The sequence below is a fragment of the Netta rufina genome (assembly GCF_964035555.1).
Source record: "Netta rufina genome assembly, chromosome: Z".
NCBI lineage: Eukaryota > Metazoa > Chordata > Aves > Anseriformes > Anatidae > Netta > Netta rufina.
This window is the reverse complement of record NC_140126.1, coordinates 67,096,743-67,168,831: the sequence shown is the minus strand read 5'-3', so window position 1 is coordinate 67,168,831 and position 72,089 is coordinate 67,096,743. Positions and strand designations below refer to the sequence as shown.

The window sequence follows — 72,089 nt, the reverse complement described above, 5'->3', positions numbered from 1 at the left end:
AGTCAGAACCACCTTTTCACTCATGCAGAGCTCTCTGTTTTCCGTGGCATCTCCTGCTCGTTTTCCCTCACTGCTGCTTTGTGTTGGCCCTGGGAGCTGCATAGAGCAGTGCATACAACAGGGAAGGCTGAATCCTGCCTCGCCACCACATTGTGCAGCCGCAGACGATGCCACGCCATCCCAGTGACAGCAGAAGATGCAGCTGACACAACTTCTCCAGTGTAAGAGGCAGCCAGCCTGCCCTCTCCCCTGCCGCTTCACTCCTGCTCGGGCTGCTGCAGCCCCAGAGCCGTCTTTGGCCTTCTTTGCCCGTAGGGATGGTGGATGGGTTGTGGTAAACTCGGTGTCCAGCAGGACCCCCAGGCCCTGTTCTGCCAGGCTGCTGCCCAGCTGGGTGGCCCCAGCCTGTCCCCAGGTGAAGGGCTCTGCTTCTCCTTTTGTTAAACTCCACGGGATTCCTGTTTTCCAATCACTCCACTCATCCTAGCATCCTAATACTCAGCTCCCCAAAGAGGAGCCTAAAGAGAGCTCCTCACCCCAAGTCTGGTGTCAGGTCTTCTCTCGTGGGCTGTCTCTGCCTTTCCCAAAGCCACTACTGACCCCAGCTCCTTCTCCCTCGCCTCACTGTTCCCCTCCAGCTCTGTAACTGACCCGTGTCCAGCTCCTGCTCTCCCATCTCCCTGCAGCACCACAGGTGCCCCGACTCTGCTCCCCCTCCAGCTATGCTCCCATACAGCACATAGGCACGTGAGCCTATCAAGAAATTTCACCCTGCAGCACGGAAAACACTGGCATTTGCCATCCCAGAGAATCAGGATTCCAAACAACTTCACAACACTCCTGTGAGATTACGTTTCTTTTATTCATGATATTTGGATTTTATAGCTTCATCCACCAGGATTGACTTGAAAAGCAGTCTTTCACGGTGTCCTTTTCCTTTAATGACTATAGCAGTTAGTGTTGGTCTCTCTTCTCAGACAGCTGAATCCCCATTTAACAACAAGCAGAACAAAAAGAGACTAAGACACATCTAACATCATCAAAAAATATTCAAATACCAAACAGCACTGATGAAGAGGAAAATGAATTAAGCATTTATTTGTTAGAAATATCCCCTTAAAAATAGCAAAAGAAAAATATATATTCTGTGGGAATGTGTGGGGATTATACGCGTACCTATTTACACACCGATACTTCCACATCAACATCCTCACCAAAACACACATGCACACGCACGCACTCGTACACACACATTAGACTGGAAAAGTAATTATTTTTATTTTTGTTGTGGTTTGTTGTTGTTGTTGTTGTTTTGGTGTGTGAGTGTCTGTGTGTTGTTTACTTTTCCCCTGGGAGAATATTGTTGCATCTTTTTACTATGTTGTATTTGTCTTTAAAACAGGAAAACTAATTAAAATAGAAAAGAAACAACTACTTTTAAGAGCTCAAGCTTATTTGATTAATACCCTGAAAACCACTGCTTTTCTCATTAGCATAAAATACATGAAAAATCAAGTTTAATCATTTTGGATTTGAACGTGTACCACTACCAGGTTCTTACTACTGATTTGGCTTACTTTGCCCTTGGAACTACTTGTGTAATTATTAAAAAATACCTTTAATTTCTCCAAAGATATAGGAAAAAATGTCTGATCACTGACCACTTGTATACATCTGATCCCCCAGTGTCGTCCCCTTTCTAAAGCACTTGAAGCATGTCATATAGTGGCAAACATATTTCTGTTTTATACATAGTGCATTCTGTTTCGCAGTGCTTGAAGGCAATTCCTGCCCTCTGCTTCTGCTCTTCTGAAGAGAAAATGGAAAAACAACCCTTGGTGGTATCTCGTCAGAGGGCGTAGGTGAGAGCTGTCCCTCTGGAGGCAGAGAGGCGAGAAAGCTCATCTTCAACACAACATCATCCTTGGAGAGGTACAGAGAAAATTAAGAGGCAGAAGGTCAGCTCTAAGCCCTCACACCCAAGGTATTTTCAGAAACCCCAAGAACATGTAGGAATGACAAGAAGCAGAAGGAATGGCCTTTAGTGGGTGGCTCCAGAACGTGTAATTTATTCAACCCAAGTGCAAAGGTGCTGAAGACCCTGTTCCATATTTAGGAGAGAAAGCAACCGGAGACCTTGGACCTTCATCTAGATCTCTCTGGCTGAGAGAAGGCCGCCTTTAGCTGGAAACACCCTGGAATCACCATTGGTAAGAGCAAAGACCTGAGAGGATATTGCTAACAGTGACTTGGCTACTTGCTCCCCAGATACCAAGGGCACCATTCCCCCCGTCTCCTTCTACGCAGCCCTGGGAATTTTCCTGTGCATGACTGCTGCAAGGATGCTCAGCGTTCACCCCTTAGGTCTCTGCTTGTCTTCAGTAGTTGCCTGTAGGTCCCACCGAGTTACATTAACTGCTTGTCTCCTGTCTCCCTGCCCTGTTAATGACGAGTCAGGAAAGTTGAACACCTTGTATGGTGCAAGCTTTGCTGCTTAGAGCTTGAGTTCTTGGCAAAAGCTCGTTTCCAGAGGTACCCACCTTCTCTCAAATCCGATGGAAATCATCAATTTCACTGCTATCAGCAAAAAAAGCTCCCCAGTAGTCCCTGGGACTCCATCCTTCCTACAGCCCAAGAGAGGTTAAGATCTTTTTCAAGTTACATTGTCACTGCAGTGTAGCACTAACCTATGTTCACACAAAGCAGCAGTTCATTACAAAATCCCTTATTACAGAGACAAATCAATGAAGGCTATTAAGTCCATAATCACTGAAGGCAATTTTGGCATCACAGGAGCCTTTCACACTCTGAAGTAAAGCTGGCTGTGGCCTCAATCAATTAAAGTGATCCCAATTACATTGCCTTGAAGCTCAGCACTAACAACATCTCTTAAGGTAACTGCCAGACTCAAGAGTGTTGTGGTTTTTTTTTGTTTGTTTGTTTGTTTGTTTTTTGTTTGTTTTTTTGTTTAGTTTTGTTTTGTTTTTAGGCAGGAAAAGAAAAGAAAACAAAACAAAACAAAAAAAAAGACCTAATTGAAAGACTGGAAAGGTGGAAAGGTGAGTAAGAGAAACAAAATAAAACCAAACCAAACCAAACAAAAAACATAATCCCAGAACCACATGAAATGCTGTTAAAACACAGGCTGGGGAATGGTTAGGAACACATATAATTGGTAAGATCAAGCAGAAAGATTTTCTCAGTAGGCGAAATGAGTGTCTTTGCATACAGTTGCATTTAAGCTATGGTTCTCGTAACGTATCCTGAGGAATTGCATAAATCAGGACCTGTGATTAACAACCAAAACAAGACACTGGATGTGGCCCTGAGCAAATTGCTGCTGAAGCCGGAATCTGTCAGATCTGGATCCAGCAAGGTGCGGCCCCTCTCTTCCAGGGGAGGAGGAAACCAGGGAACACGGCACTGCCATGCGGCGATGCCACCTTCCGGACATCATTCCTGCCAGGACATCAAATACCAGGCACAGGAAAGGGAGGGATGGCACGAGATGGTGAGGCCATGGCCCAACACCTCTGCAGCAAGGGCAGGGCTTGTTGGAGACAGCTGGGCAAAGGCCCAAGCCTGCCACGTGCAGGAAGTTTATTTCATCACCTGGCAAACTCCAGCTTCCCGGGTTCTCTGCAGTCTCTTCAGGAGTGGGCAGGTCTGAGATGCCCAGACGTGAGCCTGCGCTTAGCCTGGCACAGATGGGAAATGAGGAGGGTGCCAGGAAGCCACTCCCCTGCCTCCTGGGCCATGGCTTGGGCCAGTGCCCGTCACCACACCACGGGTGCTGACTGCAATAGCTACAGGCTCACGGGGAAAATACAAGCTGGAGCAAAGCACCAGAGCGAGTAACCAAACTGAGCACGTTCTGTGGCTGGTTCAGCTCCTGGGCTGGAAGGGCTTTTCCATGAGACCCACAGGAATTTTGTCCAGGTCCAACACAAGTCCCTCAGGAGTCCTTCCACTCTGCGTTTCCCTCCTTTGCCTCACAACACGTGCTTCACCACAGAAGAGAACAGAAGAGTTTAGGAAACTGAAAGACTCTGTTAGAAGAAGGAAAATACTCCAGCAGTTTTGCAAACACACTGAGATTAATGCATTTACAAGAAGATTATCTTAAAGTAATTAAAAGCAACTGGGAACAAATTCTGCTGTGTTTTCAAACTCCACTTCAGCAATTAGACTGAAGACAGCACATGGTAGATAGCACAACAGAATGAAGAGTAGATTATTTTATGCATAAAATGCGATCTTTTTCAATTTATGTAGTGGCTCTGATCTTTTCGTTAATCTTTAGCACAGAGCATGGCAGTGCTGCTCAGCCATAGGATCACCAGATGGGGCTGACTGCAGTGAAGTTCAAGCGCAGCAGGGCAGTGACCGTGCTCTTCGCAGCAGGGTAGGAGAAACCCTGCCACATGCAACTGATGTTGCAACTCCAGGCAGTCCTCAACCACACGTCCTGTGAAGCCTTCTTCCACAGACACGTTTATCCTCCGTCTTTAAAATGAAGCAGCTGAGCTCAGCAGCAGCTATGGCAGTGAGTTCCACAAGCTGGTTTTATCCCGCAAGAGTGCCAGCGCCCCCAAAATTATACGTGTATTGCAGTCCCCAGAGAATTAACCTGATTGCAAAGACCACTGAAGGAGGTAGGACACTCCAGACCACTCCCTTGGAAGCAAAGGACAATGCTCCTTGTGTCGTCCTAAAGATGCAGAAGTGTCTCCACCTAGCTACATGGGATGTTCACAGACCAAGGCCCTGTGTCCCAGCAAGGACGTGATCACCAACACTTACAAGCTCTGTTTTAAGCAAGCACGCAAATCAGAATACACCACAACATGAGCCAGGAAAGGGTTGCTGTTATGCTTAATTTCTGCTACACCCCTATTTCAAATGTCCCAGACACTGGATGCTTTACGAGATCTGCTTCTGAAAATGCCTCAGAAAAAATAAACAAAACCAACACTCTTGAGGGGAAGGCAGCAACAGGGTTCAGCACTCACCAAGGAAGAGTAATCTCTAACTATAACAAAAATGTGCAAAATGCATTAGAAGGCACAGAATACATAGGTGTGTTCCACTTGATCCCCATTTATTCAGCTAAATCTCTCTTGTGATCTGTTAAGTATTGCTTAAAAAAAAAAAAAAAAAAGGCTTTTATTGGGCATATTTACATAGAAGACTGGATTTACTGCAATGTAGCCTTCCAGGCTGTCCACCAATGTGTTACTAAGCTGGGCTGGGAAGTGCAGAAAAAAATGTGAATTACTCCACTGGTGAAAGGAGCCACATGGTTGGAGACTGTTTAGATGCGACAGAGATTTTCATTTAGTCCCTGCTGCCCTGACTGTTACATTACTCATCTTTATCTCCTGATTACCAACATTAAATTTATTTCTCCCTGAAAATATAAAACTTTAAGGTGAATGGGTGGGGTCCTTTCTCTAAGGGGATAGGAGGACATCATTTACAGGACAGATCAGTGCACTTCATAGGGTATTTCATGACAATGCTGACTATGAATTGCTTTTTTATGTAATGCAGCAACACCGACCAGATTTCCTGTCCATCACAGCAAGAATTCAAAGGTAAGACATCAACACTGCAGTGCTGTATCTGGGTGTGCACTCAGGTAGCTGGGATCAGAGGCTGTCCCGCTGTTACCCCACTACGACTCACACCAAAGCACAAACCATCTGATCAGCAAATGGACAGGGCTGTGTTCCTGGAAAGTCACAGCTCTCTGGGATTTGGGAATGGTGGCCAAGCCTTGGGTGGTGGTGAAGGGAGGGAGACATGAAAGGCTGTGAGTCTTCTGCGATTCCAGGCTGCCTTGATAACCTGGAGGTCAGCCCGGGGGGACAAATTTCAGTAAAGCATTAGCAGCAGGAAGGTGTTCTGTCATCATTCATGGCTGAAGAGGTTCTTATCCCCAACGAAGGAGCTAGAACTAATACCAAGTTGATTCTTCTTTTTCTCACTAACCCACGTCGCTCGGATGAGGTTCTAGCAGCATATTCAGGGTTAAGCACACGGACAGCGGTGGGAAGCTTTTGTGAAAGTAACTGTGGTTCCCAGCTTCTCAGCTTTCCTGGATTAACAAGCAGGTTCATTCTGCGAGGGCTGTCATGTTCTCGAACTCTGCAGCAAGACGAAAATTGGACTTTGCTTTTCTTCAGTGGGTGTTTTTTAGTGACACATCCTGGTTGTCATCTCTTTCTGTAAAACAAGAAGGGAGATTAAATAGCAAAGGGCATTTGTTGTAAAGTATGCATATTCCTCTTCCCAATTACCATTTCGGCATCTGTGCAAACTCACCTATTTTTATATGCCACCATCCTTCTGCTCCTCTCTGTCACTTTCAAGGACAATGAACGTAATTGGCAATTAGCATGCTGCTTTCTGTCACTGTTGACAGCTTTAATACCTCACTAATTCCCTAGCCCTGCCATATAAATGGTGCTGCATCCCACACAAAAGGAATAAATCACCTGACAACGTACTCAGAGGTAGCAAACTTCTAACTTAATGTGAGAAAAAGGATTCCACTGTACCTACATCCAACAAGAAACGTGGAGATACATTTCTATCTAATAATTTCTGCCTGGAAATTACGGACACACAGGGCAAGGCTCTTCCAGGACTCAACCAGAGCTGTGGAATTTGACCATGATGGCATCTGGGAGCATTCAGACTGCATTAGGAACTGGGGCCTGGGATCCACCATGGGATTTTATTTTATTTGACTTATTTATGGGCATTTTGATGCACACTGTCTGGTAGCTGACTATCCTATTCTATACAATCCTTCATGGTGGTCAGCAGAAATGCTGGAAAGAAGTATCAGATGGGTCTGTACTTTTCTAAATTTCTGTCAGAATTTGGAGGTGAAAATGTGTCTTGCTCTGAACAAAGGTCAAGTCTTCTGTGGGAACAGGGGCATGTTAAGATCAAAAGTCTGTTATTTTGTATGGGTTTTGCCGAAAGATGTAGGACTAAGGAAAGAAGCCCCAGATTTGAGGTCAGGCTTGAAGGGCTGAAGCACCTACAGGTCAGTGGGGCCATGCAGATTCTACCTTTGGCTCTTCTTTCAGTGTCTCCAGACCTGTACAGCATTTCCTATGGAAATTAGATTTACCAAGCTGGCAGAAGTTTCTAAAAATCGTAGCTTGCTTGAACAATTTGTTATGTGTGTCAGAATCTAATGTAAAGGCCTTGGCAGTCTCTCGGCATAGCAGGTAATTTATGACTTAAAACATGGAATTGTAGGATTTCTTTCCCCTTCCAGAGCTTTAATTGGTTTCTGTTCCTGGTTGTTTCACAGACTATCTTACATCACCTGTTATTTTGCTGTCATGCAGGTAACAGAATGGGATATTGTCATTTGCAGCTGCTATAAAGGCAATGCAACTAGTCCAGCAATTTCTAGGGTTGTCTGTAATACCCACAGTGATCCACACAGTAATCCAAACGGGTACTTGATTCTCCCTCTCACTTGTTAAAGGTGATGAAGGTAAACTGTTGTGGAAGGACCTGTCCCCTTTTCCTGTTAAATGTTGGATGTGCTCTGCCACCCGCGAGTTTTGGTGGCACGGCAGTGTCCCCAGGGGCGTTTTTGCCAGCCGGGGACCTGCGGTGTGTCTCTGTGCTCCCAGCTGCCTCCACGCGGTGGTGCCAGGCTTTCAGGCCTGGGGAAGGACTGCCGCTCGCACAGCATCTTCTGCAGGAAAATCTTCTATTTCCCCCATCTGAAGATAGTCTGTGCGATGCAGCACCACCGCTCCCTGCTGCAGCTACTGCCCAGCATCTGCTTGTGGGCAGGCAGCGGCATCTATCTCTGCAAAAGCAGCATGCAGGACAATAAAGCAGCACCAGGGTCACTGTAAAAAAACCTGGCCGTGCTCCTTCGGGAGCAGTGGGAGGCAGACTCTCCCTCTCAATGAAATAATAAAGCTTTGTAAGCAACTCATTCAACACGCAAAATGCATTTCCACTCCTAAATAAAAAAAGTAGTGTCAGAGGTAGGAGATGAGACGTGGGTAAATATATCCAGGCAAAGGAAAGAGCAGGAGCCTGGGTTATCTGTAAACCAGAGTGCTTTAAACCAGCTTGCTATGTGAGTGTCTGAAATGTTTCAGCATCAATAAATTGCCCCTGCAAGTTTCACTGCCCAGGTGTCATGACCCATGGAGCTACAATGCCACTGAGCTCCGCAGTTTGGACAGAAATTATCTCTTACTGTAACACAATTCCTGCCCACGGCTGTCCCTCCCTTCACCTCTGTGATGTTGCTAGGACAATGGTGTCCACCATCATCCCCCCAACTCCTATTTCCCCCACCCAACCCTGTCACAACAATGTTGCTGCAGAAGGCTCTGCACGTTTTCTCCCAGCTTCTGCTCAAAGGGTCTTCTTCCAGCACCTGCTTGGTTTTGGTCTGGAAAATGTTCACCGAAGTTACAAAGTCAGGAAATCCTTGAAACCTACAGAGTATCATTATCTTCTGATGCACAGAAACCTCTTCTATACTGACCTAGATTGTTATAGATCACAGTGCACAGAAATACAGAAACACGATCACATTGCATTCCTGTACATATGTGCACGTTTCTACTTATTTCAGACAATGAGCTGAAAATGCTTTAAAAAAAATAAAAAAAAAAAAGAAAGAAAACCTTCAAGCAGTAAATTGGTCCATGCTTTGCGACAGTGACCTACTTCTAGCTGTTTTTTCCGTACAGGAATTTACAAAAAGGAAAGATTTTATTAATATTATTTTTAGAAAGACTGATATAATTATAAAGCTGGCAAAGGGCAAGTTGGCCTCAGCCAAAACTCTGGTGCGAGAGAGGTGAGACAGGGCCCAGCTGACGAGCCTTTCATGGAGCAAACCTGCGACTGGGACCTCTCCCAGCCAGGGACTGTATCAGCCAGCCTCTCCCTTGGCATGGAGCCTGCACCAAAGTCTCCCGTGAAATTTGGAGGTACCAGGGAGACTGACACAGCCCCACGCCAGTTAAATCAGCCCTCTCAGACCTCTCCAGAGATGTGGCTCCTCAGCCGTCCTGGTGGTGCACAGCAGAGATGAGCACTGCCTTCAGCACAAGCTCAAGGCTAAGTCTTGTCCAGAGCTTCTTGAGTCTTTCTTGCTTGTGCTTCTCTGAAACCTAACAGGTTGTTTTAATTTGGGGAAAACACAGAGGTACGTTCTTGACTAATGATTACTCATCAAAAGCATGTTAGGAGTACTTCCCAAACTGGGAAAAGGACAACTGGTTGTGGTCTGCCTGCAGACTGGAAGTGCTGAATGCCTGGCAAGGACAAGGACAGACAGCCCCACTGGAGGATGAAATGTCCAGGCCAGGCAGCAAGTTGAAGGAGTAGGTGTGGAGGTAATGACAGGCACGCACAGGCATTTTTTGAAGATGTTTAAAACTTTCAAAGTCTGCCTGTACTGACCAAACACCCAGAACAAGACTAGCAGAAAGCTCCACACCTGAGCTGGTGAAAATAGATCCAATTCCCCTTCAAAAGCAATTACCAGAAATTCTAGAGTTTTATTCTGTACCACAGCATTCAGAGGCTTGTTCCTTCTCCCAGTTTTGGGTCACACAACTCAAAAAAAAACAAAGGCAGAAATGAGCGGTGTTTTCAAAGCCAAAATACAAAGCAGATATTAAAGCTTCGACCCAATCTGTGAGATGACTGTGCCCAGAGAACAGACACCAAAAGACAGCCCCACCAAAGATGGGTTCCCCACCAAAGAACGATGTTCTTCTAAGAAAATGGTGTTGCTATGCGTGTGAGAGTCAGAATTGGAGTAGCCAAAATGTAAGGCGTTAAAAAACAAACGTCACCCCAGCACCAGCATTTAATGGAAGCAAATGCTGGATGTTGGGGGATCCACGGTCTGCAAAAGCTGATGGGAGAGTGGGTGAATTCACACACGTGAACGGCATGAACAACATCACCCTGTCAGGATGCCACTGCTGCGCCAATTGCCCTCACTGAAACGAGCACGGGTCATGACTTCTGCCACTTTTGCTGTTGTGGTTTTCCCCACGAAGATTTCAACAACTGATGAACCATCATCGTGCGGACAAAGGTCTCAGTATCCTGGTCACAAAGGATGCTGTTTGCTGGGAGGAATGCAGATCACGCCCTCCAAGATCCAGCGTTGCACAACTGATCTATATTCAGACAGCTAATTAATCAGGATAGGAATGCTAAAGCCATATTTGTAACAAGTTATTTGCTAAACTCTTTTTTTTTTTTTCCTTGTGTTTTTAGTCATACCTTTTATCTTCATTTACAAGTTGTTTTCTCCAAAGTTATTTTACAATTTTTTTAGTTGCCACTGTCTCTGCACACCAATAGAAAAAAAAAATGACGGGCTGGTAATTGCTACTATCCAACAGGCAAATTGATCATCTGGGTATTTCCTTTGTTACAACTTCTTTTCCTTGAGTGAGCCTCAATTATGATGATGCTTAGGACTAGATTAATCCCTCCCACAATCTGCTTGGTTCCAGGGTAGATGTTTCAAAGCTAAGCAAGGCCTGATGATAATCCTCGTTGATCACTCCTGAACTTGTACAGCAGCGTTTGCAGGACACAGATAATATTCCTGTCTGCAAATGTAATCCCTTATCACTGGTGACAAAGGCACTTCATCAACCGACTGCACGTGGCAACACGACCAGGAGATCGCACTGAGAAATGCACCTGTCAGTGGGGTTGGGTTCAGGCAGCTGATACACACACAACGTGCACTCGGGTGACTGACTTGCTTAAATAAGTCGTGTTCCCAGGATGTGCCTTCACCTCCTGCATGTTTGTTTCCTCAATAACAACAGAAGAAACCTCCTTCTGTGGCTGGTTTTTGTGTGTCTTTCCCTTGGCACTGAGGTCATGCAGACTGAACAAGCAAATGGTGAGGCTATCTTTAGTATAAAAGTTTGCAGATTTTTTTTCAGACACACCAGTTCTCTGCTATAAGCTACAACATGGTTAAGGTTTCACATAAATCATTTTGTACACTAACAGATCTATAACAAGGGCACAATAAATGCATTTTCATGTTTTCTTCAACTTTTTACAATTACAGATGGAAAAACCTGTTTGATCCAATTCTGGACAGTTCTGCCACCGTCTGGTTCTACCTGCAACCCTGCCTCCCATCGGCGACAGGGCACCAGAAGGGGCTGAGGAAGGTGCCCAGCTGTGGTTCCAGCCCAACAATCCTGGCTCTGATTCAGCCAACAACTTAAACACGGGCCTAAACCCATGGGCAGGAAGCTCAAATGCGAGTAGAGGGGACACTTATCTATCCATTATCAAAAACAGAGATTCAGCTTTCCTTTTTGTACCACACCTGATCTGGAGTACCCCGTCATTTTTTGTGGCTTTGTAACCACAATTGCCTTTTTCTGTTCTTTTTTTTTTTGTTCTTTTTTAAATTTTTTTTCTTTGCTGCTGTAACCAGGCCAGCTACACCCCACACTTACTAAATGAGCACACATAATTCACCAGGAATGCAAGATTCACATTAACTCATCAGAAGCATTGCCTTAATTAAATAATTATGGATTTTTTGACTGTCATGCCTATAGCAATATTGTAGGAGTTCCTTGTAACACAAAAATGAAGGAAGAAGTGCAGAAGTACCAAATGGATGCTACTGACAGTTACTTTCTCCTCTAAAGCTTTGCAGGACTGAACACAGTTGGAAGACCAAGCTCCTTCGAAGTTTCCTGTTCTCACTTTACCCTAGACTATTAACCCTAACTCTTTTAATCTGGTATTAATAAATCTCTTTGAAGTACAAAAGCGTTGCTGTTTATCACAAAACAGGAAATGTGGGCTACTTTGGAGAAGCCCTTTTTATTCAACAGCCTGTAATTTACATTCATTAGCAAAACTTTAAAACAGGATTCATGTGGTGTCTCACCAGCGAAAGAAAAATATACTTCTGTAACCACAAAATAGACAGAAGTGTGTCAGAGCACAAGATGGCTCAATGGCTAATCCGAAGCACCACACAGAACCACACCAAAACCTCTGGTGAATCACTGACATGCAGAAAATTGTCAGTAGGACTGCCCTTCAGCCTTCCTGTTCTTCGCACCGTACATTTGGATTCAGTGTAACCAAAGCAGCTGACGTGATGAAAATAGTCATTAAAAACATGCATGCCAGAAAGGATCTACTCAAAAACTCTGGCAGTGCAGTGCATCTTATGACTTTGCTTTTTTCAAGCATCACAGTTGAGAATTCTGCTTTTCAGCATTGTTAAGTCCTGATGTTCTCATCTGTTTCCATAATTTCTTACAGGAAGTGGAGGAGATGAGGAAAAAATATGGCATTTCTTTAGATATCACTTACATATATTTTGATTTAGAGATCAGATTCATTTGTTGAGAAATTTTGGCAATTTGTACAGAGTAAAAGAAATCCTGCTGTGTATTATCACCATACCTTGTTGAAGTGGAAAAAAGGGACTGGCAGCAGGGAATGCTTGGTTTCTTCTTTTTTATTTTTTTTTCTTTCCATTTCTTTTAAGGAAAAAAAGATACTGATGGCTAGTTAGAAGCAGTGACGTGACTTGCCTGAATAGGGACTCTTTTACTACAGCAAACAGCTGGAGAAAATAAAGAAAAAAAATAAAGAAAAAAGAAAAGAAAGAAAGAATCTAATGCCTACTTTAAAGCTGACTTAGCTACTATTTATTTATTTTTGGATAATACCCAGGCAAGTAGTAAGGCAGCCTACCGTTCTGAAATGAGTGACCGAATTTATAACAACTGTGAGCAAGAACATCTCAGGGAAACTACTATGAATTTATACAATAAAACTGACACACAAGTACCTGAGTTATGAGCATTTTTAGAATAGCTGTATGCATGCATTATATGCACGGATAGAACCAGCGAGCACACACACACAACCTCTGATACCATTATCTGCCTGCACACGCATGCGAGGTGTTCGTTCTGCATCTGCTGTTGAAGCACTGGGCTGTTGAAGACACTTTTCTACAAGGGGCATGGCAGATACTCAGTAAGTGAATTCTGTTTGAAGAGGGGCTGATGGTCAATTCCATCCAGCAGAAGGCGTGGCATGCAATTTTGTGGGAGTGCAGATGTCGGAGGAGGGTCGGGAAAACTGGGTGCCAGTTTGTCCATTAGGACAATTTCTTGTTACTGAGAGGGTTTCCTGCCCTCCCTTTGGAAGTCCCAATGCCAATGCATGAGGAGAGCAGAAAGAAAAGTTTTTCACACAGAAGCTTCACTGGCAGATTTCAGAGTCCGAAACTGTTCATGACAGATCAATTAGACACTGACCAGTTATCCTTTCTGGAGCACCACCTATGGCTCTGAACAAGATTAAACCTTATGGGTTCCCTACCTAAAGCTTAAGCCATCTGCACAGAATACAAAACACACTGGAAAGTCTAGAATAAAAAAAAATAAAAATAAAAAAAGACAGAGATACCTTTAAAACAACGTGCTAGTATTCTTCTTGTCTTGCTCCTTTAAGTGCTGCAAAATGGGACAACTCAGAAGGATCCAATGGGCTGTACTTGTAATGAACATCAATATAAAACAGAATTGGGTAGCTATGAAGGATGGCGGTAACAAAAACACAATGACTTAATGAAATTAGTTCTTTGCTTTCAAGCTTAAACTGTCCTTTGCTGAGTGGCAGATCATTTATAAGTCAAGGTTTGAAACTGCTTATTTCACAGCCCATTGATTTATGGGTGCCAACGTTGCTTTCACGATGGCTGGATGTATATATGGAGAAAACGGTCTGGAAAAAAAATGCAAATTCCAGTTTCACCACAAACATAAAAAACAGCCAAGCAGAAAAAGCAATGATTTGGGAAAAAAAAAAAAAAAAGAAAAAAGAAAAAAAAAAAAGTGAATTACGAAAGGTATAATTCTGTTTAAAAATCTATGCTTGAGAAATGTATCTGCAGTAGAAGCCTCATTTGATCATCCTGTTTAACTCTGCTGTGTTTCACCTGAGCGTGCCCTTGTTGAAATGCCAGTAGTTTGCCATGTTTTGTTAAGCCTGCTACCGCTGTTTTTTCCACTGTAAGCTCTGGAGGGGGCTACTGACAGATGGGCCATGTTTACAGTATTTCTGCAACATCTATGGCAATGGATTTCTGGCAATGAAGTGCCTGATGAATAAACATTTTTTTTTTTTTGTGGGAGACAAAGAGGCAGCAAAACTGCTAATTATTTTGTGAAAAGATGTACTGTTTGCAGTAAGCTGTATGTCTAACAGCAGCTTGGGCACAGGAGTGACAGATCTGGGGACTGATTCTTATGCCTTGCTGTACCTACCCCTGGGAAAGCAAGAAGTAAAAATGAGAAACTCATAGTGTTCACCTGAACAGCATTTGCTTCGAGTACTGCTGAATAGCTCATCCTGAAGCAGGGTGAAGCTTGGTTCATTGATTTGACTTTTGTGTGACTCCCCCAGCCAGTGGCTGCACTGGCTCAAGCAGCTGCTGCAAGCCCAAGGTGCCACGTTTTCCTGTGTCAGACTGCGCTCATTGTGGCATAAGATGACTGTGAAACCATACCTTAAGTGATTTTTTTAAAATAGATTAAAGAAAATATTGGATGGAAGACCTGGAGGTGGAAATACTGCCTCTTCACAACAATGCCACACGTACAGCAGGCATTTTTTACATCCCAGCTGTATACAAAAATAACCCTTCCTTTTCCTCGCGTCACTTTTGGCCATTCTGCTAACTGTGTGCACAAACCTGTCCACGGGGTACAGAAGCATAAAAACCAGCACACTGTGCAGTACTGGTGTTGGTGACAAAACAGCACATGAATATACCACCCAAGACTGTGGGGCTACAATTTTCCTCTGAATTTTGTGGGAAGATATCAAATAATCCCACTGACTGAGAAGAAAGTGCTCCAGATTTACATCAATGTAATCAGGGCAGCAACGCAGCTCTGAAGCATAAAATATGGGAAGGTAGAGCTTTTACACAAACCTCGCTGTGAGATTTCCTGAATTAATTTTAACTTTGGAATCCTACTGTCACTCAGCCCATGATGGGTTTTTGCAATTAACCTACAATACAGCTTGATAAGGGAGGAAAAAAATACAAACCCTGAACACAGTTTAATGTTTAGGTTGATGTATTAAACACTCATCTCTTTACTTGCTAGACTGCCTGGATAAACCCTAGAAGTTCCAGGGAACTTTCTCAAGTTCCCACTTGAGAAAGGAAGTTTCCTAGAGAGATAAACAAACAAACAAACAAAAAACATGTAAGTACTTTTAAGCAACTCGTAATATTGGATGAAAATGTTATCAGAAGCCAATCACACCACAAGGTCAATGGAAGATTTTACATTCAGAATTATACAGAATAAGGAAAGAAGACCTTACTATCTGTGTTTATTCTGCAGATTAACTCCATCCCCATGGAGGCAATTACCAGTTTGTCCATTTTTATGCATGCAGCTCCACTGACTGCCATCACTTCCAACCCCCAAATTATCTATTTTCTACCATAGCTGATTATTTTCACATCAAAATTAAATCACTACTTTAACAGTCATCATAACAACATCTTTAAGTAAAACCCTTCTCTGTTTTTCTCCATCCAAATGTAGTTATTACTTTCTGTTCTCATAAAACAAAATGTTTACCAAAAAATTACTTCTGAGAGAAAGGTCAAAGTTTTCAAGGGATGGGAATTATAAAAAAAATAAAAATAAAAATCTAAAGTATGAGCAAAGCAGATGGCCACATTCTTCTGTCTTTTATCCTTGTCCTCAGAGGGGAATTTCACTGCAATCAATAGTTTTCAAAGTTGCGTAGGAATCTGCTGGGAATCTGACTGGTTTGCTATGTATTTTTGGCTATTTCTGAAAGAGCACAAAAGTTACTCCTTGCTCTGTAAGAGGACACTGTGTTGGTTAAACATGAAAATGTACAAAAATGGCATGTGCTGGTATCTCTATCTGTCTGGCCAATAGATGTGCGCATTTGACAATTCCTGGTAACTGAGAGAGAAGCAAATGTACTCAAACCAGATGAACCCTTCCATCATATTTGCCAGTGTTTGACCCCCTTGCTCATCACTTCCCACAGTTCTTTGGCACCAGATGAACTCCTGACCTGCCCACAGTTCTGAAATGTACGCGTTTTTGCCACCTAGATTTGTTATTAGAACGCAAGTTTTAAAGTACGTATCGAATACACAGATGCACAGATTTCCAGGCCCTCTATGACCTTCCTCAAACTTGCAGAGCAAGAAGACCAAATAACACGTTTTTTTTTTTCTTTAGAGTTGTACCTTAAGGTTATGCTAACCAGTAGTGCTCAGTAGTGAGAGAGAAATAGGTCCACACCTCCCACAAGGAAAAAAAAAAAGTGTCTTAAGAACCTTGCTCCTTTGAATGAATTTACACTATGCTCAGATCTTTAAATTTAACACAGAAATCTCACCATGTTTTGGGGTGTAGTTTTTAATTTAATATAACTCTGACAAGCACAAGGCATACTGAAACTGCAGGCCAGTGAAAATGCAGGGATTTAGAAATCAAATCAGGATACTGCAACATACACTAAAAAGTTGGGAGCAAACTGCTGCCTCACCTGTTGTCACGCTGTTACCTGACAAAATGCTTTGCACTGAGGTTCAGCCACAAATCTCTAAGGCCTCCGAATCTGAAAAGACTGAACAAGAGGAGAAATACAGCTGCAGGATTCTTTGCCTCTGTGTCTGTCTGGCAGGCACCTTCTGGCTCAGGGGAAAAAAAAACACACTGTGGTTTAATGCCTCCATGGCACTAATTTTATTGCTTTTCAGAAGCCTTTTTTTTTTTTCCTTTCCTTTACCAGAGGACACGTTGCTGTGGTTATGCTGATCCTCAGGTTTCATGACACGATCACTGCCTCTCCAGCTAAGCCTGGAGCACAGTAATAAACAGACTCCGTGATCACCAAACCCAGCATCCAAAAAGAGCCCCCTGCCTTCAGGAGTGGAAGGAGGAATTCAGCTTCTTCGAAGCAGCAGGGCCAGGGAAACTGCTTCTGTGACCCGAGGCTGTGTCATACCTAGCAGCCACTTTCAAAAGATAAACTCCTTCACAGGGAGGCTGCTCCACCTGCAGCAGCACTTTATTCCTGCTAGTTAGCCTTTCTCTTCTGAGATAAGAGTAATGGAAAGAGATGCGTATCAGGGAAGGTACTCACCTCCCTTTACAGGAAAAGCAGATTTATGACTCAGCTCACTGGGCTGAGCTAAAGAAATCAAGAAGTATTTGGAAGGGATTATGTTGCCTTGCATGCAGCAGCTTGTATTCCTTAAAAATACACAAACCGATGATCGACCCGAAGGGAGGAAGATGAACCAGGAGCAAGTTCTACTCTTATTACAGCTCTTACTTGGTGGTACCAGAGCACTTCACAAACACCGATGAATTCAAGCTCACAATACTGTCTAAATACTATATCCACTAAATACTATATCCAACAGAGGAAAACTCAAGAACAGAGCTATTAGTTTACCCGTTGATAGGTAAGAAACCCAAATTTGAAACAAAATGCAAGGCTTCACCCCACAGATTGCATATGACAACTAACACTTGCACCTTACTTTGCAGAGGATGCTTTGTACTGGGCTCAACCAGCCGGGTTTTGGTAGCAGAGGGCTACAGGGGTGGTGGGAGGCCAACAACTGCCCTGTGCCACTCACAGCCACTTCCAGCTGGCTCCAAAACTGCCATCAATAACCCACCATGTGCCAGAACCTCAACCAGAGAAGCCTGTGGCTCCTCTGCTCACAAACAGTCATAAAGAGCAGCAGCTGCTAGAAGGCGAGGACACGGGGATGGAGGCACTGTTAGGGCCTGCATCATCCCTCACCTCACCAAAGGGACTGGCAATGTCTGGTTATAATGTGGAAAAAACAGAGTGAGTAGAGACTCCGAGGAAGGGAGAGAAGGTTTCTGTTAAATTTGAGCCTGGGGAAGAAGGCCCTTCTTTCCTGAGCATTTTGTTCAATTACTAGTCTTTTTTTTTTTTTTTTTTTTTTTTTCCCTTGATATCCATATTAGTTATCAAAAACTTTTTTTTTAATTGGCAAAAAATGAAGCCGAATTCCCCAGCTCAGGACTGTTTTGCTCACAAGGTGCTTACAAGGTGCTTTGGCGTGTTCTGAAGTCCTACATGCTAAGAAATCAGTTGTTTAAAAAGAAGAGTGCAGGAGAAAAAAGCAGAAGAGCATTGCTGCTTCTGGAGCTGCACTAAGAGTCCCACTAAAAAGCACATTTAGATTGTTTCAAGCGTCCTGTGTAAGCATCTGCACAAGGTGAGAATGGGATGGAGGCACAGACATTGCCCAGCTAGACAACTTTCAGCCACCAAAACAGGCTCAGAGGTAAGCTAAGGTGAACTGTGACAGTGGAGGATAAAATCAGTCACTGGGAGCCAGTACAAAGCAGATGCCACATCCTAAATTCAGACCTTTGTTTATTTCCTGGTAACTTCCCTGCGGAGATATGCCGTGAGGGTCTTCTGGGACCTCTTGTGGTGCACACTGCCTGTCTGCCTGTCAACTGTGCGAGAGACCAGGTATGTCCTCAGACTTCTTATTTCCTCCCAAATTAACCAACTGGCCATGCCTTGTTTTCTTCAGGACCACCTGTGTGGTCAGAAAGCGTGCCAGCTTCCATTTTTTTCCTCCCAAAGCAGCTCTGTGAAAGGCTCAGGGACCTGTCAAATTAACACAGCCTTGGGGATGTGAAAAAGATAAGCAGCATTTTAGACTACAGCCCCCACTTTAACTGAAGCTATGCAACTCCTGAATGGAAGGGGGGAACCCTATTTGACTCACTTGCTTCATTTGATTTTACAGCTGCTGCACGGGGTTGCAGAAGGCTGATAAAATCTGTTTTAAACAGACAGAGTAAGTCCTGCCAGCAGGCTAATATTACTATTCATCTACTGCCTGCTTCCCTCATTATTCTCCCTTTTTGGAGATATGTTGATAAGTACGTTGCCTTCCTGTTTATTAAAGCATGTGGCAGTCTGTTTTTTATTTAATCAGCCCTTGGCCTATTTTCTAATTAAGGGAGATAATGTAGGTTTGTTTCCTGCCACGGTGAACCTGGCAGGGCATAGGTTGTCCTCAACTACCACACTACAATCCAAGATTATTTGCAATGTCTGCTGTTGTCTGGCAGCTCCTCCCTTTCTCTCTGCCCAGCTGAAGACAAAAGTACAGACTTTTTTGTTTGTTTGTTTTTGTTGTAGTTGTTTTTTTTTCTTCTTCTTTTTTTTTTTTTTTTGTTTTTTCCTGAATTTCCATGCTGCTGACACCCACCCAAGTGGCGGACAGGGAGATGAAAGAAGCAGGTGGGGCTTCGTCAGCTGGCTCACACGATGCCCTCCCAGTGCAGGTGGAACAGTTTTCTGGAAGACCATGAATCCCAGCTAAGTTCGTAATGCTGCATCCTGTGACAGCACTAAGGGCAGTTTTGTGAAGGGAGGGAATAGTGGAAGGCAGGGGGGAAGCACACACCAGTTGGAGCACATTCCTAGCCTGCTCTCCTGCTAGGCTTCAGTCATTACACAGCACGTACACGTACCACCCCTGCAACAGCTCAGACTCCTACAGAAACACTTTGCCACGCTTCCAGGAATATTTAATACCATCTCCTTGTGCCTTTATGTGGAACGATTGAAAACCTGCCTGGAGATGGTTGTGGGCAACCTGCTGTAGGTGACACTGCCTCCAGAGGAGTGGGCTGGACTACAGCGTGTCCACGGGTGCCAGCCAGCCTCAGCTGTTCTGTGCTTCTGCAGGAAAAGAAATCCCAGTGGTTCTAGCACTGCATAAATGAGCCGTATGATAAGTACTTTCCAAACCCTGACCTGTGGAGAAATGTTGCCCTGATCCCTTTTAAAGTTGGCTGAACGACCACAGTGGGGGGTTGTAGGTCAACTGCTTTCTGAATTGTCCCATGCTTTCACTTCTCGGTCTACACTTTTATTTTCATTTAAGAGCAACAGCAAAAGTGTTTCAATTTCTGAAGTCTTACTTTTGGATACAGTAAGTTTCATTTTGATCCACCTCAGGCCAAAAGGAAGTGTCTGGTTTTGTTACACTGTTAATTGTCTAAACCTCTGTCTCACCTCATCTGTTTCACTTAGATCCAGATCTAACACAGGCAGTACTTTCACAAACACCTACTTAGAGATTTTTTAAAAAAAAAAAGTCCCATTTCACCTTTATACAGACCACTGTTCCCTTCACATGTATTCAGGTGACTGCTATGAGAACCATGCTGTTACTAACTAGTGAAAAAAAAAAAAAAAAAAAGAATAAAACTATATAAAACATATAGTACAGGAAGGAGCAGAATAAAAATGAACCTTTGAAAAATGACAGCATTCCCCACCTTGCATTTCTCCATACAAAACACATTGCATTTTTATCTTTTGACTGAGCCTACTGAGCACCCCACAAATGCCGCAGCAGATGAAACAGATCTGTGGTCAGAGGCAAAGTTCTTCCTTTCAAATTGCCTGTGTTCAACCACTGACCTTATTCCCAGAGGAAATCCACTGCAACAAGTGTGGGAAAGGCTCAGTGAAGGGCAGCTGAAAATTTCCTAGAGCTTTCTCCCAGACCTTAAACTTACCAAAGGCTCTAGTTCTTTGCGGTCTATCAGGTTGAGCTCTGTCACAAAGTAATAAAAATGCTTGTAACAGGTATTGATGTGGGCCTCGGCCCCCATAAGGATGATACGGTCAAAGTGATGAATGTAGACGTGAACAAACACCCGAAAAAGCCGGCAGAGTATCTTCTTGCAGATCTGAAGGAAGTTCTTTGGAAAGGGAACACCTGTGAATAGAGAAGACAGGGTTGTCACAACCATACTGTCATCCCACGACAACGGCTTTGGAGCAAAGCAGAAGTTTGTAACTACAAAAGAGCCTATGACTTCTTGGGCCTCCTTTCCAACCCATGAGATCACTTCATGAATCTGTTTACCTTACTGCTAGCACCAAAGGTAACCAGGTACATAAGCATTTTAATGGCTCAAGACCAATAGGTACAGGATCTTTTTTCCTTTAGTAGTTTAATGGTGGAACAGCCCGTGTTGTAACATTCAGTGATTTTCACTGGACTGCACACTGCCTCATTAACACCAATGGTTTCACGTCCTGAGGTGGCTCTCACATTCTTTTATAGACAGAGTTTGACATAGAAGTGATCGACTGTCTTCAGTGGCATGTTCACCATGGCAGATTTAATAATGAAGAGAGATTAAAGGACCACTCCCTTTGCTTTCACCTTCTTCTCAGTTACGCGTACTGCTATGACGGCTGTTTTATAGAAAAGCTCATAGACCCGCATGTTTCTGCAGATACCCCAAAACAACCATCCCAAAATAACTTGTAAGTTAGACCGCTCTGCAGCTGAAGACTCTGAAGCAGCAGCAAAAGCAAGATTTGCAAGTAAATCATCAACAGTCCACAGTGTAGCACTAACAGTGCCTTCAATGCTCCCCTTCATTAGAGACTTATCTATACGGCATTGTGTATCATGGGGCTGCCACAAAACCCTGAAGGATTCATCTCCTTCTCCGGCTGTGCCCTGGACATGATGACTTCAGTGTCATCCTCAAAACTCCCACGCTACTTTGCTTTTTTGCACATCCTCCTGATTTTTCAGTTATATTCCACGTGTTAGTCAGATCTGAACTACATAACTGTAGTTATTACTTCTTAAAAAAGAAAAAAAAATCTCATAGCTTATCAGCTCCATAACCACTGGAAGACTGGCTCATGTTCTCAGCGAGGAAAATGTTTATTATTTGCAGAAGGAAGATGGAGATATTAAATTAACATTATAACAAACTTTATAGTTTTAAAGTTTTAGTATCCTCTTACATATTGCTCAATACTCCTCAATACTCTATACTCCTCGATACTCAGTTGGTGAATTTTTATTATGAGGACATACAGTGAGAATTTCAATGTTTAAAAGAGAATTTTAAATAAATTGTCAGCTGTGGCTGTATCGCTCTGGGTCCCAAGAGGAAAACACACCTTACTCTGGACTCCCTGGTCCCATGCATGCCGGTATCACAGGGTGAGGTGTATCTGTGGCTGCTGTGAGCAGCACTATGCATCTTAACAGACAAGTGGGGAAGCCTCAGCACTCAGATGTGTCCTGATGTCAGTCCTGTGGGCAGACCCTAAAGGTACACTCCACGCCAAGTAGGAGTAGGTCCGAGCAGAAACTATGTTTAGGCCCAACTAATCCAAATAATTCCTTAGTCATCTGGAGGAGCCTAACATTCCCTCAAACTGAAATGAAACAGCCTTTTATGCTATGCACACAGCAGCCTACACACAGTACGACACAAACGAGCACAGCAAGACCGCAGACCCTAGTCTGCAGCAAACGCAGGAGTAAAGGTCTGAGCGTGTGAAATCAAGTGAGCCATCAAGGAAGCTCTGGTGCTCTTTTTCTCACACGTTTCCTGAGCAGTAACAACAGCCAGCAAAGCAGAACTAATGTACAGTCAATTAAAGAAATTCAGTTTACCACGCTGAGGGACAAGGTATGGAAAGTGGGAAGGACAAGACTGGAGGGCAGAGTTCACTCCTACTATTCATTTAACAGAAATGCTCAGGATATCCATGAGCTACATCCATGTTTGCCATCGCTGAGGTACAGATGATGTGCCAAAGTGCCTTGGTTTCTTTGTGCTGGCTCATTGGAGGCAAATCCTTCTGACATAATTTCGGGCAGCTTCAAAGACACATCCCAGCCTTCTTGCTCCTGATGCACAAACTAGGGTCCAGAGAAATAACTGCATCTGTTGGAGCACACCTACTTTACCACCTTCAGAAACATTTGCTTTTGCTTGTCACATCTAATCGTAGGAATTAGTTCATCTCAAAGCCAAAGTCAGTATCTCAGGCCACGGAGGAGGAGGCCTAAATGCTCAAGCCATGAGCTTAGACACCTCTAAGCTACAGAAATCACAGTAGGTACAGCTGTCTTGGCAATATTTGAATCAAAATCCCACACAATTAGCCAAACACCTGGATTATTAAAAGTGAGTTGTCATTTCCAAAGGCAAAATTAATATATCCAAAAGATGTAACAGAAACACCAGTTAGTTAACCAGGTGGATCACATTTCTTCAGGAACAGCTATATCAGCAGCCTGATTTACAGTTTTGTTGATCTACCCAAACCAGAATTTTAAAGATGCCCTCTAAAAAATATGTAACAATTAAAAAAAATGGGGCAGGGACGGTTCCTGATGTTGTCACTGCAAGCTGATCTGAGCAAGGAGGGCAGAGTTTCCTAGGCCAAAACATGCATGCCCCAAGTACAGAACAAGCAGGTCCATCCCCAGGGGCTGGCAAGAACAACACTGTAATGAAGAAGGTCCCACTGCTGCCACAGCTGCCAAAAGCAAGCCCAAGACATCAGACTGGCAATAGGCAGATCCTTGCAGTCCATGAAATTAGACAAGAAGGGTGGCAGAAATGCCATCTCAAAGGAAAAAAACATACCTAATACAACAGAACAGATCCTGAACTGAGTTACAGCAAATTGAACCCAAAGTAATGCCATCAAGACTTGAAAAATCAGAGTGAGCTGGTTCCAGATTTATACTCTGAGGTCAGAATTTGGCCTAATGTTTTCTTCCCACTGCAACTGTTATAAATAAATCAAATACCGAGCGCAATCATTACCAGTGACCCTTGGGAAATGACTAGCTTAGATTTAGATCCTTGACTTGCTGAGGAGCCAACAGTCCTTCAGCTGAGCAATAGTAGCCTTTGCCTTCACTCCCCCCCCCTCCCAAGTCCTTTTCAGCATGCAGTCTGTGTTTCTTAATTTATTTCTTGGATATTTGAAAAGAATTAAAAAAATCAGTGTCCAAGTATTGAAGTCTGAGTGCTTCCAAGAAAGATGACTGTCTCCATATCTGCAAGGTGATAGAGACAGAATGTAAAACCACCAAATTAGATTGCTAAACCATGTTATTAAAAGGCAAAGGAATACAGAGATGGCAGTGATTTTTTTTTTTTTTTAACCTAGCTGCTATTTGCTGAGAAAAAAAAAAAAATAAAAGTATTTCTGGATATTTCTGGATGCATGAACTGTCAGCCTTGATTCTTCTGCAGGCTAAGACCCAGTGCTGCTGCAGTGCTCCTTTTCTTCAGGGTTATACATGCAAATGGAAAACAGTTTAGTGGAGGATAGACAGGTACAGCATGTCCTCCTGAACAACCACTACGCGTTTTGAGGCCCTGCTTCCCCGGACATGGCCGAACATCGCTCATAGTAGAGAATAACCTTTTTTTCCTTCTCTCTCTGCTTCTGCACAGCCTTGTTGTTGTTTCTTTTGTTTCTTTTTCTCCCCATTCCCCCTCGCTTTCATTAAACCATTCTCATCTCCAACCTCGACCTCTTTGTGTTGTATTTTCTCCCTTTTCCTCTTTGAGGAGAGGGGGTGAGAGAGCGCTTGTGGTGGAGCTCGGCTGCCCAGCCGAGTAAAACCACTGCAGCCGTGCAGAGGAAAGGATCAGGAAAGGTGCTGGTCAGTGCTCGCCTGAACATGAGCCAGCAGTGTGCCCAGGTGGCCAAGAAGGCCAGCGGCATCCTGGCTTGTGTCAGGAGCAGTGCAGCCAGCAGGAGCAGGGAGGGGATCGTCCCCCTGTGCTCTGCTCTGGTGAGGCCTCACCTCGAGTGCTGTGCTCAGCTTTGGGCCCCTCGCTACAAGAAGGACATCGAGGCCCTGGAGTGTGTCCAGAGAAGGGCAACAAGGCTGGTGAGGGGCCTGGAGAACAAGTCCTGTGAGGAGCGGCTGAGGGAGCTGGGGGTGTTTGGTCTGGAGAAGAGGAGGCTCAGGAGAGACCTCATTGCTCTCTGCAGCTACCTGAAAGGAAGGTGTGGGGAGCTAGGGGTCGGCCTCTTCTCTTCTCTACCTTTCTTAATTTGCTGTCATCAGATTTGTTCCTTTGCGTGCATGAGCCTCCAGACCTAATCCCTTTCCACCAAATGGACATTTAGCCCAGTGTCGACACTACTGGCCTGTGGTCTCATTTCTTTGAGTAATCCACTTACATGGCAACAGCAAACACTGTCAAGGCCCACCTCTCAGGAAACTCACTCTAGAAAAGCAGTATTGTTACTGCCATCTGCTAAAAAGGCTTGTGCAGTGTCTACCAGTGAGTTAATGGCCTGTTGGTTTAAAACACGGAGATGTTTTCATGTTGTGATGAAGCCCTGTCAACACAAAACCTGTTCTTGTGTGACACAGAATATCGGTGGGACAAGAAAGAGATAAGAGACCAGATGTTAAAGAAACTAAATCAGGCAGGGATAAAAGAGGGTGACTAAAGGCCTGAGATGAATACAGCTGTCAAAGAGGCTCTTTCCTTTGACACAAAACCATCGTGACTCCCCTCACCCCAGTACGTGCAATGACCTCCCCCAGAAGCAGGTGAGCACTGCAGGAAGTGAGTCACGACGCATTTTTCTCCTTGCTGCCTTTTTTTCTTCTCCAGGCAAGAGGAAAAACCCATGCAGTCGCAGGAAGCTGGCGCTGAGGAACAGGCCGTGCTGCTCGGCCTTTCTGCCTGCAACGCTGCCGTCGGCTCTGGGCTGGCTCACGCTCCTGCCGGCAGCTTGCAACGAGAACGCAGCCCCAGCTAAACCTTCCGTGATGCCAGATCCACGAGCACTTCTGACCTTCTGTGTTTGTGCGGTTTGAAGACTCGCTTTACCCAAGGGAAGATGGTAAGCCCTTTGGCAATTGTGCACAGAAATAGCACCGTGCATTTTAAGGTCCTTTAGCAGGCCACAGTCATAATTCATCCTTTTTTTTTTTTTTTTCAACACACATATGGGAAAAGTAGGGGGGCTCCTTTCTCCATCAGCAAAAAGACAGATAATGTACTACTGCAAATGCTGCTTAAAAGCATGCCACACTGGGAAAGTCGGAAGTTTTTCAGTTTAATAACAGAGAGACAGCAGTGTTATCAGAAACCAACAGCCTCCTCCCTCTGCGTTTTCCTCCTCCTACCCCAGCCCCAAGTACAAAAATTTGCAAAAGATGCCCTCAGTGGTGGCTAGAAACTTTGCTGCAAAAACACCTATCCCAATCCAAGCAGATGTTTAATGTTACCTCACTGTGTTACCCAAGGAAGGGTCTGTGTCAAGTGCCAACGAAAACAACATCAGTCTTGCAGGACTTCGTTCCTCACCTAAATAAGCTGGCAGGGTGCACAACACTAGGGATAAACTAGACTGCCATGCACCTACATGCTCCTGATACTGACCTCCTTTCTGCTTTCACGCCAGAGGAAAGGAAAACACTCTTACATGACATGGCTTTCTAAGATAAATGGTGTTCTTATCTTTTTTTTTAAGCAGTGTTGCCACTAACTAAAGGTACTGATGAGGTGCTCTAGAAAGGGCTGTTTAAGGGGAAAAGGGCACACATCAGAGAATTGTTTGACTCTTTGCACTGCCCAAGCATCCAGCAGCTCTCTCCTCTGCTGTACACCAACTAAAGGATGATGGCAGCACATTTTGCCATTTAATTAACTCCACCAGGTGTCTTAGAGGCAGGCAAATACCTGAGTACACAAACCACCTGAACTGGATGCCCTCCTGCTGCCTGTCCCAGGCAAGGTGAGCTCTGCCGCAGCCAACAAACGGGCCAAGAAACCCATTAGGGCAGATCTGCAGGCCCACAAGGCAATAAGGAAACTGAGGGCCATAAAAAGCAGCTGAATCATGTTTGTGTGACAGCGCAACTCATCAAACACATCTGTCTGCCCTGAAAGAGCCACCTTCACCATAGAAACAAAATGAGATTTGCTGGAGCTCCGCATTTGGACAACTGTGTATGGCATTAATATATACACAGTCTAAAACAGGCTTGGAGATGCATCAGAGTAATTCATGGCTCTCCCTGCCTTAGCGGAGGCTATATTACAGATCAACAAAAGGCAGCCACTTCTGGGGCAGAAATTGCAGTCGTTTGGCAGAGTAACATGTGACAGCTTAGGGTGGGAAAAGAGAGATTAGCAACTTGCTGAGTCAGTGTTAGAAAAAAAGAAGGTACTAACACTGGAGCCTGACTAAGGCATCGCTGGAAAAACTTTCCTTCCCACCTGGCACAGGTCTGTTAACAGCTTCGTCCCTACAGCACCTACCACAGCCTGACAATTTGTGGGTAATGACGTGGTTTCAGCATCCCATGCTGAGTACATCACCACCCAGCGTGGCTTTCATTTTTGTTATTAACTTCTGATATTTTCAGGACACAAACATTCTGGTCTCCCATTTATTTCACGAGAACAGGCTGTTCCGAGGGCCCCTCTTGGGCTTGCTGCTGCAGTACGAAGAGGCAATGTGAAGCATTACTGCAAGCAGCAAGCAGCGTGGTCTTTCTTGGAGAAGCACTGAGACCGAACAGCCTGCTGTCCCCAGCACACGCTGTGTGCCAGCATCTAACTAAAAGCAGAGGCCTTACACCTGCCCAAACCTACGACATGACACGACGTTAACAAGTCACTGGATCTGAAAGGTCAACATGGTTAGTATCACTAAAGCAATGTTTGCTCTCTGAATGACTGCTGTGTTCAGCTCCTTTCCAGGGGACCATTGAGAAATGTTCAGAGCACAAACAGCTCAGATCACAGCCCTTGTGTCTCTCCCAGAGCAAACCATTTTCTGATCCTCTGATACCTGAGCTGAGCTAGGAGTCAATTACCTGCACAAAGGTATCTTCAGTGTATATTGACAGTTCTTTGGAAAAAAAAGATTTGTAAGTTTTAAAGAAGTGATTTTTCTCTGCAGTATGCAGAGAATGCAGAATGCAGCTCTCTCCCATGAGACAGGGAAAGAGAATAAAACAGCAGCATGCAAGGGAAATTCAGTGGGAGACCAGGAGTCCTGGTCCAAAAAACTAAGTGAAAGCAGAACAAAATCCGGGTCCTGACTCTGCTCAGGTTAACCCTGACTTACAACAGAGCAGCCTCGAGTGAAGCCCAGCGTCCTGGGAGAGAAATCCGCAGGCTGGCAAGCAAGAGTCCGTCAGGGCTTCCCAAACTGCTTTTAACTACTCGTGCTTTTATAACACCACATCCGGGGGTAACATAACAGATGTTTTTTACTACTCTGTTGTTACAGCTGCTGAAGGAGCTGTAAAATCAAATGGACCCACCAGCTGAAGAGACAACAACCAACCCAACCTTCCTCACCTGCACATAGGTCTGAGGCTGCAGCCTGAGCAATGCTGCCCCCGCTGTCCCCAGCCCCTTCCCCTGCTCCACTGGGACCTCTCCGTGCTCCCAAATTTTCCTTCTCTCGTTTTCTTGGAACTGCCTCTGTAGAAGAGGTCAGCCTCCCCCTCCCTACCTCCCTCCTCCCCTGTAAACACAAACTGATGTGGGTAAAGTCCTGCTCTTAGGAGTGCCTCTGCTTTCTGCAGTAACATGTTTGTCAGGTAAAAGGAAGCCCATTTTCCGTCCTGCTGGAGTAGGAACCAGAGCACACTGGACTTCACCCTCACAGAGGACTGCGCTACCCGAAGCTCTACCTGCACACACAAGGTTTCAGGTTATGTCTACAAGCACAACTCCACACACAAACACAGCCATACATGCTCACCCCGTGAAGCCTGTGAAAAAAAACTCCTAACAGGTTTTGGATCCAGTGTAATTCCAGTGTAATTTTTTCAATAGGTCATAAATAGGTGAGATCTGTCTCTTGAAATGCCTGGGGCTCTGGCTGGTACCTGGAAATTTAATGAAACTTTACAGCCAATGTCATTGAAAATGGGTCTGGAGAATCAGTGAGCAAGAGTATCCTCCTTCCTTTAAAGCATTACAAAGCTAAGCAGCATAATATTATTTTAACATCACTAGCAAAGGAGAATTACAGAATTAATTTCAAAAGTTGCATTAACTTGACCTTAACCGAATACTTTTGCAAGATTAATGCACTGGTCAAAGCTTTTAATGAGCATACATCAATAACAATCAAATGTTCCACGGGACAAATACTTTTCAAACGTAACAAATAAAAGTAGTAATTTAAAACATACCTGTCCAAAAATAAGTTGTTTTGCTGCATTACCAAATTCAAATGTGAATGGGATGCACCCCGATTTCAGCAGAGTAAAAGTTACTTTTTAAAAGACATTTCACAGGGTTAATGCATCCTTCCCTAACTCATCCTCCAGCGTTCAATTCCTGCTCACCACTGCCTGAAATATGAAAGATTTCTGACAGCCTTGAACACTACCTTTAGCAGAAACACCTCAGACCCCACTAATAATGGGCAGCATCAGAATGGGAGCCACTGACAGACCATTTAACTAATATATAAAGAACATTTCTACTTTGCAACAGCTACAGCTGCATGAACTCTTCTTGGGGTCTTGAAAACTGCCTGTAAACATTTTCTGCAATTCCATTAATGCCTAGTGAATGCCATAGAACTGAAAGGAAAATAAGGCAAAGATTATTTTACTTTTGTTTTCTTCCCTTGAAGCTCTCTTTCCAACTTTCATTACTTTTATTTCATGTAGAAGAAAACACTCAATATACCTTAAGATTCATAATTGAAAAGCCTAGAGAAGGGCAAAATCAAAACCATGAAGTATGTCTCCTTACGGTATCTGCTTTCCACACAAATTAATAAAATCCTTTTTTTTTTTTTTTTTTGTGTAAAGACCATTTATTTCTATTTCATCTCACAGACACACAATAGATACCACTTACCCTTCTGTATTTCCTTTTACCTTGTATCTTAAACTGGTCGGATCTTAAGCTGTTCAGATCCCCATGCTGATTTTATTAGGCGAGGACAATTTAACTGAAAGTGATGTATATAGTGCTTTTTCTGTTGTTGTTCTTTTTAGCACAGCTTTAGAAACCTACAGTAAGACTAAGTGCACTTAGTCTAGCAAGGGTAATCACCGTAGTTCAGCAACAGAACTAAACATTTTTTCTCTTTATTGCTGAAGAGACTGATTTATCTGTTTAACATTAATCATCTGAGGAGGAAACATTCATTCATCTTATGTCTACTCTTTTAAAGTCTATATGTCTATACGTTTTTATCTATATGTTTAATGTAAGTTTACACGATCTCTGCCACTGTTCATATGGTATTCAACATCAATCACCTTTTAGGTTTATGGAGATTTATACGGTCACGCTGTAACTAACATAGCTGGAAAGCAGACTAAGATGTGGAAGTATAGATAAAACTTGTGTGTAAAACCTGACAAAGAGTTGGCAGCTTTATGTATCTGGACACCTAAAATTTCCTGTCTGCAAGGCAGGATGATGAGAGAGCGTGGTCTTGGCTCAGCCATTATCCTGAGACATTTCCAAGCCAGAGGCAGACAACAGCACAGGTTCCAGTTGCCACCTCTGCAGTGTTTGCAGGCTTTGAGTCTCCTTGTTCAGGATACGAGTACCAATGAGCTAGGTAAGATTCAGAGCACTTGCACCTGACAGTGCTGCTGAAGAGAAGAACTACGCTAGCACCTGGAGTCACGTCTGCTGTGCATTTCTGAAAAGAAAAAAAAAAAAAAAAAAGACAACCAAGAACTGGGTAGGGAGCTCTAAGCCACTACAGACTCATTTCACTGGCATGCACTCACTAGCACAGGTCTGACAGGTCAAGCAGCTGGAGCAGACCTTCAAAAGGGTTTCATTTTTGTATTTTGAAAGTATCTGCAGGTGCTGGGCTCAACCTGTCTCTTCCATGGAACAAAAAGCATGAATAAGTCATTAAAAAAAAATAATGTTATTTTCTTCATGCTTACTCACAAGACAGCTGTTTAAATTTTTGATTCCTAAAATCCTAAAGACAGCATCAATACTACTTGCCTGAAGCCTCCTCTCGCCCCAGTGAGGATTTCCAGTTGAATGTTTCTTAAAACTCTAGGTCTTCATGCTGGCAAATGGGGCAGCCTGACAACTGATCCTTTACTGATGTTCCAGGAAGCTGAATGTTATGGAAATAATGTCTAATGGGGTGCAATTTGTTCAGAGTGTGTTTTAAAACTGGAGAACTCCACCTGTGATGCATGATAGAGACCAACTGGGTCCTGAGATCACATGCTCGAGGCTCCGTGCCTTTTTCTTTCCTCCTCTCTCCGAAATGAACTCAGAAGCAGATGTAGTTCTGCTGAAAGAAGAAGCTTAGCGTGGTCATGGAAGTGGGACTGTTCGGAGAACAATAAATGTCAGCACACACATGTATTTTCAGAGCAGGGAATTAATTGCTAGTAACTGCAATGAGATAAAACTGACGGTCTGCAAGGACCAAATACTTGACTTTCTCTACTTGGATTGCATAGATCCTGGTCAGGATGAGAGAAAATCAGTGAGCAAAATATTTAATCTTTAACAGTAGCATAGTATGCTCTGTCAGTGCGCTGCAAGAGGCTTCAGCATGCAAAGTGGAAGGATGGGAAGAGACCCAGTGATGTGTTACACACCTGCAATACAGTGCCTCAACCTGCAAATACACAGAGGATCACTGAACCTTCAGAACGAGATTTCTACAAACACCAACTAAGCAACTGCTCATTTAGACAACGTATGCTTTAGGCATGTGCATTCCCTGAGATCTAATTGCTAGTAGGGATCTGGCAGGGAATTAATGTATAGTATTTAAGAACTAACACCCGACTCTATGGAAAAGAGAAACTTACTGAGGAGCGTCTGTGGTCCAGCACTCGGATTGAGCATGGATGGATCTGTGCTGGGAAATACACTGGCATTCAAAAAATAATTATTACAGACTGTGTTCAAAAGAGCTGCTACACTGAGGGTAAAAGCCTGGGCAGAATACAAATGGTATGGAAGAGAGAGGGGACTCCATTTGCCCCTAATAGATTGATGCTGCAGCGTGCAGTGCTCTTCAATATGTAGGGCACAGAAATTCACTCAGTAGTTTCTGTATCAAGTCATACTTTCTGGCTTTACTATGGTTGGGAATTCACTCATTTCCCAGAAATAACACCTTCTGTGTTACTGAAACATGATAAAATATTAAAAAATCTTCAAAAGCAGCATTGTGTCAGTATGGACAGCATGTTCCTATACATTCTGACTGACTTTGGAAATTCCAAATTTCTGGTTAAGTAAACTGAGCTAAGTTTACCCTGAACCCCATGGATACAACTGCATTGCTCACCATGGGCATGAGGTCAGAGCTAGCCTGTTTATTTTTTCCTTGAAAGCGTCACCATACAGAGTCTGCCACTCCTGGTCCTGATTCAGGGAACTTTTTCAGTGGGACTGCTCCCTGGACAAGTACTGACCAAGCTAATTGCTTGGTAAGCATCCAAACACTGTGAAGGCTGCAAGACATTCAGAAACAACTGACTTCATCCCCAAACCTCTTCAGGAGCTTAGGAGATCATGCTGCTTTTAGTGAGCATGGGAAACTCTTATGGTGCCATCACAACTGCTCCTACACTGGCGTATTTTCTGTTGTAGCACGTAAACTCTGGGAATCATTCGGTTATATGAAACATTGGGGTGATTTTATACACACATATACACACATATAAGTAGACACTTTATACACACATATAAGTAGACATATTGCAAAGTTAACTGCAATGTGTGAGTCTTCTTGATTCTGCTGAAAAGTCTGAAACATGGAACACTAAGGATGGTATCCAAAATACCGAAAAATAAATAAATAAATTTGTTTAAAAAATGTGTTCTTTTGCTGTTATTAAGACAGACTGAAGGTTGCCTTTTAACTTGTGAGTGAGTTCTCATGCAAGATGACTGAAGAGCAGAGACATCCCACTGACCCCCTCCGTGTGTTCATCCATTTGGAATTTGCTAAGGACTGTCCCTTACCAGAAACTCTGCGATGGTGTCACCTGGAGCTCCTTCAGACCCACAATGAGTCACATTTAGTCCCAACAAAAGTTTTGACACTGCTGTGGAGAGTACTGCTTTGCAACCAGGCTAAGGGAAGAGCATATTAAATATAAATAAAAGGAAGCTCTCCCTGTGCATAGATCATGAAGCAGCATATATAGTCTGTAACACTTTCGCTTCCTTCCTAGCAGGAAGCTTTGGTTTAGAATAAAAGCTGCATCAGTCCCTGAAGCTGAGATGTTTGTGGCACCTTGCCAATTCCAGAAATCTGTTTAGAAACTGTGAACATCTCGGTCTGACAAAAGACATAAAAAACTAACCAACAGTAATTTTTCATAAGTGCTTTTGGGTCTGGTTTACATACTTTGAATGTGAGGATTGGCAAGGCAGCAAATGATTCCATGAGCTTATTCTTATTGTGCATACTGAAATTGCCATGAAATTTAACTGCTTCTACAATCCACTGAAAATAAAAGGTTTATGATTTCTGGGTGATCCGTGTAGATAAATGCACCTCACTCAGAAATGGAAAGAAAAAAAATGAGGTTGCTCCCATCACAGGATTTGGAAAAAGGAGAATTGTAATTCTACACAAAAAAAATAAATAAAAGCCCCGGGAAGAACAAGAATAATTATTCTGCATTGAGACTTTCCACATTAAGCTTTTGCAAAGACTCTTTGGAGCTCCCATTTTGATACCACATAAAATGCCAAAGGACAGTTCTTCCTCCAGAAGTGACAAAATTAGTCTGTACACAAGCCCATGATTTATTTTGGACAAAACTTCCTATGATTGGTGCTTGGACATGTCCCAACAAAAAAAAAAAAAAGAACACTGCCTCCCCCAAAACAATTAATCAATCAAACAAATGTTCTTATCATCTGTCTTTTACAGTGGCAAAACAGATTGCCTGACTGAACAAATCAAAAGGGGCAGGTGTCCTTCAAGAAGTCCAATAAATTCTTTAACAAGATGGTTGCTTTGTCCCTGTAAAACTGGAGGAACTGCTGCGCTGAGTGATGGCAGCTGAAGACTTACCTTTGTAAAATTGCAAAGCTTCTTAAAGTAATCTTAGTGCACAACATGAGGTGACAAGTACAAGTTACATGGGATTCCCTGCTACTGCAAACATCTCTCTGTGTAGCATTATAACATTTCTTATCTATTACCTCCTTTGAAAGTCTAACATGAGTATCAGAAACACAGATAATGCTGATAGGACAACAACAACAACAACAACAAAAACAAAAACTGTTGCACTCAGTGTCCCACTACTTTAATAACTCAAAAGATCCATTACACTGTCACATCTAACAGATTTTCAGCTTAACACCCATCAATCTGTCTGTCTTCCCTAAAACTTACAGCCAAGGCAGACACCCCATGGGGACAGCAAATGAATTGCACTTACTGCCACCTACCTCGCCACTTTGCTCGCATACTCTGCTACTGTTAGGGTACGTACACCCAGCCTGTTTCCTGATGAACTGCAGTCAGAGCTGGCACACCGTGCCGAGCTGGGAAGCGTGTCCGTCTGCCTGGCATCACCACCAAACAGCAGTAAGCTGCCAGACACTGCCCGATGTGCCTGCACCAAACCCTGCTGGCCTGCATGCCTCTCTTCTATGCAAAGAGATTACAAACAGCCGTGGGAGAAGCAGGGTTTTACACAATGGCAGAATTGCAGCTTTTCTTCTGTGCCCCACGTAAGGCTGCAGAACTCCACTGCTGACTGTCAGCAGTCCCACAGTGCAAGATCTCAACCATTTACTCCTCCCCCTTGCCTCCCTTTCCAGCCAATAATTCATGCATTTATCATCTGCACTCCCAGCATTGCAAAAGTAGCTTTTAGTATGTAAACTGCATAACTGTATCACGATCAAGAGACCGCTTTCTTCACGGTGATTCATCAAAAATTTATAAAGAACAATGAACAGATGGGGAAAATCCTGTGTACATTGTTACACAGCTCGATCAGAACTTCAGCTGTGAACCAAGAAACCTCCCTGCGCATCAGGAGGCGACGTGAGGTAGTTTATAACTGCATCAGTTGATAAGGGAAGACTGACCAATGTCATCTATGCGGACTTCTGCAAGGCCTTTGACGTGGTCCCACATGACATCCTGGTCTCCAAATTGGAGAGAGATGGGTTTGAAGGGCGGACCTTTCGGTGGATAAGGAGTTGGCTTGAAGGCCCCACCCAGAGAGCGATGGCCCGTGGCTCCATGTCCAGGTGGAAGCGGTGGTGAGTGGTGTTCCTCAGGGGTCTGTCCTGGGACCGGTGCTGTTTAGTATCTGTATCAACGACACAGACAGTGGGACCGAGTGCACCCTCAGCAAGTTTGCAGACAACACCAAGCTGAGTGGTGCAGTCGATACACCTGAAGGAAGGGATGCCATCCAGAGGGACCTGGACAAGCTTAAGAAGTGGGCCCACCTCAATCTAATGAGGTTCAACAAGTCCCAGTGCCGGGTGCTGCACCTGGGTTGGGGCAATGCCAGCCATGAGCACAGACTGGGAGAGGAACTCACTGAGAGCAGCCCTCAGCTTGGCCTTGGGGGCTCTGGTGGGCAAAAAGCTCGACACAACCCAGCAGTGGGTGCCTGCAGCCCAAAGACCGACTGCGTCCTGGGCTGCACCAACAGAGGAGTGACCTGCAGTTCGAGGGAGATGACGGTGCCCCTCTGCTCTGCCCTCATGAGGCCCCGCCTGGAGAGCTGCGTCCAGCTCTGGGGCCCCCAGCACAAGAAGGGTGTGGATAGAGCGAGTCCAGAGGAGGCCGCAAAGCTGGTCAGAGGGCTGGAGCTCCTGACAGGCTGACAGAGCTGGGGATGTTCAGCTACAGAAGAGAAGCCTCCAGGGAGACCTCATTACAACCTTTCAGTACTTGAAGGGGACTTCTAAAAAAGATGGAGAGCAACTCTTTGCTCAATCAGATATTGAGAGGATAAGGGGGAATGGTTTTAAAGTAAAAGAGGGGGGATTTAGATCAGAGGTTAGGAGGAAATTCTTCCCTCAGAGGGTGGTGAGGCACTGGATCAGGTTGCCCAGAGAGGCTGTGGATGCCCCATCCCTGGAGGTGTTCACAGCTCTCCTTTTTTACTACACCCCTACAATTTTTTTGCCACCATAAGTACAGGCTTAGGATTCAGAGACTGTTCATTGCCCTGTACCATGTGCTGCCTCCACTGCACTTGAAGCATCCAGAAAGCAAGGTTTCTTCAAAGGTCTCTAAAGTCTGGCATTCACAAAATGGCATGCTCTAATTAGTAATAATTTCTGATAACTCTGGCAGAAGTAAATACTGCACTGATATTTCACAAGCTACTCCACGCTCATTTTTTCCTTTGAGACCATCAAAGCTAAAAGTCAGCATTCATAATGTTTTGTGCTTCCGCATTACACTGAACATTTTTAAAGCAAAAAGACAATTCAAAACCTGCTTGTGAACATCATCTGATGTTCAAAAATAAATAAAATATAAACTGGGCTGTTTGTGGCTGTCTCTCTTGGGATAACCATGTTAGCAATGAGGCAGCGTGCAGAGTTCAAATGTGGTACACAGATGGAAAGTTTAATAGGTATGTTTAAGTACCATTAGATGATTTTACAGCTGTTGCTTGTCTCTGGCCAACAAGGGGAAGTGGGCCATTAAAGATGCAGTGATAAAAAGGAACCATCTGCCAAAGCCAGCAGAGGCTGTTTGGGTGCATTAGCAGCTGGAGACCACAGCTGAGAGTCCTTACACTCCTTTCTTTGTCACCAGGAATTAACAAAAAGAAAGTCTAAAAAGAAAGGAGTGTCCCTTTTGCTCAGCAGCATGTTTTGGAAGTTCACACGGAAGATGCACTCCTTACCCTTTGGGTTCACATTGCAAAAAACAGGTTGCAAGTTAAAACTTCAGTCCTAGGGGAACAGAGCTGATGGTGGAAGTGCCCAGCTTTTAGATCACACGTGGGTGATTTAGATATAGATCACATGAAATTATATGTTATAAAGGAGCATGCTGGGGACACACAGCAGCCAGCAGAGCCAAAACAGAAATACAAGAAAGATATGGCTCCTGCCATTTTATTCAAGGAGAAAATATTATGAAAATGAAAGTATGGTTTTATATGAATTTTCATTATACTCACTGAAAAAAAAAAAAAAAGTCTAACTATTCTAATTAATCTGTACATGCCTCATCTTCAATATTCAATACTTTTTATAATCACCTATACTACAGGAAGGCAGTGTTCAGTTTTAAGTCATTCTGCCTTGATTTGTGATTTGATTCGTAACCTATGTTTCCATCCTGTCTTTTTCTATTGTCCACAAGAGATGGGTCTCTCATACAAGAAATACTTTCTGAACAAGAGTCAAAGGGCATATACAACTAGATTATTTTCTGGGAGATTTTACAGATGCTGATTTTCACTGCTACACCTTCTGTTATCACTCACAAGAGAGCCACCTTTTGTCTCCCAACACAGCTGCCGGCGTTTCCAAATCTCTATCAGCCCTGATATCCCAAGGGGTTTTCAAAGAGAGGGACAGCCATCCATTGTTAAAAGCAAGGAGCATTTCTGCAGCAACCAGATCAGAGGCACTTCAATATATTGGACATATGTAAGTCTACAGCATCTGAAAGGTTACACCTGCAAGTGCTGAGAGAGATGGCTAATGGCACTTAGAGGCCATCGTTAATAACCTTTTAGAGGTCATGGAGACTCCTAAAGGTTCTTGATGGCTGGTGATCATCAGTCCTGTTCTCAAAAAGGGTGACAAGGAAGATGTGGGGAGCTACATGCTAGGCAGCCTCCCTCACTCCCTGGTAAGGTGATGGGGAAGATTCTCATTGCAGGCATTTCCAACCACGTGAAGGACAGAAAGCTGATCAGGAGTAGTCAAGGGGAAATCACTGGTAGTCTTTACAATGAGATGACTAGCTTGGTAGATAAGGAGAGAGCAATGGAAGTAGTTAACCTTGACTTCAGTAAAGTCTGACACTTTGACATTTACACTGGCAAAAGAGGCCAGCAGTATCCTGGGCTGCAAGAGGAAAAGCACGGGCAGCAGGTTAAACAAGGTGATCCCTCCCTCTTCTCAGCACTACTACTGAGGCAACACCTTGGGTGCTGTGCTTAGTCCTGGGCTTCCCACTACAAGACATGGACTTACCTGGACTGAGTCCAGTGCAGGGCCACGGAGGTGACAAAAGGACTGGAGCATCTCTCATAGGAGGAGAGGCGAAGAGGTACAACTCTTCAGCCCGACGAAGAGAAGGCTCAAGAGGATCTCATCTATGTGTATAAACTCCGAGTCCTCTGAAGGAATGATGCTGTAATTAGACCTCTAACTGCACAGCTATACATCTCCAGCTATACGAGGTTGTAAGGCAGGCACAGTTCATTACCTGTTTCCATTTCAGGTTACCTTTTTGCGGGCTTAATTGCAGTATAAAACAAGAAATTAAATAGGCAGCCCTAATTTTTTTGCAGGATCTCCATGGCTGCCAAACACAGAACACCCGCTGGAGCAGAAAGGTCCAGTTTTGTTCTCCCACACAATTTCACCCTAAGCTAGGTTTGGTAAACTATGGTGGTACTGGTGTATGTCTGTAGGACAAATTTTCCCAAAGTTTCAGCACAGCTTTGGTTAAGCAGAGAAGACAGACTGCAGCTGGGAAAAAGAATTGGGCTTTTTTTTTTTTTTTTTTTTTGTGCATTTTGGCCTTCACAATCTGAATTACTTCCAGTGACAGAAATCCTTAGCTTAATGCTCCCAGTTATGCAATATAGTATCATTTTTCCTTCAAAAAGTTTTATAGAAGATTCAGATCTTAGATTCAGAAATCTCACTGGAAGTCAAAGACATTTGTCACAGCCTGACTGTTCCCTCCATATTTTTTACATATCCATTACGAAACCCACCCTGATGATTTAAAAAAAAAAAAAAAATCAGAAGAAATCACAATACCAACTAAACAACAAGATCCTAATAAAACAAAGATATCTTTTGTAAATCATCCTTACAAAAACTTCTCACCTGAAGTAAAAGCCTACTCAAAAGACCGAAGAAGGTGTCATGGTCAGCCTGCACTTATGATGAGAATAGCAAGATTTTTTAATGCTATTTAAAAAGGAACTGTTATGAAACATTTTTAAATGGAGTGAAAAGAAGTTTTGTGTGTGTTAGCAGCCGAGCCCTCACAATCAGAGACATGCTAGGATAAGCTCAGGCAGATGACAAGAGAGATAACAAACAAATCCTTCATTTCAGCTGAAGGCTACATTCCACAAGGCAATTTTTTCATCTTGAATATTTGCATCATCACTTGCTTTACTGTAAAGCTTCTCAGCTCACGTGTAAGCAGCTGCAGCTTCAAAGCGAAGTCCTCAGTGCCCTGCAACCCAAATGTCTGCAGGAGGCACAGAACATGCAAAACCAAAACTTTACAACAATTCTGGTGGCAAATGTCCGCAAATGCATAATAACTGATCACTTCGGGTCAACATGCTTCATGGTTATTTCCACCCCACACACACACCTTTTTTTTTCACACAGTTTTATTGTAAAGCAATTAAATAACGGGACCTTTCTTTCTGAGTTTATTAACTCATGTTGCTGTGCCTTTGGGAAGTAATGCTTTTGCGGTCTCTGCAGCAAAAATACAAACTTTTGTTTAAATGGTAATCAATCAGCTCAAGGTATGCAACCTGAACACTAAAATAAGCACTATTATTTTATTCCAAAATTGTCGTCTCTGGATATGACAGCTACTGTGGTATAAGGAGTTCTTAAAATATGCCTATTCCAAGACAACCTATGAAGGATTTAAAGGAACTGCAGGTGTAAATGAAGGACAAAACAGGCATGAAGTTTTACACCCCTGATTTTCACTTCAAAGGAGAAAGGAAGGATGTATCTTTGGCTGTAACCCGAACTTAACAACTACTTTTTTCTTCACCTGGAGAATTTATGGACAGAAATCCTCGACTGCAGAAAGCCCAAACCATTAGAAAACTGAAATGAGCAGAGCAGGGAACCAGCAGGAAGATAAAAGAGAGGGACTGCCATTTGTGAGATGCTCATTTCTGCCACAATCTCCCAGATCAAAGGGTGTTCTGACACCTCTGAGAGAACCTCTAAAAGTGAGCTGTTGAGTGCTAGGAAAATAGTACCTTGCCCTTTTCCTGCATTCATCTTCCAAGGACATCCTCTAGTGGGCTGCACAGACCCCTGCTCTGAACTTGTATGGCCATTTTTCTGCAACCCATGTGCTCAAAATCCATGGTTCTGGAAGAAAATACTCAAAACACTGTCGTCTTGTAAGTCCTGAGTGAAAAAAAACAACCAGGCAAACATTGCTCTGTTTGCTCTGCGATTTTAATTCCTCCAGAAACTTTGACCAGGTTTTTAATTTGAGGGCTAACAATGCACAGGGTTGGAATCTTTCTGAAGGCATTAGCTTTAATTTTGTTTACTCCAAATTCATACATAAAATGCTAATGTTTTTGGAACAGACAGGCAGTATCGGGAATCCCTAATACTACCTGTCTCTGGACACTCCAATGAATAACTACGTAGCACAAGACAAATCACTTACACAGCCTACTTTGATTACCTGAGATTTGGTCTCTTACCTGACAGATGAAATAGTCACATTCACCTTGTTCAATGGGGCCCTTCCAAAATTGGATCTTTAAAAATAATAATCCAGAAGCAAGCCCTAAAACTCCAAAATAAAGGCAGCCATGGTATGCTACTAATTTTAAAGCACTTAAATTCTAAACAGATGTATCGTTTTAATGCCCAAATATTCATTGGCACTTTTCTAAAAGGTCTGATTCCATCCAGCATGTGGTTTGGAAGTGCCTCTGCTGCTGAGTATTTTAGCATCAAGCTTTAGGGATTTATCCATCACAGGGCTGACTTCTTTCTATTATGGCTGATTAGAGCTGACACTGTACGAACAACCATTACCACCATTTCACTATGCTAATGTTGATAGCACACATTTATTGGTAAGCTGTAACGTTCCTCTGTTCAGCTGAACATCTGCCTCTTAAAACTAAAGGTATTTTTTTTCCATATCCAGACGGAGTTTTGTCTTTCAAAGACAATCTGTTCATTGTCTTCCTTTTTCCCTTCCAACTACTAACAGACTTTTGATTATTCCCTTCTTGAGCATCCCTGATTCCAGATGGCTCGGCAACCTTCCTTTTATTTCTCATGAGTCAAAGTGCCACTGATTCACATTATGAGAAGAAAATAAAAGTTTCCACCATATATTTTTAGGCTTACGAAAGGGCACAGCCCCCCTGGTGCTCCTCAGACATGTGACTCACTGTGAGATGGAAAGAATCAAAAATCCTCTGTGTCAGCACCGGCGGTAAAGCCTGCCCCACTCCTCGCTGAGTTGCTCAGATTCTCTGAACATTTGTGAGGTCTTAATCTTCGACTTTTCTGAAGCCGGGTTTTTCTTCTAAGTCACACAAAACAGTCATCCGTCAAGTACCAAGGCCTGCATTTATCCACCATCACAAGGACTCTACAGCCCTGAGGATTTTCCAGTTAAAGCAAAACTTCTGAAAAGGGAGACACACGAAACATGTGGTGCATCTTCTGCTGGATAGTGTCCTATGCCAATCTTCAGGGAAAACAAAACCACTTAGACCTTGGCTCCATGGTTTTCTCTACATGAAAAGAACTACTTAAAGTTAAATGTGTTAGCAACAAGACTTTGGGTCTCATACAAACAGTGTCAAGTGCTGAAAATGATTTGTTACTTCCAGTTCTGCTGCACATAAAGTTTTGTAGCAAACTGCCTACTATGACCAAAGGTTTTTTTTTTTTCCTGTCGGTTTTCTTGTCTGTGACACAGAGGTTACATCCCAGCCCAAGAATGAGTGTCAGGCTGCAGAGCCTTCCTCTGGGGACCCTGCGTCAGAGCGAGTCGTGGCGCGAACAGCAGCTTGGTTTCTCTCAGCACACTGCTCGGGCAGATGGAAGCAGCATGGACCAGCAGCCAAGGAGAAGGGAAATTAAGACACTTCTGTCAACACGGTTGGTAGGTGGCAAAAGTGAAGTTAATTACCTCACTGTGACACGTTAGATCTTTTCTTTCCAGGTGGAAAAGACAAGATCTTGTCCTTTCACAGCTACATTGGTAAGACTGGCCTTCATCTTTTGGCTTCAAATGTCAAAGGGCAATATGCAGGATGCAAGGTTTGTCTCCTCTTTCAGTGTTGGCTGCTTTTTGACTGCGCTGGCTGACAGGCTCCAGTCAAAACCACCCAGCTTAGGGAAAAAACAAACAAACATAAAAACCAAATACTTATGCCAGCAGCTACATATGTTAGGAGGACGTCCAGGATGCATGAGAATGTCAATGAAATCCCAGCCTTTGTTGCGTGCCTGTGCACTGCTGACAGCCAAACAGCAGGCAGACTTTTGTGGGGTAGCAGAGGAGCACAGAAGTTCCTTGAGATCAGTCAGAGGCATCTGGGGGAGCTCCACAGTGCTCTGAAATTCATGAAAGGTTTATGGTTGTATATGTCATGTACGGCCGTAGGACAGCTGGTTTAGGAGTAGGACTCAAGTCACATAGAAAGAGAAGCTTGCATACACCAGCAGACTGAAAAGTAATGCTCACAACTACCAATAAGCCCTCCCCTCACCAGCTCCAGAATGCACCTGTGGACATACCTCCTGTTGGACACGCTTACAGAAGCATTTGCATTACAGCTACAGCAGGCCAGCAGCCAGTATGACTTGTGCTTGCATTGCTGCAGGACATTAACAAAGGTAGATGAAAGCCTTTTCCTCTCTGCTTTGGCAGACCTATTGCAGCTCTGAGGCACGTGCCACTGAAGCTTCCAATTTTTATTTTAATTTTCCTGAAGTCAGGTGGTCTCCTGACCACCTACACGTAACAGTTGGCAGCATGAGAATCAGAGCAGACACACGCACACTCCACTGAAGCACAGAGGATAAGCCAACAAGCATCCATTTTTGTTCTGTTGTTCCAGTGTTTTCAGTTACTTTCTGCCACTTGTTGTGGATCGATACAGGCACAAACACATTTCCTCAATACATCATCATCCTCGAGAACGAATGCTGTAGACAGAATACAGCTACCTCCAGGAGCCACACTTTTGAGCATCTTTTTTCTCAGGAAGTTTTTCTTCCCACAACTGCTTATTGACTTTCGTTTAGATGGGCACCTGCTCTCCTCCGTGCAGGGGGCTGCTGCATAATGAGGCACAGAAATGTGCCACTCCATCATCTGTCTGCCATGGCAAGTGCACAGGTGACAACCACACATAATACTGATAAAGAAACCCTGATGGTTTTCTCTGAAGCATTCTGAGGATGAAAACACGGTGCTTACAAATGTTTCAAATTATCTGAATGTCATTCTTATTTTGTTTTGTTTTGTTTTTTAAAGAACACAGGCTCACACATGGCTTTTATCAACACAAGGAGTTTCTAACCACGTAATTTTTTAAGTACATATTTGACTTTCCTCCAAAAATTATCTATAAAAGACAGGAGGGCCTCATTTAAAAGAAACTAATGAGTTTTCTCCTGTTAAGATTTCTAATTTTGCTCTACTAGACACTAACTGAAATGAGAAGGCCAAACTTCTATTCGAAAGAGGAAGGTCAAACTTGAAGGCAGTGTTGGTCGGTGGATCCACCTCTGGCTGCTCATGCCCTCGCTGTAGGCTTTCCAGAAGTGCCCCAAGAACCACCCTACCTCAGCACTCTACCAGTTCCATGGTGAATTCTCCATACAATTGTGTTTTAATCAGGACTAAATGATTTTCAGACCCCTCTGACCACACGTGATGCTGACCGTTCTTATCACGTGGCTGGGGGAGCTGAAGACCACACTGGCTTATCTCCCTCCTTGGGCAGATTCCGCCTAAAACATGCCCAAAAGTACTGCTGTTGTGCTCAGAAGATCGACCTTGTGGATGAAAATACTTTGTGGGAGTAAAGTGAATTTTCTGCAATCTTTCGGAGCTTAAATAACTCATATTTGGCAAAACAAACATGGATAAAAATTAGAAAATAAAAAAAGGTGGTATTTGTGAATCTTACTTCATTTGGGTTCCAGAAAATCGTTCAGCAAAGCAATTATGGACTGTAAATGCCACTCCCACGTGTGCTCTGCTTTGCAGCATATCAGACAAAGTCTGTTTTATAAGGTTTCATGTAAGGAGCTATTCTCCTTGTTCGCCAGGGAGAGAATGCACACGAGGCTGTGGAATGCCGAGGGATCTCACTTCTAGAAAACCCACTTTCAAGACAAAGCATGTTCAAAGACACTGAATTTCCCACGCTTGGAGCTCAGCACAAGCCCAACCTCAGCATCCCTGACAGGACACACAGCAGACTTCAGCCACACAGCAAAGGTTGCTGATGAGATCAGGTCACACATTCAGAGCGGGGAGAAGCTGTGGTGGTGAAGCTGCAGATCCTTCAAGAGACTAATTCAAGTGATGTGCGATCACAGTGTGCTGGAAATCTCCATTCCTGAAGAGCGAGTGGTCTGTCAGCTAAAGGACAGGTGCCTCCAGCTCCCCCCAGGGTCACCACACCTGCAGGTGCACCATACTTCTTGTTTCTTGCCTCTGCAGCAGTAAAATCAAAGTGAGCACAGATTCTGAAATCTCTTAGTCTTTACAGACCCAGCCGACACACCCCTCTGCCCAGGAGCTTTCTCTCTACCATCATGCTACCACTTAAGTCTTTATTCCTTTTTCCTTTTTCAGTTTCTGTAGCATGGATAACAGAAGAAGAGATCTGCTTTTCTGCATGCTAGCAAAGATGCTTTTTAGCCCTTATGGATGGCTGTAACACAGAAAACCTGGCATGTGAGGCATCAGCCCATATTCCAGGTGAGGAAGGATTTCTTCATACCAGCAGTGCCAAATCCTTCCTGTGGAATTTGCACTTACTTTCCCTTGCACTTACCTTCTATTATTATCAGAAATAGACTGAAAAATGGGCTAATTTATGTGCTTTAGATAGACGAAAACCAGAACTTTCCTGAAATGGCACATCTAGCATCAGATCAAGAGGGTACACGGGGGAGATGAGGCAGCTTTGGGAGCACAGTCACCTACCAGGTCAGGTACCTGCAGTCTGAAAATGGTATTTGCTGCTGCATCACTGAATTTTTGCACTGTTCCAGGCAATGTGCTTGTTTGGGATTTACAATATTCATTCTCGTGGTGAGATGAATTTGCATTTCTTCAACTCATGCATGAAGACTAGCTAGCGATTTTCTAGTCTGCTTTGAGTGGTGATGGGTAGTAGCATGAATCTGGAATCATCCCAGAAAACCTCCCCATCCTGCCTTTCTCCAAGATAAAGTAATGTGCTATTAGCTGTTAATAGCAACAGACTGCTAAATGCATGCCCTGCCAGCTAAGTTAGGTCTGTAGCACAGGGTGGGGAAGAACATAATACTAGTGGTTGTAATGTAAGAGTTGGGACAGAGAGCCTAATTTCAAAATTTCAGGTTGAGGTAGCCATTCAAAAACCACTTCTGGAAAATGGAGGAGGCAGTAAAAAATCACTTGGAAGGAACACCTCTGGAACACTTTGAAATCCACTAATCACTTAAAATTGCCTAATATTCCCCGTACTTCCTCTGACACAACGCACTTCCCCACCAGGCAAATAGTGGAAAATCCAAACCGCCTATGCCTTTAATCCTCAGCAATTTCAGCCGATTGAAAAAAAACAAACAAACAAACAAACAAAAAAAAAACTTGATTAAAACTGCACAGCATGCTGCTGGACGATCTATGTCACTCCTTACTATTACCCCAAGTAATTAGCAGTGATTGGGGTTGAGGACTGGCTAGAGTACTCCTAAGATTCAGTCCCTATTCTTGGATAAGCAGAAAGCCTGGACTGATCGAGGCATTTTAGATTCCAGACAAAATCAGGGAACCAAATTGCTCCAAAGTATAATCAGTCAGTGAGAAAGTAATGCAATGCATAAAAGGCAAGATACTTATCTATCTATTAAATGATATGATTCACCACCCACATGGAGACAACACAATGCTTATCAACCGTCTTTGATGGTACTCTTGAAATGGCAGATCCATCTTCCTGTTTAGTTTACAGAACAGTATCTGTTACATCCTGAACCATGGGAATGGAAAAAAAGGGGAGAGAAGGAGGAGGTTCTGGCATATCAACTAATTTTAAAATATCTGTGTGTTGTTTTCCAGGCCCGTATACTTCACGACTCCAAACCTTCTGAAAGGATAATTCTGCTGCTGCTATAACTTAGCCCTAACATACATACAAGCGTGTAACTCACACTGTTTCATGACTACAGAAAAGCCTCAGCATGCAATAACCTACGTCTTGCTGAACCCTCTCTTTACTTCATTTGCACAAAAGATTACTTAGAGCTCTTGTAAGTACATATGACCCGTTCCCTTCAGCCCCAGCAAAGTTTTGTCTGAGATACATCAAGTTTTCAGCTGAAGTCTTAGACATTTTAAGAGCGTGCTGCCATTTTGAGAAGCCATAACCAGGCTACTTGATTACAGTAATTTAATACTTTTCAAATCCTACTCCACGCAAACTCTCCTAGCTTAGAAGTGATTTTGCATTTTCATGTTCATGTTCTTGTTTATTTCTGCAGAACTCTGTCTTCTGTGCCCTCTTTGTACTTGAAGTTATGGACCTGGTGAAGAAGTCATGTGGTGACATTCTCCAGCCTGTGCTATGCCGGAGGTCACATCAAAGTAGATGAAGATAATAATCCCTCGTGGACTCTGTATCTGAGCATCTTCCCCAGAGACTCTTAAACAGGAAAAAAAAAACATCCCAGTTGCTCAGGAATCTAAACAAGAGAGAATTACTCCCAGTTTAAGCCTGCAACGCGGAGGAGGATAGGCAACTGACCTTGTTGTGTTTAGGAAGCAGGGCCTGAAGGGAGCACAGCAGCAGAGCGCTGCTTTACTTGTCAGCTCCTTCCTCCGACGCTGCCCAAGCCCACATGGTGAAAGCAGACAACTACAGTTCAATAAAGGCTGAAGCTGCCTCAAGGACTTACTGCTCCAAATGACTTCTTCAGCCTGCTTACCAAAGTGCACAGAGATAAAGCAGAAAAACACGGCTTGAGGCAACAGACTACAGAAGTCGTCCTTGTGACCCATGGAAATAAACCCCTTTAAAGGTGTTTAAATAGTGAGGTTCCTAGGTGCTTAGAAAAACACTTAGTATCATGGAAGGCCAAAAGTTTATCCCAAAGCTAAACGAAACCCCAGCGTGCTATAAAAATCCATGCTGGGGCCTACCACTGAGAGCTTCACCAGAGTGACCTGAGCAGAGTGAAGTCTCCTCCGCCCTGCTCCTGAGGGGCAGCACAGGTCAGGGTGTGTGGCTGGCTTCATACAGAATGCGTTTCCAGAGCTGTCAGCTGCTTTAAATCCACTTAAAAATGGACAAAGGAAAGGGGGAATAATGGGAATAAGATGAGGGTCATCATCAGTGAAGTACCCCACAGGCTGTGAGTCTGTTTCCCAAAGACAGTCCTTTAAACTTTGCTTCAAGCAGAAATGCTCCTCATATTCAGCACCTGTTTTTGTCACCTTCACACAGCTCTGAACAGCTCCTCGGCTCCTGTAGCAGCCCCCTTTTCTCCTGCCACCAGTTCAGTATTGGCAGGAGAGTGGCTGGAGGAAGAGGCCCTTCACCAGCACGACTGGAGAAAGCAAGAGAGGAGCCGGAGCGCAGGAAGCAGGCAGGCTGGTGAGCGGCCACAGGCCAGAGGTTATGGTGCTGTTTACAAACACCGAGGGGCATTTGTGTTAAATACTATATTCATAACCATTTATAACTCGACTGCATGTGGTTAGAAGAAAAAAAAAAAAAAAAAAAGAAAAGGAAAGGAAAGAAACAAAGCAAAAGCACAACAAGCTGGGCTACCCCCATCCCTCTTTAAGCAGTTCGCCAGAGGTATGTCAAATAAAAGAGGGCGATTTTCATAGGATTAAGCTGAGAAAAATGTGTACTAGTTCCTATGGACAGCTCCTATAAATCACTCTAGATCCCAAACTTATCTGCTAATGGAAAGGCCACCTGAAATCCCATCCAGTGGACATACGCCTTTTCCAGAGGAATTCTCTGCAGGCCATATGCTGCAAAGATTTCAATGCAATAAATTAATCTCCTTAAGTTATAGCCAGATACTATGTTTTAATACTGACGTACTGTTAGTAATGGCATACCTACACCTGTTTTGTTTTGACTTTTGAATATATCGCATTTCAAGCTCTATTCCAACTACTTTGAAGAAGGAGCAATCTTAATTTTCACCGCCATTAATCTCTCTGAATGAAAGCAGAGGTCTGCATTAATGCTGAACGTAACAGCGACCCTGTGGTTGCATTTAACCCAAGGCTGCTGTGGAACAGGCAGGAACAAATGGTGTCCAGCGCCGTAACAAAGCTTCTCTCCCTGATCAATTGTGGAAAGCAGAGCACGTAACAATACACGTGCTGAGCTATTACATTTCATTCAGCTGCTTTACTCACGGTACGTGTACGGGCTGGTAGTACCATTTCCATTTTACAGGTGGGAAACCTGAAAGATTCCTTTGGAAGAAAAGCAGCTTACCCTGGAATGGGTCCCAGGCTCCCCAATGACTTTTCTTACCGGTTGAGGCTTCAGAATATTGTTTTTGTTGGGGATATCCTGATCCAAATATCCCTTTGACTATTTGTGTGCCTACTTAGGGACTTGCTGGGAGCAGAGGTACGCAGAACTCCAGATTGAACACGGTGTGCATCTCCTTCTCCTAAGATCTCAGGCCTTCCAAGCAATCATGCCAACAGTTTCACACCACAAATGGGTGAATCAGGAAGATAATGATTAATGAATGGGCAGGTGGTCACCATGGTATCTGCAATAAAAGCTCAGGAGGAGTGGAAAGTGGAATACAGATGCAAATGCTGCCTCATGGAATACTGATTCAAAGGTTTTATATAAAACATCTTCATGTGACTTTCCAGTCACTTTCACTTCTAACACAACCATGGCACAATCCAACACTCCACATTGGCTCAAGCAGTCTCTTCCTCTTCCCTGAGGCCAATTCGGGGGGGGGAGACAAAGACTTGTAACAGACATCAAGAATTCCTGTTTGTATCAGGGTCCAGCCCCATTGCAGAGACCACAACTCTGTTCCCTTCCTCAGTTTCACCAATCCACAACAGCAGTAGCTGCTGGGAAGAGAAAAATGGTAGAGGATATTTACTGATTCCTTCTTAAGCTTGCAAGAGATAAGAGATAAAAGTTTATCTAGATGTATCTTACTGAAAACATAAGGGGGAAGACACCAGACCTGAAAGCTTGTGCGCTGTATTTTTTTGTTGTTGTTGTTTCAATATGCCTGTGTGTTACTTGCTTACCATGCCCATGTTCAAGCCAGAGATATTTTCTGCATCTACAATCAGCAATAGCATAGAATGACCATGGAATACTCCAAGACCAAAACTTGGTATGACAAAAGCATGCAAAAAGACCAATGGAAGCAAAAACACTTAATTTCACTGCACCCTGACCTGCAGCCCCACCTTCAATTCCAAAATTCCTTCATACCAAAGACACAAAAATAACAAATGCTTTAAGAAATCAAACTCATTTTTCACTATACAAAATAATATGGTGCTGCTTCCTGTGAAATCTCGCTTCTTGCTAAATTGGCAAAATATAGCTAATCAGGCATAGCTACATCCTTCCTTCTACCTACTAGTTTAGAAAAGAGAAGGGATAAGGTATGGGAAGCAAACCACAAGTCTGGCCAAGCAAGCAGCAGCCAGGGCCAAGAATAAGGCATTTCAAAGGTTAAGAAAGATTACCAATACATGCAACCTCTTGATGTATCATCTCCTAACAATTAGCCAGAGGCTGTAACCACATAAACTGTAAAATATTCTGCTGAACTAATTTTAACATATAATTATTATTGTTTGTTACTGATCCAAGTATTTACATACCAGCTCACAATTCTGACAAATAGCTCCCAGTTTTTGCACTTGCAAAAAGTATATCAGGGCTCATAAAATAAAACTGCTAAAGTTTACCTAATTACACTGACATTGCTAAGGCACAGCATCCTTTCTCATTACCTGCAGTCACATTAAAGATTTAGGCTCTCTACACTACACAATGCACCCTTCTGCAAAGTCCTCCTCATCCAGAGCAAACTATTCAGGCAAAGAGACTTGAACCTACTTGCCTACTCTTCAGAAAAACTAACTATAGTATTAAAAGGAAAGCTGTGCTGATCTTAACAGCTCCCTTCTCCAGGCTGTCTGCTGATACAGTTGGTAGGCTTTGCTATGGTTTATAGAAAATTACTGTTCTTAGAAACAGTGATTTGGAGAATAACTCACTTCCTAAATCAGCTTTTTTGGGTGTGAAGTCACAAGAGGGTGGGAGAGCAGAGTTCTCCCTATTCCTGACTCTCCACTACCTTGTGCTGCACAGCGCTGTACACGCTTCCAAGGGAAGGTACCACTCTAATTAGGCTTTGCTTTCCATCCACGCTGCATCTGCTTAAGTGGACAGACAAAGCACAAAGCAATTCAAACTTGATTAGCTTTCAATACAGTAATAATGAAATATAGTCCACCTTTAACAATTGACCTGAGAAGCAGAAGCTTACTAGGGACAACAGGCTCAAACAAAAACCTTTTAGGCTACAAACCCCCCTGTTCCCCATATGTAGCAGCCATAATTAACACTTCATCCATTTCAGACTATTCTTGCAAAACTCTCCTGCTCACACTTGCTCTTTTAAAGGCTTGGATTCTGCAGTCCCTAGAAGTGAGGTCAGGAAGGGAGTGTGCTAAGTACACAGAGTGAAACACAGTTTACTGTTCTTCCTTGCACTTACCCACACTTGTAGGAAATATATCCTCATTGTTGATTTGCACCTCGATCCAGTCCATGAGAAGATTCATATACTGGGGTGCTGGCAATGCTGTAGGCTTCTTGTACTTCATGTCATCCTGCCACCGGTACTCGTACTTAGGGCCTCCAGACATCACGGGGCAGGTCCTCTCTGTGCAGAACTCACAGATAGTTCCATAAATGAGGTTGATCCTGTTGAAGAAGTCAACAACGTGGACAGCTACCCAGTCATTTTGGTCTTCTCCGCTGGGCAACTGCACAGCTGCTTTCAAGTCCACACCTGAGTTCAGAGAGGCTTGTGCTCGTTTATGAAGCTCAAACCTCTGGGTTCCAGGTTCAAACTTGCGTTTTGGACGGAAAGTCTTATCCTTATTGAAGACTTGTTTGAGTGCTATGGACATGTCTGGTAATCTCCTGCTCTGCAGCAGATGGCAGAAAAGCACTGTTGAGATTTAATGCAAGTAACTGAAAACGGTTGCTCCCTGTTACAGGTCTTCCAGGTTCTTTTCGTCACTGAAGTTTGTACCAGCTTCAAAGCCGTCTACTAGCTCTTCCACTTGAAAGCCTTCCCGAAAGGCTTCATGTCCCTAAGGATATGGAAACAATATATGTTAATGGTAAGCTCAAACGGACCCATCCGTTTGTTACTGTAGTAATTATGAGCTGAAAAGCAAATTTAGAATCCAAAACAAGCCAGCCTTAAAAACTAGCCAATCCCTAACCTAAATTAAATGAGAAGCTTCATTTTATTCAAAGTATTAAGGAATTAACATCTCTGTCTTTTTAAAATATCTACACACACAAACGCTATTAAGTTATCATAAAGATGGGAATTAAAAGTATCTTGCATAATCTTACCATCTTTATACCATTTTTAAACCAACCCTTACATTTTGCTGTATTTTACAGTGATTGAACACCATACCTAATATATGTATAAAATTAGCAGACGAAATACCACGTGACTATTTAGAAGTCTTATCCAACTGTTCCTAAAGCGACAGATGGTATCTCTCAGCATTCACCATAGATTCAGTCCTCTTCCCCGTAGGAAAAAAAAAAAAAAAAAACAATCCACGAGCAAGATTTCTCCATATTTGTTCTGTATTTTTAATTAATTGGCTATTTGTTCTGCAGACCTCACAGGATGTAGTTAGAGTGGAGCCTACCTACGGTATTGCACAGAAATAATTACTACATTCCACAGACCGGTACAGAGGTTGTTATCATTCTTGACCCACCCTCAGGAATTCAGCAGCGGTGTTAATTTTCCACTGAACTGCGTAAAATGATTAAAAAGCAATGGTGAAGCTGTCACTTTCTTTATAGCTCTATTCATCTTCTCCACAGGGGAATACTTGGCATAGTGGATCCATGACTCGATGCACAACAGTGCCAGCAGGTCAAGGGAAGGGATTGTCCTGCTCTGCTCTGTGCTAGTGTGGCGTCACCTCAAGCATTGTGTGTGGTTTGGGGCAATACAATATAGGAAAGACATAAAAGTGTTAGAGAGTGACCAAAGAAAGGCTAGAAGGGCTAGGTTAAGGGTCTAGAGGTCAAGGTGTATGAGGAGCAGCTGAGGTCCCTTGGTTTGCTCAGCCCAGAGCAGAGCAGGCTGAGGGGAGGCCTCATGGCGGCCTGCAGCTCCCTCAGGAGGGGAGCGGAGGGGCAGGCGCTGAGCTCTGCTCTCTGGGGACAGCGACAGGACCTGAGGGAACGGCATGGAGCTGGGACAGGGGAGGGTCAGGCTGGGGGTTAGGGAAAGGGTCTGCACTCAGAGGGTGGTCTGGCACTGGGACAGGCTCCTCAGGGCAGTGGTCACGACACTGAGGTGCCAGAGTGCAAGAAGTGTTTGGACAGTGCTGTCAGACATAGGGACTGGTTTTTGGGTGGTGCTGTGTGGAGCCAGGAGTTGGGACTCTGTGGTCCTTGTTGGTCCCTTCGAACTCAGAATACCCTAACTCTTTTAACAGCCAGCCTGACTGAAAAAAAAGTAAATTACTGCTTTAGATCCTCGTTTCTTACACATACTCAGATGTGTAAGAGTATTAACATCAGTAAATGCAGACAATTAGTAGGTGATAGCATAGATAGGAGCTAGCTCAACAAGAATTTTGTTTTAGTATCAAAGGATTTACAATTAAAGACTCAGAGAGCAAACATTTCATGCTGTGCATTATTTAAGTTAAATAACACAATGTTTTACATTTGCACAGTTCTACAAAAATCATACCCTATCAGTGCATAATGAATACTCTCCAAGGGATTATGCGTGCTCCACTGTTTTCCCTAAAAGAAATCACATCCGTGAAAACTCTGCTAGGTTGTGTGTTGAAAGCACTGAATTATTTTGAAGACAGTTGCCCAAAGCTTTGCTGAGGGGCAAGAAAGAACTCGATAAAGGTACTTCTTTTTTCTTAAGCACCACAAGAAAGTTGCACATACCTAAGGAAAGAGAAATCTGATGTGCTAGACCCCATCTCCATGCAGTAGAACAAAAGCACCATGAAAAATACTCTCCCAAATGGCTGGAAGATTAGCATCCACTCAATTTAGCAGCAGGATGCAGCTAAATGAATCCAGCAGAGATGTGTTTGCTTCTCCTTTTACTGATGGCACATCTTTACACTGCCATGCAGAGATACTTCAATCATGAATTCATAAACAGCCATACTTTCAGTGCCAGCAAAATGTTAGACGTTCAGGGATGAACTCCATGCAGACCACTGTCAGATCTGACACGGTCCCTGACAGAGCGTTCAAGCACAGCGCAGAGGTGCTGAAACCTGATGAAGGTCAGGGAAAGACCTGAAATAAAGCTAACCTTGTAGCAATTTAGTTAAGTGTCATTGGCAGGAGATGAGGGCACTTTAAAGAGACAACTTTTGCCCTACAGTTTGTTGTTTGTTGCTAAGACCTGAAACTTCCATCTCTCCGATTCTTAGAAGCTCTGTGTCTGTTTATTTAATGCCCTTTAAAAGGACTGGTGAGTACTGCTGCTCAGACCGAGCTGGTGAGCAGCACACTTTGAGATGGCATCAAGCCAAAGTCCCAGTCTGCAATAACGAGGATGCTAGCAGTGGAGCTTTACAGCTCAGGTAACTAATCTTTCTAGTCTGGCACTCTAATGTGGCCACTTGGATTCCCTTCCTCACCTGTAAACATTCACCATAATGTGACAGGAGTTTTTAACAGAAAGCTGAGCACCAAATAAAACTTGTCTTCAAAAGATATATTTTGAATCTCAGTACTCACTGCTGTTAAACCTTTTCCAAGAAAAACAGAAGGCACCATATTTTATAAGCTATTTTCTACTGAATATACAAACACAATCATATTAAATATGTTCACTCAGCATGCGTTCAGTAAGTTTGCAGAAAAACAATTAACAGACTGTTGTGGTTTAACCCGGCCGGCAGCTAAACACCACACAGCCGTTCGCTCACCCTCCCTCCTCCCTCTCTGGGATGGGGGAGAGAAACGGGAGAGTGAAGCCTGTGAGTTGAGATAAAGACAGTTTCTTAAGACAGGAAAATAATAACAACAACAATAATAATAAAAATAATGATGATAATAGTACTACTACTACTAATGCGTACAAAACAAGTGATGCACAGTGCAATTGCTCACCACCTGCTGACCGATGCCCAGCCTAACTCCAAGCAGTCTGCCGCCCCCCCCCCCCCCCCCCGGCTAGCCACCCCTATATATTGTTTAGTATGACCCCATATGGTATGGAATACCCCTTTGGCCAGTTTGGGTCAGCTGTACTGTGTCTGTCCCCTCCCAGCTCCTGCTGCACCCCCAGCCTGCCTGCCCACTGGCAGGACAGAGTGAGAAGCTGAAACGTCCTTGGCTTGGTGTAAGCACTGCTCTGCAACAATTAAAACAGCATGTTATCAGCACTCTTCTCATCCTGAGCCAAAACATAGCACCCTACCAGCTCCTAGGAGGAAAATTCACTCTGTCCTAACTGAAACCAGGACATACACAAATCAAGAGATGAAGCGACCAAAACATTCACCAAACAACTCGTTATCTTGACTCTTTGTGTACCAAAGCTTGAGTCTTTTCTCTCTCTCTTAAAATGTCACAGAAGGCTGTGCAAAACTAGGGACATGTTACTGGCTTTCTCATATACTTTCACATACAAGACAGAAAAAAGTATGGTCTGAATTTGACAAAAATACCACAGCAAATCAGCCCTCTGAAATAATTTTGTGCATCTTGCTTCCCGAGGGTATTTGCTGTCTATTTAGCCCTGTTCTTCATTCAAAAACTAGCAGAAATGAATGAAGAAATAAAGAATTTTGAGACACCCCCTCACTGCTGAAACAGACGTCAATCTTGCAGGTTATACAATGCCCTTACTGCCCCCACTTAAGCAACCAGCTCAGTCAGGCATTTCTAAACAGTTACAAACAGCATTGCCAATACTTCAATGGAAGAAAGAAGCTTTCATTTCACTTACAAGGGACAAAAGAACAGTCTAAGCTTCAGCTTGTGGCTCAGCAGAGTACCTGATTTTCAGTGGAGATTCACTTTAGGTTTAGGCTCTTCAAAGACTTCAACTAATGGGAAAGCTCCAGCCACAGTCAAGGCTCTAAAAGCATCGTTACTGCTTAGGCAATAAAGTGCTGGTGCTTAATAGCAGGATGGCCACTCCTCTGCTTTGGACTGAATCACTAAACCTTTGCAGAAACTCATGCACCATTAGACTTCCAACACCTTGCAGCACTGTGTTTGAATCAAGAACACGCAATGAGAGGTTTGTCATTCCATCATGGATCACATACTGTCAATTACAGCTTTGTAGTGTTAGACGTATAAAGCAAAGCTATTGCTTCAAACTCATGCAGCATTATCAAAAGAAACTCATCAGATAACCTTAACAACAAGCAATGAGCAAAATATCGTGATTTTTAAAGTACCAGGAATGTAACTTGGCTTGCCTGCCATCATTCTCACTTCCATGACAATTTTAATCCGCAGAGAATGAGAAATACTCCCAGTTCCATTATCTGGTCTTGAAAGGGATACTTCATGACTAAATGCTCCTTGAAATCTATGGTAGAGTAGCATCCTCCTTCCACATAAAATTAAACATGACTATTCCTAATGCATTTGGCACTGTTTCATGTTCAACTCTTCTCTCACACCACAGTAATGCCAGCAGAACTTCTGATCTGTACTAGTGTCAAAGGCCGTAGAAAATGGCTTCTGATCCCCTATGACAGATTCTAACTATACATATAGAGACCGTGTTCTGGATGCACTTCTGAACTATACATTTTTGGCTGTCCTGGTATGGGCACTGCAAGTAGATAACTCCTTCTAACACTTCAGCTTCTCCTCTTTCCTCTCAGAGTAGTGTATTTGTGAAGAGGTGTGATAGTCACCTGCAGCTTTTCTTGAGTGCCTGTTCCATGGCATGAATGATGTAGTTTGGTGAATTCCTTTGTTGGCAAAGCTGTGCCTGAGAATGGTTGCCCCAGATTTGGAGATGGTCTCAGAATAAAGAATTAGACCCACAAAATCTTCACGTGTGGTATCAGCACCACAGTAATCACTGTTGTCCCCAGCTTTATGTAGAAACATGCACATATGGAAATTTAGGCCACGCTCAGGGCAACTCAGCATAAACAGCAGGTATAGTAAGTCAGCACACGGAAATAATAAACCAGTCCTACCTACACAAATACCACACACAGAGAAAAAAAAAGTAAAGCTTGATCACTGTCCTGTCTGAGTCACTAATGAGTTAAAAACCTACTACATCATTTCTTCATATACTTTCTATTAAATCATAGGTAATAACAACATTAAGTGACACACTGTGTACAAACACACGCCTTTCCTCACAGCACTCTAGTGAGCACTACACAGGTCTTAGAGGGCTGCTGGGAATGTAGCTGGTACAATTCACGTTTTATTCATCAAGGAAGTGGAAAGATATGATCTCTCCAGCAACAGTGACACAGTAAGCTGTCTATCCAGCAAGACAGTCTGAAAATCAACTTTTCATCCACTTATTTTTACATTTTTTCTTTCCAAAATGTAAGCCTTCATTCTGGGTACTTGCACTGCCTGGTTCAAAGACAGCTGAAGCCTGTAGAAAAGCACAGATTAAATCAAAATCCCATTGAGCACAAACATTTTGTAGACTTCTCATGTTTGACTTCATATTTCACTACGCATTTCACTACAGCTACATTAGACATCATGGGCAACAAATATTTTAGATGTAGGCGCATGTATATACCAATGCTCCTTTTTGAGTGTACACTTTCTCTACATCCAGGCTCCTGTTTGAGAGCCAGTATTATAATAGATAATGAACAGGTTCTCTAACACACTTAAGTATGAAGAATTGAGTGAGCAAAGGCCTGTCTTCAAGTCTGAAAACACCTTTCCTATTTACACATCAAAAAGCATCCAAGTGAGTAGAAACAATAATATCCCCCATATCTTATTTACATACTTAAATTTGTGCAATTCAGATAAGTTTTATCTGTAATCACAAGGAAAAAATGTAGCACGATCATGCTGTGCAACTTCATGATGAAAACTTCATGCAATGAAAAGAGTTTCCTCATTAACAAAAAGAAACACACACACACACACACACACAAAACACCTTACCAACCTGTAACAGATTTGCGTTAGGGTTTTGGCAGAGTCAAAAGAGAAAGGAAAAAGGATCAAGGCAAATTCAGGTTACTGCAAAAATGATTCTTAAAAAGCACATACATGGGAACCAGATTCTGAAGCTTATTGTATCCTTTTTCTACATATTATCCTATTCTCAAGAGTCTTGCAAACTTCATTTTTGAACTCCAAAGTATTGTAAGTCTCAGAAGTAAACAGAAAAGCATAAACAATGACTTTGTTTCCCAGGTGCTCACTTGCATAGCTTCTCCATGGTTTCTACAGCAAAAGCTTTCAGGAAGAGCCAACATTATTAAAGAAAAAAATGTCCTGCTGCAGCTTTTGTCCATGGTTTGTGTTATTTACCTGGAGACATAGAGCATTTTAATTAATACACAAAATAACAACAGAAAATGGTAGCATGCAGTGAAAGAAGTTAACTGATGCTTGAGGACAATAATTTGCTTATGATAACAGAGGTTCCAGCAGCTTTAGAAGAAGTTGCAGTTTGGCTTAATGTCCTTCTCACAAAAGGATTCCTGTGGTTTCTTCTCTTCTCTCTAAAGGTACCAGGATTACCTTGCATTAATCCTTATATGATAACTGTAAGAACAACACTGAGGCTTCAGGGTTCTCGGGTGGAAAGTGCAGACTGCGAAGTCAAAGAAATCAAAGGGCTGGCACACCTCTGCTATGAAGACAGGCTGAGGGAGTCGGGGTTGTGTAGTCTAGAGAACAGAAGAGAGATGTCATTGCAGCCTTCCAGTACCTGAAGGGGGCCTACAGGAAAGATGGGGAGAGACTTCTTACAAGGGCAAGTAGTGATAAGACAAGGAGTGATGGCTTTATACTGAAAGAGGGGAGAATTAGATTAGATGTAAGGAAGAAATTCTTTACTGTGGGGGTGGTGAGGCGCTGGCTCTGGTTGCCCAGATAAGCAAGCTGTGGATGCCCCATCCCTGGAGGTGTTCAAGACCAGACTGGATGGGGCCTTGAGCAAACTGGTCTGGTGGGAGGTGTCCCTGCCCTTGGCAGGGGGGTTGAACAAAATGATCTTTAAGGTCTCTTCCAGCCCAAACTGCTCTGTGAAAAATCTTCTGTGAAAAGTCTTCCTAAAGTCAGAAACATTTCCCAGATATAGCAACATCCATTTGACATGCAATAGCTAGCCTTTGTGCATGGGGAGACAAAAGAGGCAAGTACTTTCCTGGTACTACTAAAAACTACAACTGTAAAAGATCACAGAAAACAATATAAAGAGTATTTTAATAACTGAGGTGTCCAGGTTCAATGAAATGAATATAAATGAGTTTTGACCTGATTCTTACCTTGTTTAGAGCAGTAACTTATTTCCTGTCCCTCCTCTACCTCATTTCTAAGCTATAATATCAGAAGGGAAAGCAAAATACAATGGATACCTGTCTATAAATGCTGTGTCCTTCAAAAATGCACATACTCCTGTAACATTTGACAAACAGGAATTTCATTGGATCAGCTTCTGCCTGAAAATCTAACCTAAACTAGTACTGTGGCAACATTTGATAACGGGAACAGAATCATGCTTTATGCTTCCAAGAAGCTATAGAGATTTTCACAGGGATTAAATTTAAAAACAATACAGAACAGGGTCAGTCCCTCTGTTGTGGCTGAGTAGCAATGGCTCACACAGGGGTGAGCAGACATACATCTTAGGTGTAAACTTCATTGCACAAATGAAGTAGGCTTTTCACTATGAGGAAATATTTTTCTGTTTTAACAGGGCACTCACTTCTCAACCAGTATCAGTCTTTTACGAGTATAAAAGGACTTACATCCCATCTGAAGATCTAAAGAGGTACAATTTAAGGTGAATTTGAAAAGTTCTCTCTCAGAATTACAGTACAGAAACTGCAAAATGTTCATGGTTTAAATTACACTGAAGATTACACTGTTCCTGTCATTCAGGAACTCAAGGTCTTGAGCTTCTACAAACTGATATTCATGCATGGGTATTACTGTAATTTCTTTCTGAAAAGTTCTGTCCTACCTCAACACTCTCTCTCACGTTACTCCTTACCATGCCTTCTATGATACCTGGCCCTGATGCTTACATTCCCTTGCAGGACCTACGTGAGACCAAGAACTAAACCACGCTCATTGAAGAGACCACTGATTTTTCATCCCAGTCAATTTATTTGATCCTCTGTTTGGCTATATAGCACAGAGAAGAGGACAGCACGAAGCAAGGTCTGTGGAGGGCAGAGGCTGGGACAGATGGGACAAGAGGGAGTACCTTTTTAGCCACAGCCACTTCAGTGAATCACAGCGTTTACCACTGCCATCTCAGACGTCCCCAGCCCTTAAAGCAGGTAGGGAACTCCCTTTAGCTCAGGCAACTACTGAGGTTGAATTTTGACAGGCTGACAGATCACACAGGGAAGAATTCAGTTCTGACAGTCCCTTCCAATGCTGTTTTTTGGATACACATCCAGGTTCTTCCAGTTCTCTTCTTGGTTCACAGGCTTCAACTGGTCTGAGCTGTGGCTAGCGTGCTTACAAGCACTGCCACGAAACCACATGCTCTGTAAGTACACAAACAGCCTCTGCTTTCAGTTACCAAGTGCTTGTGACCTGCTACCTCCTTCCACCACTAAACAAAACTAAGCCTGTACACATGCAAGTGCGTGGTTTGACCAGCTGGTCCTATACCCACTGCTCTTGTAAACACTTACCTCACCAGTGGATTGCGTGGTTGGGCTGACTTACCGTGGTAGGAGCAGCAACAGAACCAGCTCACTAACCCTGCTTATGCCAAAACCTTTTGGTTTCTGTGGATGGAGTCCTTACCACAACAGGGTGCTGTTCTTACACCTCTGTAGCATGTTATTGCAGAATTTGCTGCGACAGGGAACTGTTATAATCCTTCATTCCTTTAGAAATATTGACAGGACTGGTGAAAGATGTAAGAAAAATATAGCAGCGTTGAGAGAAGAGATACAAATTGAACTATTTGGTGATTCTTTATGATAATACACATCTGTCTCCTCCAGTTTGCTTCATTTCTGACTCCAACCAGTTTCAACTATGCTGCAGTCAGTAGGAGCTCTGACACCGTCTAAATAGAGGTAAAATTTTACTTTTACTCTCTGAACGCTCTCCCTTGAGAGGAGAATAAGAACTCATTAAACTATGGTTTAACTTCATAAATCTCTTTGTCCTGTTCAGCTTAACTTGCTCCTTAATCTACATTCTGGCTTTTCAAAGCACTGGCACAACCAGGTATACAGAGCTAAAATATGAGTTCCTGCTCACCCCTACACTCTAAGGCCATCCACGCAATTCCCAAACACAAAAGCCTAAAACCTGAGCTTTAATGTGAATCCACTGAAGTCTACTTAAAAAATGTGCATGTCCGGTCACGTGAGTGATAGGGAACAGCAAAACACGCACATGCAAAAATGTTCCAGCGGTCTGACATCTGAACTCAGGGCCTCACTCTTGTCGTTCATGTACAGGTTAAGCAGAAGTCCTTCTGTACATGGCAGGACAGCAGCTTATCTGCTAGCAGTAAGCAGTTTATCCCCTGAGACTTCAAGCTCCCTACTCTGCCTCCACTGGCCAAGCTCGTTATTTTTGGTCCAAGACTTAGTTTCTGGAAACCACATATATGTTCAAGAAAAAAAAAAAAGTCTAAATCATACATTCCATCTCACAGTGTCATTTCAATTGAAACCACTCATTTTCATGCAGAGAAACAGAGATACAAATGCAAAGTCATGTTACGTACACTACACCGGCCAACACAAATAACTAAGGCTCTGCTGACAAAACAGGGCTTCCTGTAACCATATATGCTGAAAAACAGATGCAACATCTGTTTGACATCCATTCAGACTCTTTAGCCTTAGTCTGGCTTCTTCCTAGCGAAGCTCGAGTTGACGGGCTCAGGGTGGACAGGGGAGAGGCAGGTTGGTGACAGGGAGCCTCAGCAGCAGCCCCACGCAGCTCGGGATTTCAGAGATGTCTTCCACAGCACACATCTGCCAGCAGCATCAGCCAGCGTGCTGCACACTTTGTTAAAGACACTGATAACTCTCAAGACAGCATAGCGATCTTGCATGAAAAGCAATTACCCTTAACACCATGATGCTGAGCCAAAATTTGCCCAAAACCACGTGGGAATTAGTGACTGAGGTGAAGCCTGACCCCATGCAGCCCCTCAGCTGGACCTCCACGAACCCAAAACTGAGTGGGCCTGCTGTGGGCACTAAGAACTGCAGTAAGAAGAAGCAAAAGTAGCTTCACTATTAACCACGGGGAGGGGGGAGTTATTTGTCTTTATAAAGCAGCGTGAGCCCAGGCAAAACACACAGTTCTTCACAAACAAATACAAAAATGATACCTTAATTGCAAATATTTAAATTATTTATGCCATAAGTCTAAAATCTTGTCCTGAAGCGCACATTCAGCAGCTGTAGGGACCAATCCACTGACTTTAATGCACAGCTCTGCATAACTATCAGAAGAGCTAAGTAAGAAAGATCAGAAATCTTTGTTTCCTGTGGCTTGGATCAAAGCACCCGATGTATGGTGGGGTAGTGAGAGTGGCAGCAACTACAGTTAATTATGGACATTTTCAAACTCAGACCGAAAAGACTTAGCGTCGAGGTATTCCTACTCGTGTCTTTTGAAGAATACAAAAGATTTCACAGATCTAAGAGAGATGATTTTGCAAGCCAAGGGTCTGGTGGTCTGGTACTTTGCAACATGGCAAGTCCTGCTGTGCTACAAAAGCACGTAATCACGAAGCACAGCCTTTGCAGTTGGTAGTAGGGTCACGGATGTCTGGTTGTGTGATCCCTGCTTTCAAAATTCAGCAAAATGCATTATCCACAGTGTTGATTTGTATCTTGGTCTTAACTCGCAGGACTAAACTGACTTGAAGGCTGAAGAAATTTTTTCTGCAGAGGACTGTTCTGATCACCACCCTGCAATTTTACCGTGTTCAACCGTATCATTTGGTCAAAATGACCTACTATTATGCACAGAGGGTAAAACACAGAATCAGCTAAATATACGCATCCCCATAAACCAGAGTAGGAACAGAATACCTGGGACGAGGTAGTCATCCACACTCCAGTGCCCTAAGTCTGTAATTTGCAGGATTCACTTGTTTAAAAACAAAAACAGTGCTTTCTTTGCCATCCGGGAGACCAGAGCGATAATGTGAGTGAATAAGTGAAGTCAGAGACACAATCTATCGAACACTTACTATTGGAAAGAAACCTGAGTATAATAACTACCTCCTCTGAGGGCAGCCTTAGTCCTCTCCAATTCACGATGATACAGCTGTTGCTGTAACAAGGATTGCTCATTGCAACAGAGAAAACATAAGCTGAAAACGTCCTTCAGTGCAGTTTAGCAGAGCCTAAGTAGCCCGGACTATACTAACTGCATAGATCTGCAAGAACCACCAGACAAGAGGATAAAGCACCAACTCCAGGGCAGCCACGCACCAGCAGTAAGTTGCAGCAGACACCGAAGGAACTGCCCTCTTCCCCCTACACTCCCAAGAAGCTTCTAGTTTATGGTGCTACTTTATCTCTCCAGCAAAATAAACTACTGAAGATTTCAAAGCCTTTTCTCTGCCACTGCATACTGCTTAATCCATATTGTGCTCCAGAAGCCACTCAACACGGCAAACAAAACTTACACTCACCAGCTGATCTGGAAGGAGAGTTTCAGTGGTTTCCTAATTAGCCCCCATGGTAAGCAGTTTATATGCAGAAGCGCAGCATTTAATTATTCTTTACAGTCTGGTTTTGTGGTCAGATCAACCATCATCCGGCACTAGCTCTCAGACTGGATTTCATGTTTCCCTAAACAGTTTTGTACTCTGTAGTACGCCGCTTCCAGCCACGTACAGACAGCTTTACTGTGAGACCCACAGGACCAGTCTCTCAACAGGTACAAAAAGAGGAAAACTTCCTTCCCTGCAAAACAAGCATCTGGCTTCTCGCAGCAAGGTGCCCACAGCTGTTGCCAGCAAGTACTCAATGCTACAGAAAGAAGGGGAACAAAAATCATTACTTACACAACATGGAAAAATGACCAGCGAGGGAGGGTTAGGATGGGTCCTTTCCCGACCACGATAACAAGCAGTTTACTCTGAAGCAGAATAATTGATTACTCGTTGGGGTCTGTGTGGCTGCAGCAGACAGCTAACAGCGAAAGCACAGCTGACGGTCACCGAAGGGCAGCAGTTGAAGGACTCCAGTCTGAGCTACAGCCTTCCTCTGCCTGGCACGGCTCAGTTCACCTCTAAGTAAGAACTGATTGCTGATTTAATTAAAAATTGGTCTGTAAAGCTTGCACAGTTTTAAAGTGGGAGTTGTCAAGGTGGCTGAGCTTCCTCCTACAGAACTAGTTTATGCAGCGTGTTTCGCACACCATAATTTCAGTACCTCCCACACAAAATCTGACCAGGAAAAAAGAAAACATCATAGCTTCCCATTTCTACTTGTGGACTTGTATGTAGTACATACGGTGATTCAGAAGCAAGGTCTCCATCTGTCTTGCGACCCAGTCACAGCAACTCCATTACAGACACTTATTTGCTGATATAACTCCAAAATTTTAGTAGGGAGGTTCTGTGGTCAGTTTCATAATGAACCCACAAACCTTTCAGGTGGTTTTCTGTCACACCTCGTGCCATGACCTCAAATCTCATAAAGCAGGGCTCTCTGCCAGACAGGAGGGTTCAGAGAGAACTGCTACACGGTATTTAAGTTCTGGCACTTTTCCCTAAGGGATGGTAGGTGCTGGGGACCCTGTATCACAGGAGAGGTTGTACTGTCAAACACACATCCAAACTGATGGATAGTTACAGTGGTTGTAGCAGTGGAGGAATTCACATCACCTCTAATAAATCAGTGAAAACATATAGACACAACCTGCACACCTGAACAGTCTCATTCTCTCAAAATAAGATTTCATAAGACTCACACATTCATATAACCCTTAAGATGTCAGAGGCTGGTGCAAAGTAATTATAGTAAAAAACTCAGAAGACCTCTGAAGAGAGAAAACAGGCTCTGTGAGTTTAGAGCAGGAAAGCCACCAAAATACATGGTATAAAGCCATACACTCGATACCTGACAGACGCTCTGACACTGGGTCTTTTGTCTTCATTAACAAATCCCTCACAATTTGGGAATTGGCACTTGATTATCCACTGATATTGTGCAGCTGAAAAAAAAGTATTTAAAATACTCCCTGCCAACATACCAGGAAGGCTGCAAGATAAATTTTTTGCAGATAATTTGGAGAACCATACATAAAACTTAGGATGTACATTCAGGTTAATTGCATCTAACTGAAGAACATTTACTAGAGAACATCCTCCTAAAAAGATCATTCATGGCTTGATCTTAAAAGGTAATTAGCAACTGAGGTTTCTACCCTACCCAAGCCCACTCCTCACTTTAGTAAAGTCTTCTAGGTGGGAAGCACTTGAATCAGAAACATGCTTTTCATCTGTTCATCTAGACCATGGCTTAGTTAACAGGACCTGCCTCACACCACAATATGAACAAGAGTTACCTGTTACACTGCTGAATGTGTCCATGCCCAAGTTCTGCACCTCTTTTCCTCTCCCTCTTACATCCTGTCAGACCTATACATCCTGCAACATACAGAAAATGGTTCCTTTTCTTTTTTTTTTCCATTATGGAGATTTTTTCACAATGGAGATTTTTTTTTTTTCCCACTATAATAGTTAGCAATTCTGCTACATGTCTTTATTATATTTAATATTTTAATTTATTGGTTAGAATTTTGAAGAGTCTTTAGCATTTCTGAGAATGCTGCTTATGTTCACATGCAGGTTAGCACCAGTAATTTATTTCTAAACTGGCAGCAAGCCAGGACAAGCTTACTCCAACTGCCCTTTAGGATGCCGTCGTCATTCTGGTTGCTACATAAATAAGTGGTTAGGAAACAGGATTGCTACCTTGCAATTGCTATTCTTTATCCCATTTCAATCACATCTTCTGCCATCCACACATCCCATATATTATGGTTTTGATCCAATCCCAAATCATTTGATTAAACCCAGCTGTAGCGCACGCAGTATCTGCCATCAGGTAGGAAGAAGCCATCATCATTTTTGAGGCAGCAATCACCACAGATCCCAAGAGCAATCCCAAATAACAACACATCTACTCTCTGAGAAGTATGCCACCCAGGTGATTAACAGAGAAGATTGAATCCCTGTCCTACCACAGCTGGGACAGAAGCCCAAGTTTCCTTGTGCTTTTTTTCATCTTCTTCTCCCCTTCTCCCAAGTGTTTCCTGCATTCACGTTCACTACTGCACCATGCACTGGCTCAAATGCCAGCTAAACAGTAATTTAGAAGGCTGACAGGAGGCACTAAAGCAAATGCTGCTGGCTACGCCCTGTTTTATCTCTGAGTTTCTAGCCCAGGGTTCAACTAAAGAAAATAACTAGGCAAATGTACAAAAAAAGTGTAAACCACCCCCAATTGCTGCTCTTGGTATCACCATGTTCAGGCAAGTTTAATTATTAAATTACTGCACGTGTGTGGGTGTACATACAATTAGGGAAGTATTCTTCTTGCACACTTCCTGTTTTAAGAACAGGACAACCTATCACAAATTATACAGCCTGCGAGACCAGAGCCTATCACCCCATCCTTCTCTGCTCTAAAATAAAGCAAGATTAGCTCCATTTATGTCAGAGACACACTGATGTGGCACTCCCAAGAATTCAGGACAAAAACCACCACTCTGAGATTTGTTCTTTAACATACCCACTGAAGGTAACGTGAAAGATGCAGTGTAAATAATACATAAATTTAGTGAACACGATCACTATAAAGGAACATGATAAATGAAAGGAGAAAAAACTTCAAGTACCAACTATATCAGTTACAATTAAATGGGAATATTTACTATGGCTGGGAAAATAGGATTTTCCCAGCTCTGGAAAGCATCACCACTCTTCAGTTTGTTTCAGCTCCAACTATTTGTTTTTTTTTAGAACAAATACAAACAACAGTATTGTACTTTCCAGTACTTACTGAAAGAAAGAAAACTAGTGAAAACAACAGGCAACACTGAAATGGTCTGAAAGTTACAAGAGAAGCTAACTTGCAATACAAATACACATTCAAATTCAGGTACCTTTTTGACCTGGATTGCACACAGGAGTTAAAACCAAGCTTACAGCAGTACAACGATCACACTGATAAGTTTCAACACAAGATGATGGGTAACTCAGATGTCCATCCAGAAACAATACCTGCCCAACACACTGTAAGCCAAATGAAATAATAACCCCCAGGACTCCCCCAGAATAGGTGCCACCCATGGTAGGCCGGACACACAAAACTCTTGCTTGTTGACAGCACTCTCTGGATATCCTGATTCACATTTCATCCGTGTGGCAGAGATCCTGCATCCAGAGTGTGAAACAGCATAACTCCATACCTAACAGCTCCTCGCACAGAAGAGATTTCAGCATACGGTTGCTAGAAGATATGGGGTAACACTTGCTTCTCGCATCACTACTGTTGGGACTGTAGGATTCGTGGTTTATTACCGTTTATTGCAGTATCAGGCAGATGTTAAGGAACAGCTCCACTGAAAAAAAATGCAGGAAACATTACATCAAGAACTACACTTCTTGTGTCTTCGGACTTGGTCACGTTTCTGTTTCTGGAGCACCACCAGGCAGACAGGTCCATGTGGGTACCCAAGGACCAGCAAGTAGCCTCAGATGGAGGAGGTCCTGGGGACTCAATGGCTAAGCCAAGAGTTGTGTCTGCGTGCACGGGTACTGGGACGGCTGAGAAAAGGGGATCTCTGTGGGAAACACTACATCTCAGTTCATTCTTTCAGGCCTCAGCATCTCCAAAAACTGAAACAACCCCTGCTGTTACCCTGCTCTCTGCTTTGAGCTGAAACACTGGCACTCACACAGATGATCTTCAGGAATAAACCTGCAGTAAAAACACGTTTTCACTTAAGCTATACTTGTTCTAAGCAGAGCATAAGAACTGAGGTGTGCCTTGACGAGACAGGTGTAATAAGGAGCACAGAATAGCACAAAACTGTGCTAGAAATGCATAAATTTACCCCATAATCAAATTAACACATTTCCTAAAGTAAAGCAGCAACCTTTTTTTAGTAGGAAACATGTTTCCATTTAAGTTCTGTGATTCAGATTTAAAATCCAGTCTCTATGCCAGTTTTTGCAGATTATCAGTCGTACCCTGCTATCATAGCCATACGCATTCACTCGTGTTTACAGATCAGAAACAAACACCTGCCAACATTGCAATTCACTACTTTAAATCTTGTGAACTTGAGTCTTAAAAACACTTGAAAAACAGCTTTTACATCAGGTAAAATATACTGGACCATCGTATACTCCTTCCTTTAGTTTAACTAATGGAACAAGACTAACCTGTCTAAAGAGACACTTAGCCTCTATCATTAAGAACAGCATAAATTGTGTTGAATTTAATACTAATGCCTCACAGTATTACAGCAGCAATATGAATGGTGATCAGGACATAATTAAACCCTGGAATTTACAAGCGGCGGGGTGACATGAACAACACGATAATATACTATCTATCAGCTTAATTTACTGCATAGCTGAGCACAAGCCTATATTAAGGGCAACTAATGGCCTTGCCTTAGAAATCTAATAATTACAAATAATAACTCACCAATTCCACCCTTCTGGACTGAACATCAGATTATATGGCATAATAAACAATCACACATTAAATAAGCGCATGAAAAAAAATCCTGATGAGCAATTCGAGCAACTCCCAGCTACCTATCAGAGCTGATGGGGTGGTAGGGAGTGAACCACCTATGCCCCTCAATTGACATTGCCTAAACCAGGCTAAACTCTGACAGGGCTTAGGACTGAGCAAGTTTGGACTGTATGGCTTACTGGGACAACACAGGTCCTCCAGGGCAGACAAGCACATCCTGATCAGCTATGCCTTGCTCAGCACCGATGCCTCCTTGCTGCACGTCCTGGTCGGCACCAGGACATGTGGTGCAGCTGCACCACGCTCATCAGAGTGCTTGGGCTGGGGAGCTCTTCTGGCCCTCCTGTGTGCTTGGTCCAGCTCATCAATGCCCTGTCCAAGAACATCGGTGACACTAGCATGGATACGTGGACTAGTCTGGTAGGGGAAAGCTGCCACCGCTGTGACTGACAACATGGCAGAAGTTTCAGCTTTCAGATCATGTGTGGGTCACTGCCATAGCCAAGTGCATAAAGCCAGCGAATTCATTGCTCCTGGGAGGAGTGTAAGGCAGCGGTAAGATGTAATGGAATTCGGGATGGAATTCAGATGTCCAAATGGAGGTATTTCTGGCGTAGACTTCAGCAAGTTGGTTCTTGCCTAGACTTCCATCATAGTTAACGGAGTAAAACTCATTTCTACAACATGACTCACCTCATTTTAGACACCCAAATTCCATCAGATACATCAAACTTAAAAGTGATCACCGGCCTCCCCTGACAATAAAAGTATCCTAAGGCAATCAGCTCAGATGTGCAAGTCTTTAAGCTGGAAGCTGCAGATCTCTTTTATAACATCCCTTCTTGCCCTCTCTAGCACGTAAATTATGGGCATGCTGTTTTGTGTTTGAGTTAAGAAAGATGGGCAAAGATGCATACATATAAGACAAGGTTACATTAATATATCTAACATTGTGTGATTCTTTGACGCAGGGCATTTTTACCAAAATAAATAAATAAATAAATAAATAAAATGATGTAAATACTGTATTAGGTCTTTATGAAAATGAATGAGTAATTTTTTTTTACTGATTTTTAATACAAGTCGTATAGAAGTGCTTCCCAAAACTGATGATACTTCTACAACATACCACAAGACAAAAGATTGGGTATTGGGTTTACATGCCAAGGGCTTGGTAGCAGGGGTATGCAGGGGTGGCCTCTGTGAGCAGAGCCCAGCAGCTGCCCCATGTCAGAGCAGAGCCAGCTCCAGCTGCTCCCAAAGGGACCCACCTCTGGCCATCACTGAGCTAATAAGCAATGTATGCATATCTGTGAGAGCAGATTTAAGAAAGGGGGGAAAAATGCTGGGAAACAGCAGCTGGGAGAGGGGGGTGCAGCTCCCAGCCCTGCAGCCCCCACGGGCAGTGCAGCAGGAGGGCAGGAGGTGCTGCAGGCAGGCAGCAGCAGTTCCCCTGTGGCCTGTGCAGGGAGAGGCCCCTGGTGGAGCAGGCTGTCCCCCTGCAGCCCATGGGTCCCACATGGAGCAGATCTCCACGCTGCAGCCCCCCCATGGGTGGAGGAGCCCCCGGTGGAGCAGGTGGATGTGGCCTGGAGGAGGCTGCGGCCCATGGAGAGCCCCCGCAGGAGCAGGCCCCGGGCCGGAGCTGCAGCCCGTGGAGAGGAGCCCACGCAGGAGCAGGGGGTCTGGGGGGAGCTGCCGCCCACCCGTGGGGGACCCGTGCTGGAGCAGTTTGCTGCTGGGGGATGGACCCCATAGCACGGAGCTGTTCCAGAAGAGCTGATGCCTGTGGGCAGCCCCCGCAGGCTTGGTTGGGGAAAGACGGCATCCCTGGGAGGGACCCCACGGGGAGCAGGGGCAGAGAGGGACCCTGACAGAGTGGCAGAAATGAAGCATCAGGGACTGACTGCAGCCCTGTTCTCTGCTGCCTGTTGACACTTGGGGGGAGGAGGTGGAAGAGAGTGGATGGGGGCAAGGTGTTTGTAGTTTGCTTTTAGTTTTTCACTGCTCTAGTCTGCTAGTGACAGGCAATACATATTAATCTCCCTCTACTGTGTCTGTTTTGCTTGTGCCAATAACTGGTGAGTGATCTCCCTGTCCTCATGTCAACCCATGAGCTGTTTTTATCATATTTTCTTCCCCAGTTCTTCTGAAGAGGACAAGTGAGAGCACAGTGTGGTGCTGCTGTACTGCCTACTGGTGTGAAGTCACCACACATACACACGACTTAAAATGTAGAGGACAATAAAAAAAAAAAATCTCTTACATTTTCAAATCCCACTGGGGGCTTCAGGGCTTTAATACAAGCACTGGTATCCTCACACATACCACACTGAAACTTTAAAGTCACTCCTTCCAGACTTATTGCTATTCAACGGATGGCAATTCCCCTGGTTTGATACACGGAAAGAAATACAATAAAACAAAGTTTGGAAATTCAAACAGGTTAGCCACTAATGTTACAGAGAGAAAATCCTCCTGGCATTCACTGCAGTAACTTTACCTGCAGAAGTCTGTAACACCTGAAATATCACTGGGTGAACATGGTGGGGAGAACTCAGTAGCAATTATTAAGCAACATTTTTAGAAATCTATTGAACAATTTGCCCTCCCCAGAGGACATTGTCAGAAACTAATATCTCTTTCTTGTTCATCCTTGCTTGCTCGCAGGAAGCTATTTTTGGTCTTACCTACCTGAGGAAACTGACTGCTAAATTCACATGGCCTCCACCCATGCCCTTATAAATTCAGTTTCCTTCCAGACACCTGATTTTAACTACACTGAACATGTTTCTGTGAGGACTAGGGCATGAAATTAAAAGGCTGCAGCCGGTTGAATTCAGAGTCCCAGGGCTAAATCCTTTATCCAACGTATCATAAGCACTCCCTATTACTGTCTGAAGCCTTCTACCGGAACATAAATGAACCCGTTTTACCTACCTTACTCTCTCTTAGAAGACCTCAAGCTCAGATTGCCTTTTAATCCCAACCAGTTCCTAGAAGAAAATGACGTTATGCCTGACTCCAGAAAACAGAAGTTTTATCAGTGGTGACTGGCACCACCCCTTCCACAGGCCTTTACATATATGATAAGGTTAGTTTTACAGCCAGTCAGTTTACAAAGTGAGGAAGAAGATAGTTCTGCTGCCTCATTAACAGACACCCTCTTTTTCATGTACTCTCATCCATCATTGCATCTGCATTTTGCTGCCTCTATCAATGGAAAGTAGCCTTGAGAATTTTGGAAACTGGCTCTGCAGCAAACCTAAGCGTCTGAGTGGAAGGACCAGCTTACACAATTGTCTCCCTGTTCATGCTCTAGTTTTACAAGAAACAGCTGGATCATTAATAACAATATTTGCAATTCTGCCTCTAAAAAGTGTGCTGGCACTTGTGTTTGGGTGTATGTATTTTATAAAGCACTGCAAAGCAGGACTCAGGGCTGTCTAGTGGTAAAAGCAGGAGCAAAGTTGTGCTTCCTCTAATCCCTCAAAAAGAGAGGGGAGCTGCCTAGCTATGTAGTCAGGGAGGAATGCAGAATTCCCAACTATTTTGTATGTAAAGAATTATTTTTACAAATTCCTTTGCTATCAGGACACAAAGGAAATCAAATTGTGTTTCACCTGTGCTGTGCACTGTGGGGATCAGCCACATTTTTTAGAGTAGAAGCCCATGCCTGCAAGTAGAATGAATTGTATGATCCAAGAGGTATTTTCCTCTTTATAACTTTA

General features: G+C 43.4%; 1 protein-coding gene across 1 annotated transcript; it reads right to left on the bottom strand.

Annotated features, from left to right (window-relative positions):
• Positions 1 to 20,672: 20,672 nt before the first annotated feature.
• MOB3B (MOB kinase activator 3B) lies at positions 20,673 to 51,321 on the bottom strand (the record flags this gene model as incomplete). Its single annotated transcript, XM_084305591.1, has 2 exons — positions 20,673 to 20,905; positions 50,904 to 51,321. The coding sequence occupies 2 exons, from the start codon at positions 51,319 to 51,321 to the stop codon at positions 20,673 to 20,675; spliced, it is 651 nt and encodes a 216-aa protein (XP_084161717.1).
• Between the last annotated feature and the right edge of the window lie 20,768 nt (positions 51,322 to 72,089).